This window comes from Erpetoichthys calabaricus, chromosome 15, assembly GCF_900747795.2.
Source record: "Erpetoichthys calabaricus chromosome 15, fErpCal1.3, whole genome shotgun sequence".
NCBI classification, from domain to species: Eukaryota; Metazoa; Chordata; class Cladistia; order Polypteriformes; family Polypteridae; genus Erpetoichthys; species Erpetoichthys calabaricus.
This window is the reverse complement of record NC_041408.2, coordinates 75,560,501-75,621,170: the sequence shown is the minus strand read 5'-3', so window position 1 is coordinate 75,621,170 and position 60,670 is coordinate 75,560,501. Positions and strand designations below refer to the sequence as shown.

The 60,670-nt window shown below is 36.5% G+C and overlaps 1 protein-coding gene across 2 annotated transcripts; it reads left to right on the top strand.

Moving 5' to 3' along the window:
- The first annotated feature begins 18,770 nt into the window (after window positions 1-18,770).
- Window positions 18,771-60,171, top strand: LOC114665593 (zinc finger CCCH domain-containing protein 6). Of its 2 annotated transcripts, none has more exons than XM_051919641.1 (12): window positions 18,771-19,262; window positions 23,772-23,949; window positions 26,848-26,964; window positions 29,642-29,876; window positions 30,531-30,664; window positions 37,536-37,664; window positions 37,753-37,869; window positions 39,497-39,604; window positions 40,965-41,197; window positions 48,008-48,216; window positions 52,731-52,955; window positions 57,786-60,171. In XM_051919641.1, the coding sequence occupies exons 1-12, from the start codon at window positions 19,177-19,179 to the stop codon at window positions 59,249-59,251; spliced, it is 3,237 nt and encodes a 1,078-aa protein (XP_051775601.1). In that variant the 5' UTR covers window positions 18,771-19,176; the 3' UTR covers window positions 59,252-60,171. The 2 variants fall into 2 exon arrangements, with proteins under 2 accessions (XP_051775601.1, XP_051775600.1); XM_051919640.1 differs by having other exon boundaries at window positions 18,771-19,298.
- Window positions 60,172-60,670: the final 499 nt, after the last annotated feature.

Here is a 60,670-nt window from a genome sequence, read left to right as displayed (position 1 = left end):
TTTGCTGGTATTGATTTCACTTTGTACGGCTCAGGCGTCTCTGTTGCTATATTGCTGTTTAACATGAATTGTTTAATTGTACTTGATTTGTTTATTGTTAATCACAGGATGTCTGGGCCATACATTATGCTTATTTATTTCATATGGTTACTATCTATATTAACAAAACATTTTAAAATTATTTTACAAGCCCATTTTGACTATAAAGGACCTATTAATGTAATATTGATGTGAATAAAAAAAATATCAATGCATAGCAGGGCTTCCTGTTGGCACTGTATAAAATAAACTAATCACACTTTTTTAAGACTTGCTACACACTGAAAAAAGTGTAACCTCCATTCAACTTAAAATAATTAAGGTAATGATTCCCGCTTAATATTTTCAATCTGAACCAATATAATTCTTTTTATCTTATTGAACCTACAATTTTTAAGTTGAGGCAAATCATTTAGAGTGATTGGGTGCAATTCACTTGTTTTATACTGATGTAAATCTATTTTTTAAGTTGAGGCAAATCATTTAGAGTGATTGGGTGTAATTCACTTGTTTTATACTGAAGTAACTCTATTTTTTAAGTTGTTACAATTTAAAATGGTTTATTGGTTGTAACATGTTTTTATGCTATTAGAAATATTATGAACATAACACATTCCAATGCTGTACTTTTTATATTTATTTAAAAATCTAGCGCAAATACACAAGCATTTTGCAGTGTAAATCTTAAATATACAACAAAAAATTATTAAATGTTTCTACAGCTTTCTGGAAAGTATGTTTTATTACGAGTTCTTATACTTAAAATTAACAGTTGAAAAACAGGGTTATTTACCAGAAATCCTCCATTATAAAAGTCTGCTGCTGAAAATGACCAGACCTGTATAGCCACGTCCACTCCACTCAGGAAGTGTTCTTTTTTAGCAGTTGGAAAGCCAGCATGCTGGAAAGTTCAACCGGAAGAATATACAAATGGCCCCTCCCACAAAGCACACGAACAACCTAAAATATTAGGTTAACTGAAATAGGATTTTTATGTTTATTCCCCCCACCATAACTTACTTTGGTACAAACATTTTTTTTTACTTTGATTGAGATCTGAAACCAGATATTTCAAGCTACAACACTAAATGACTAATCTTAAGTTGCTTGAAAGAGAAAATTTACGTTGAATGAACAACATCAATGCTATACTTTTTTAAGTGCACTAAACTAAAATGACTTTAAACATTAAAAAGTCACACTTAATTTAAATTATATTTTACATTGATTTCTGTTGAATACTTTGTTTAGTCACACTATTTTAAATCGGTATGGACACAAACTATATCAGGCATTCTTCAGGTTTTAGTCTGCCAGGCACCATATTGCTTGAGGTGGATAACCTGCTCAGCATGGGTAGTGGCTGCTGTTGCAGAGACACTTAGAATGGCAGAGGTTGAATTGCAGAAAATGATGTGACAAGAGTAGCAGCAGCTTTGAAAATTGTAGTTGAAAGTTACCTGACTGAGTCTGGGAGATTCTTCTTTGTAAATTCCCCCTTACAATATGTTTTATAAAATATAGCTCATCTGGTGTATCTAGGTCATAGGAAAGATGGTGACTGCTGGAGTTAATTTTAACTAATTTCTTAATAGTATTCCATGTTTTGATCATAAATGAATGCTTTGTTTGCTCTGTCACAGAAGAGTCAGTGACACTTTGTGTTGAAGAAATTAAATTGAAAACTTAGTAAAAAAAAGAAATGTGTACTCCTAGAACCTTTTTGAGTTAGAAACCAGGCAGGAGAAAGCTTGTTCATGTGTCATTAATTTATGTTCATGTAGAAGGAGCACTGCATCACAGCAGTCTGCTAAGGGATTTTTTCCTGAGCATGAGGTGTCACAAAATGGTCGCAGAGCGAAGACAGAGTCACACTTTTATAGAAAACTGAGTTTGCCTTGACAATACTGGATTAATGCTCGCGTAACACCTGACATTTACTCTGATTGGTTCATTAGCTTACATATTCATATGACATTTATTCTGATTGGTTAAAGACATGAGATGTTTTCAGCAGAGAGCACAACCAGCTAACATACCTAAAATACAAGTCTCCTTCCATTATTTTCCTGTCCTTCTTAAACATTTCTTAAGTTCTGCTTTTATCCTTCCCTTATGAAATGTTCTGTGTATGTGACGACTGTCAAGTCTTACTGTGCACATGATATTCAGCCACTTCTTAAACCACCAATGGCATTTTATCTGTTTACCCAACCATTTGCATCAGTCTCTTCATGCATTTTCTAAGAAAAATGGTATACAGTATATTTCTTTTTAATGTACACAGCACATCATAACACTTCATGCACACAAACTACAGTGCATCTGGAAAGTATTCACAGCGCATCACTTTTTCCACATTTTGTTATGTTACAGCCTTATTCCAAAATGGATTAAATTCATTTTTTTCTTCAGAATTCTACACACAACACCCCATAATGACAACGTGAAAAAAGTTTACTTGAGATTTTTGCAAATTTATTAAAAATAAAAAAATTGAGAAAGCACATGTACATAAGTATTCACAGCCTTTGCCATGAAGCTCAAAATTGAGCTCAGGTGCATCCTGTTTCCCCTGATCATCCTTGAGATGTTTCTGCAGCTTAATTGGAGTCCACCTGTGGTAAATTCAGTTGATTGGACATGATTTGGAAAGGCACACATCTGTCTATATAAGATCCCACTTTATGTTCATTTAGTAGACACCAAAGATTATTTAGTTAATAATGTTTTATATTATGCAAATATTTTTCTTACTAGGAACGTTTCTCTTAATTGCATCAACAACAAGCAGAAAAGATTGCAAATAACAAGGTGGTCTACCGAAAAAGTGCTCACTCAATGTTTCTTGAAAGGGTGAGTGGCCATGAGAGAGAAATTGCTATTAAATTATTTTGAGAGAAAAAATTAAAAATGGAAAGTATAGTGGTACTGTTGCTTTAAAGAGTACTACTCCCAAAAATTATATTTTTATATGTTACTTAAACCATGTAGTTTATGGTGGTGGCCAATAAAATTTTTGAAATGAAGAGAGGACTCTTGACCAATGAATGAGAGGGAGAGGTGAGTCTTCAATTCAAAAAGTCATTCTCACAAGGCTTTAATTTCCTCTTTATGATGAGCACTGATTATTCTGGAAGCATATACAGTACTTAACAATATTTTAGCAAAAAAGCATGTGTTTTACAAGTTTTTAGCATAGGACTGGATAACTGACATGTGGAATATGAGAATTGTTTCTTTCTTCCATCATTTGTTATTGTACAGCTTTGGTCACTATTGGCCTCTGTTATATCAAACTTTTTTTTCTCCATTCGGCATGAACAAATGAGATAAAATAATTTTCTCAGCCACCACCACAAATTACATGGGTTAAGTAACATACAAGAAAATATCACTTTTAGGTGAAGCATTCCTTTATTGAATCTAACATCTCTTTGTTGTCTGTGTGGCATTTGTATTAATGACATTGAATTGTCTTTGTTTTGGGTACTGTTTCAGATTGATTGTACGTTCAAAATCAGTCATGTGTGAGTGTGTGTGTGTGTATATATATATATATATAAGGTCTTTGACTAATAAAAGAGAAACCGAACACAAAAATAGAAAGCAACCAAATTGCTTAAATTAATGTCCATCCATCCCATCCATTTTCCAACCCGCCGAATCCGAACACAGGGGTCTGCTGGAGCCAATCCCAGCCAACACAGGGCACAAGGCAGGGAACCAATCCTGGGCAGGACACACACAAACACGCCCAGCACACACTAGGGCCAATTTAGAATTGCCAATCCACCTAACCTGCATGTCTTTGGACTGTGGGAGGAAACCGGAGTGCCCGGAGGAAACCCACGCAGACACAGGGAGAACATGCAAACTCCATGCAGGGAGGACCCGGGAAGCGAACCCGGGTCTCCTAACTGCGAGGCAGCAGCGCTACCACTGCACCACCGTGCCGCCCTTAAATTAATGTGGACTTCAAAATGTTTACATTTAATATTCAGAAATATAAAACAGACAATGCTTTTGGTAATCAGATTTAATACCTTATAACCCAAAGTCTGCTTTAAAGGCCAATGATTAATGCTTTTATTTTTTAACGCCTCTCAAACTATAGACCAAAACTTCTGCAAACTGTGCAAGAGAAGATCCACACCATTCACTGGCCAGTCCATTTAAAATAAAAAGTTTTTACTGTAAAGGAAACCTGCTCTTAGTTGCCCTGCTGTTCAATATGTTTGTGTGTACTACACAACTATACATATTTTCACCTCATCTGTTATTCCTGTAAAGGGATACTTGTAGTAATTCAGATACATAATTACCAGTAACCTCAAGGTTCCATTATTGTTAAGCTATGTGATAAAATGTTATGAACAATCATATTTTAGATTAGCAAGTGAAAACACAAATGACATAGTGAAGTACAGTATATCTGCAATATATAAGAAAGTTAATACATGAACTAGGCAAGAGTTGTGTGCACACCAAAAGTAAAAGGAAAGAAAATGGTAAAAATTAATAATCACACACTAGAATTAGTCTTCATTCATTTTTTTTTTCTTTTCTTTCATAAATAAACACCATTTCACTCTTTGTGAAAAATAACATTACTAGGATGCTTCGCACACTCATTGAAGAAGGTATTTATTGAACTGGAAAAACTTAAGATGATCTCATTTTTTCCACAAAAATAATGGTTGACATAACAGCACAGTTGAAAAAGTCTCTGTGGATTTGCCTGTGGAGCCCTTGCATGTCATAACTCATTAGTATTTATTAAGCTTTTACATTAGTACTATTACATCTAAAAAGAACTCTACCAGTGATCTCATTGCCCATTTACATTCAGCTGGGATTTCTGGTTTACCAAAGCATATACTGCTGTTTCTTCCATATGGTCCAGTGACCTGGACCTGACTAGTGTTTGGCAGTTTTACAGTTCAAATTGCTGGAGTGTGCTAAATCCTTCTAACATATTCCACCTGCATAACTGTATTTTTATGTAGGCTAAATACACATTTTGTTTTTCATGTAATAAATAAATAGATAAAATCCTGGTTTCTAACTGAGACATGTTTTGCACCCCTGACAGTCTGAGTCCTCAGCCACACTATGGCAAGTTGTCAGTTCTGAAGACTGTTACTTTCAACTGTAATCAGCACATTAAATTGAAATGGAGGCAATTTGCTCCGACTCCTTAAAGATTTTTTTTTCTTTTTCTGTGCAGTGAACATACTATCAGAGTCTTGTGCTTGCTGATATTTTAGTTTTCAAAACTCATAAAGTACAAGGAAATTGGATTTTCATGGGGCTTTGAATTTTTCACTACGCAGTCCCTTCAAGGATTTTCCATGACACGCATGCACAGTGTAGGCGAAGATATACGTCATATGTGTTTTTGGCCATTTCAGAATGGACAGGAATCCTTTTCTAAAAACTTACCTGAGGACAGAGAATGTTTTGTTAGTGTGGATGTAACCTAAAAGGATGCCTCATTCATTTACTAATCTAAAAATACAACTTTATGCTTTTCATACCTCTTTTCTTTCTAGCCTTTCTCAACCCTCTACCCCTACCCCTGAGCAGAAGGCTTACCCTGCTCAAATCAGGATTCCAAATTCAGCTCAGAGTACCTTTTAAGTCCCACCAGGACAGCCTGGCAGCTACTTCCTAGATTAGTAATGACTTCTGGAACTCCTTGGAAAGCCCTTCTTAAACTTCACCTAACATTCCTAAGTGTCGCTACACATACTTGAAAGGACCATGTACCGCAATCCTGAAGTAGACTGGCCATCATAGCACACAGCTTTTGGACACTTATAATGCCTTGGACTTCCCTGTTTACCATCTCTCTGAGTAGGAAACATCCTGCCTACAAGCAAATCCCCTAAATGATTCCTGTTTCTTGTGTCATTGAAACTACTGTTGAATCATTTTGGTGTCCTGCCTCTGTATATATTGCCTTAAATTGCTTGTAATCCTGATCCTGACTTTGTCCTTCTCCACAATAGATAGATATTTTTCTTAGTGCTACGATATTTTCATTTATCAGTTAATTATTTTTTATAGCAAGTAAGATACTTTTAGACACACATTGTTTAGATATAAATGTATTTGTCCAAAGGGGTATGTTTGGCTTTTTACAGTAGTTCAATAAAAAGGTAAGGGGGCACTGCAGGAGGCACTCAATTCCCCAAACCCAACACAGACAGATGCAGGATACAAGTTCAGCATCACACATTTTTTATCTTCCAGTGGGAAACTGTGTCCCTTTCATTTCCCACCTGCTCAGCACAGATCAAAAGCACAATAAACAGCATAAAAGCACACTTTTCTTCTTTCTTTTCTTCTTCTGTCTCTCCTCCCGCCCCCACTCCTCCTGGCATGCTTTGTCTCCTTTCCTCCCAACTCTGGCTCTCGGAATGAAGGAACGCAGCCCCTTTTAAGTGATCCCCCAGAAGTACTTCTGACGTCCTGAAGGCTTGGCCCAGGAGCACTTCCGTTTAAAGCTGGAGTCCCACTAGGTACCCAACAGTCACAGAACTCCAATTTCCATGAAGCCCTGTGGGAAACCGTGGCGCTGCCGCAACAAACTGCCATCTAGTGACCTGAGGGACATATATCTCCAAAGGTGGCGCAGTGGTAGTGCTGCTGCTTTGCAGTAAGGAGATTGTGCGTTCGCTTCCCGGGTCCTCCCTGTGTGGAGAGCAATTTGAGTAGTGAGAAAAGCGCTATATAAATGTAAAGAATTATTATATAAATCCCCTGGTCCTTCCAGTTCACGGTCATTCTGTCCAGGTAAGTGTCATGGCTGTCTGCCACAATACATAAATATTATAACAAACAAATACACACAAGAAATGATTAAAAAGAAAGAAAACTTCTGACTTAACTAAAGATAAAAAGAGCAGTCATTTTACAGTGAGGCATTATGCAAGAGTATTGCTGTTGGTATAGAGGAGCATTTCTAGGCACACTTTGGTTGGCTGACAAAGTCTCCAGTGTTAGTGTGTTACTGAGAGGATATGCAGCATTGTTCATCATGGTCACCAGTTTTGACTTCATTCTCTCCTCCGCTACTTCGTCCAGCGGGTCAACAGTGTCTGTCATAACTGAGCCTGCCTTTTTTTTTAGCTTGTTAATTTGGTGGACCACTTTTGAAGTAAAGTTACCAGCCCAGTACACTACACTACATTAATGTTGTTTTTAAAAAACAATAATAAAAACAAATGACCATAAAGGCCAAAATGTCATATTGTCAGTTTGTGGATTGAGGGCTAGAGAATCATTGTAGCAGCTGAATGACTTTTCATTCCAACCAAATTTTGAGCAGCAGGTTCTCTCATGCTTTCTGCTGCTCTGGAATCTTAAAGGTTCTGCTCAAAAATTCGCTTTGAGGAACATTTACTGAAAATAACTTGTATTTTACAAATACATTTAGTATCCCCATTCTGAAATATTGAAAGGAACAAAATAATAATACCTAGATTAGTAATGATGACTGCAGCTGCGTTTTTCCAAATTTACCAAAGTTCTGCAGCTATGAGTTGCTTCATAGGATGAAGCCCCAGTGTGACACGTCTTCACATAATTCCAAAGGCCAAAAATTGTGGTTTTAAAAGTTTTAGTAAAATTTCAAGGCAAAACTGTTCACACAAAAATAGAGAAAAAATTGGTATTAAAGAAAAGAAAAGTTCTGCTTAAGGCTTATAGATTTTGTTTGACTCTTTAAGTTTGGTCATACAGTCGTGTTTGAGGCACATTAAGTAACTTAAACACATTAGACATGTTAAATACAGTCAGAAAATATCTGTTCTATTTGCAATCATATCTAACCATCCATGCTAGTAGCAGAAATTCTATCTCATGTTAACCTGCAGGGGGTAAAAGGCTATAACATATTCTAGGTAGCTATAAGAAACTGATGTACTATAGAAGTTATGCAAAAACTTATATGAATTTAACATTAAACATTAACTTTCTAAGACTGGCTCTTACAATGGCTATAAAAGTGGCACTGGAGGTGTTAAAACTAACTGCTTCTATTCATAAATCTATAAGTACTCCTGAGACACTCACAGTTCTTTCTGTTTTTCCTAACCAGCTATTTTATGGTGAACGCACATGTAAAATTCACCCAATTAGATGAGCCACTGTTAGCTATCTTTGTCCTTCATTATCAAATAACTAAAAAAGAAACAATTAAAACATTATAATTTCAAAAGATAGGTGCAACACAGAGGTGCCTCGTGGTTGTTCCAGTCCAAAATAAAAGTGTCATAGAGGCAAAGATGTTACAAAAAGTCATAGACCTATCTAAACATCTACACATGAAATTATACTTAAAGTAAGAACACAACATTTAAAAATACAAACAATGGCATTTCAATCCTGTTGCCTGACTGGCCTTACTATACAAGTATTTGCTATGTCTATTATGTGGGATAGCCATAACATCACAATCCTTTCTTTCTAGTCTACTTGCCATGTAACCTTCATTATGATTCATCTTTTAAGCTCTTTGATGCACTTTTGTGAAGCAGTCTTTACACCCAATCAGGAAATTATAACAACGCCATCTTGCAGAATCACTTTAAGGGATTAGCAGGTCTGTGAAGACTTAAGGTTCCCAGATCATTGTGATAGCAACTGGGAAGAGCTCTTTGGTAGTTCCTAACCATTACACTCCAGAGCTCTGACTGGCTGTTATGTTTTTTTCTTCCCACTGGCTAGCAGGGTCTATCTGTTCAGGCAGATATCACTACTGTTTCATGCAGGCTCAGTGGAATTCTGTTAGCCTTATAACAGCCCTTCTGGTACCATGAGGGCATGTAGATTTGGAGAAACATGGTAAATACCATTACTTACCCGTTCCTACCCCTAACCTTGTCTAGGGTCACCCACATACCACCTATGCCTTTGGGGATATCTTTTCAGCCAAACAATCCCTAACAAAATTCAACTAAATAAAGCTAATATGGAATGCAGAGAAATAAATTCATTCTAGTGGTCCGAAACCTATAACTTCAATAAATACTACTTTTGAAATACCCATAGAAGTAAATCCTATAGTGCTCTTGACATCTAAAATTCTGTACAAGAAAGTAAAAAAGGGCAATTAAAAAAATCATATTTTATTAACAACAATGCCGGATTTTTTACTGAAGAAATTATTATAAACCTTTATATACCACAAGAAAGTACATTATCATACAAACAGAAGTAACTAATAATTTCATACCAGTTTAATCAAATCAGGAATTGGAACTTATTTCTGCAGCTTAGGGTGCAAGACTGTTACCAATCTTATATTGGTCTCCCTTTCAATATAAGAGGATAATCATTTAAATACTTTCATTCATTCATTTATTTATTCATTCATTCATTTTCCACTGCTTATCCGAGGCCTTGTAGTGGGGGCAATAGTGAGTGAGGCCCCAATGTTCTTTTCCCCAGCCACACTTGCCAACTCATACTGTGGGATTCCCCGGCGTTCCCAGGCCATCTGGGAGATATAATTCCCCCAGCGAGCCCTGTGTCTTCCCCGGGGTCTCCTCCCACCTTCATGTCAATTTACAGCCAGTAGTTAACCTAATACCCACATCTTTAGAGTGTGCCACCTAGATACCACTTGTAATATAGTACTATAGCTATTCAAATATACATTGCAGCAATGGCAGTCAAGAAAATAGTACAAAATATTTAATAAGTGTCGTCTCTCATCTAAACAATCGGATGCAAGTCACATTTAGAAATATGTAATAAATCACATAATGCAAAGCCTTTGTCCTGTCAAAGGAATCACACTGAACCCCAACATTCTACATACTGCTGTAAGGTGACTATACCTTTGAGAAAGACAAAGATAAACATTTAGTGCCTTTAATTAAGAGCAAGTGATATATTTTGCCCTAGCAATATCACTTCTGCACTGATCAAAGCAAATTATTAACTTAAATCATAAGTCCTTGAATTAATCATAGGGTGACTATTTTAGCATATAATTAGTTTGGAGACCAAATTAAATGCCTTTCACTGCAGAATCTTGTATTAAATTCAGTTTCTCTTTATATAGCACTTTTCACAGAGTACAGACTCAGAGCCTTGCAACAAGTTCACAGGTAAGACGTAATTAGAAGCTTTACAAATTACTAATTGCATAATGCACACACATCAAAATATAGATTTCTGTAGTCCCCTTAGACTTCAAAAACATTTTTTTCAACAAGAAAAATATTATGTGTAACAGAAACATTTAAATATTATACTGGAGGAAAGGTATATCTTGTATCTACTGCTGTACAGATGCAGATTCAGTGTACATTCCTTGTGTGACAGGTTTTGCAATATCATCAACGTACAGCCTGACGTCACACTCGGGACAATAGCAGTGTTTTTCTTTGCACACCTTTCTTGTAATATTTTTTTCTATTGTTTGAGCATGACAGAACAGATTGACAGTTCCTGATTCACATGATTGATATACCCCTTGTGTTATTGTAGGCTAACACAGCACTAAGCTTAGTGATTTCCACATTTCCCCTGGGACAAGCGACAGTTGCTGCATTGTGAGTAGTGCTTAGGGGACTAATATCTTTCTTGTTTTTCCACTAATTCACAATCATTTTGCTTTTTTGTACCATGGTGAACCTTAAGGCAACTGAATTGACTAGGCACATATGGCAATTCACTCGTACAGTACTGTATGCATCAGTTTCACTATCCATGTCAATGTCTGATGCCCAATTCAAATTGTCATCACTATCGCTTGATTTACCAAATGTTTTAGTTTCCATTTGTTCTAAAACTGGCTTTATAGCTTCTCATTTACAGGCCATTGTGTTTTGATTGAAGACAGCACCTTTGGGATTTTTAACTAATATATAGGTCAGGTTAGGTTGGGAACCATGGTACAACATGTTGCTGCACCCACCACACGACAAAACAGTTTGGGATCCCTGTTTGCAACCCCCCCAGGCAAACATGTGGTCCAGTCCCACCTTCCAGAAATGACCATCTATATGCCACAGCCAGGTGTTACGCGGGTGTCCCCTTGGCCTTCTCCAGCCTCTCAGGTCCTCATAAATGACGACCAGCAGTACCCAAGGATTCTCAGAAGTGACGAAGTACCGATGGAGTCCAGTCTTAATCTAAGGTCAATGTATTGTGTCCATGTCTCACAACCATATAGCAAAACAGGAAGCACCAGGAGACTAAAGACTTGGACCTTTGTCCTTTTGCAGAGATATCAGGAGTGCCACACACCTCTTTTCAGCAACCTCTCCCATTCCATCTGTTGACTTCATAGGAAGAGTCACAAGAGACATGAATGTCACTACTGAGGTAAGTAAACCTCTCGACGAGGTCAACATTCCCTCTGCATACAGACACACTGCTGACAGCTGTGCCCAAGATGTCATTAAAGGCCTGGAACTTGTTTTTATCCAGGACACTCACAAGCTCAGACACTCAGACTCCTCACTCAGTCGCTCGAGAGCCCCGATCAGAGCCTTCATTGACTCTGAGAAGATCGTAGCATCATCAGAAAAGTCAGTTTCAGTGAATATTTCATCAGCAATAGATGTGCCTCAGCCACTGGATCCCACAACCCTGCCCAACACCCAGTCCATGCAAGCACTGAAGAGAGTAGGAGCAAAAACACAACCCAACTGGGAAAAACGCAGCGGTTCTGCCTTCACTCTGCACAGCACTCACAGTACCAGTGTACAGGTCAGCCACAATATCCAGCAACTTCAGGGAGATCCTGTGAAGCCTCAGGATGTCCCACAGGGCAGCTTGATCAACTGAGTTGATTACTATGCAAAAATCAGCAAAGGCTGCAAAGAAACTCTGTACATGATATAAATAGTCACACATGTGTGCATGGGAAGCAGCTAAAAGGACCAATAGAAGATAATTCCACCCTAGGCCAGGCGGGGTGCACTAAACCTTACACTGATATCCTTACAGACCAAACATGGGAAATTCTGCCTGGTTCCAGCCTCAATGACGTCACTTCCTCCAACCAGCCATAAAAGCCAGACTATATCCTGCTTTTACACAGTTCTGTTCTGGATTCAACTCTGTACACATCTGTACTTAACACTTGCCTTTTTGCAGCCAGTACACAGGTGGTTGGCTCAAACCTTTTTCGTGTGTCAAGGCTATTCATTTCACTATATATATATATATATATATATATATATATATATATATATATATATATATATATATATATATATATATATATATATAGACCGCTCAAAAAAATTAAAGCAACACTTCTAGGATATTGATCTGGTAAGTTAAGTAGCAGAGAGGATTGTTAATCAGTTTCAACTGCTTTGGTGTTAATGAAATTAACAACAGGTGCACTAGAGGGGCAACAATGAGACGACCCCCAAAACAAGAATGGTTTAACAGGTGGAGGCCACTGACATTTTTCCTTCCTCATCTGTTTTTTCACTAGTTTTGCATTTGGCTACGGTCAGTGTCACTGTTGGTAGCATGAAGGCGATACCTGGGCCCTACAGAGGTTGCACAGGTAGTCCTACTTCTCCAGGATGGCACATCAATATGTGCAATTGCCAGAAGGTTTGCTTTGTCTCCCAGCATAGTTTCAAGGGCAATGGAGGAGATTTCAGAAGACAGGCAGTTACTTTAGAAGAGCTAGACAGGGCCGTAGCAGGTCCTTAACCCATCAGCAGGATCGGTATCTGCTGCTTTGGGCAAGGAGGAACAGGATGAGCACTTCCAGAGCACTACAAAATGACCTCCAGCAGGCCACTGGTGTGAGTGTCTCTGACCAAACAATCAGAAACAGACTTCATGAGGGTGGCCTGAGGGCCTACGTCCTCTAGTAAGCCCTGTGCTCACTGCCTGGCACCGTGAAGCTTGATTGGCATTTGCCATAGAATACCAGAATTGGCAGGTCCACCACTGGCACCCTGTGCTTTTCACAGATGAGAGCAGGTTCACCCTGAGCATATGTGACAGACATGAAGGGGTCTGGAGGAGCCGCGGAGAATGGTAGGCTGCCTGTAACATCGTTCAACATGACCGGTTTGGTGGTGGGTCAGTGATGGTCTGGGGAGGCATATCCATGGAGGGACGCAGGGTTCCTGGCCGTCTATCACAATATATATATATATATATATATATATATATATATATATATATATATATATATATATATATATACTGTATACACACACATGTATAAAGCTTTCAGAGAATGAATTATTAAACACAAGGAAAGGATTGAGTGTAACTCAAGGGTTAACTTAATGCACCTTAAAGATGACAGAGGTCTCCGCTCTGTCTTAAAGAAGATTTCTGCATATTCTTCCAAGGTTACAGTGAGGTAAATAAATAAGAAACCCCTCTCCAGATAGTGGGGATAAACTGGTGGGAAAGCCCAAACACCTCTCCTGTGAAGTGGTGCTAAGCTCAGTAGGACAATCCTCTAAACAACCCTCTTAACGAAGTGGTGTTCAGATCAATGTGGCTTCAGTTGATTGGATAAGGTAATAAAGTTCTCCATATTAATAGTCAGATTACATTATGTAATAGATGAGGTAATGGTAATAGAAAAGTACAAAAGAAGACGAATTGTTTAACTAATGGCTCACTCCACAGACTGAGACATTTGTGCATAACTCTGTGCAAGTAAAGAAATGTTTTACATTTTAATCTGGGCTCTGTGACTGCCTTCTTCGAAGACAGAGGAAGGATTTTTCACAACATGCCCCACTCACGAATACTGAAGAGTTATCTTGGAGTGGCAAAATGAAGAGAAATACTCATGATTTTTTAGCAGCATAATGATACTTTATCCTTTTGATGGCAGCAAAGTACTGTCCCAAAAGTTATTCAGACTCAAAACTTGTGAGACTGCCCGGACACCATCAGACAAGACACCGCATCTTTATAAAACTGTTGTTTATTTTCTTGCTTTTTCAACCAGCATAACACAGTCCCGCAAAACATACTGTGCTTCTTGCCCCAATCGCCTTTACTCCGGGCCTTTCTCTGTCTTGTCCGTGGGTCACCTGTCCTCTCTCCACAGGAGTTTCGTCCTGCTCCTGCTCCAGCTCCCTGATTGGAGGGAGGCGGCCCCTTTTATCCTTACCTGGATGAGCTCCAGGTGCTCTGCCTGACGACACTTCCTTGTGTGGCGGAAGTGTCAGGAGAGCACCCGGAAGCACTCTGGGTGTCCCTGGAAGGATCATCCTCCATAAGTGTGGCGGAAGTAAATGTGTCCCAGGGTCCATGAGGCTCGGGGCGCCCCCTGGCGGTGGGCACGGACCCCAACGGGCTTGAGCCTCCCTGCTCCCCTTCCGTGGCCCTCTTCTGATCCAGGGCGGTTGCCCCCTCGTGGCCCGGAGGACTAATGCGCCACATCTCGGTCCTTCCAGGCGTCCCAGCCGGGTCTGACGCCCAGCCTCCTGCAACAAACTGTAAAGTGAAAGTCTAACTCTGGCTTAAATGTAATTATAAAGAATTCTAAACCCAGGTCATGCTCAGGGTTAATGTCAAGGAGGTTAAACACACAGTAAAAAAGCAGTTCCAAACTGATTAACATAAATGTATCTTAACAATTTCTGTCTATTAACATTATCATTAAGCGATGGCCAGTTGACACACAAGGAGAGGAACACAAAAACTCCAGTCAGCAGCATCCCTGGAGAAAATAAACCTTTACAAAGTATCTAAACTCTGGAAAGATCTACCAGCCAAAATCAGAGAAGTTCCACTGACATCAGCATTAAAATCAAGGCTGAAGACTCATTATTTTAGTATAGCATTCTCTACCTAGATTTGCCGTTAAGGCAATTAATTGTAATAATTGAAAAGCTGTATAAGACAACATCTGCATAAAATAATAATTCTTTGTATTCGCCATTGCTAAATATTTTCCATTTTCTTTCTCTTCTTTGTATCTGAGATGGCATTTTTTCTGCACTGGAGTAGATTATTATTAACAAGACATCTTCTATCTGAATGAAATTGTAGTCATTTGTCTATAGAACAATACTTTTCAAAATGCAGCTAACTAGTGCAGTTTAAAATTGATTTTAAAAATAAATCTTTACATACAGTATGTAATCTGAAGGAAAAAAAAGAACAGAAAATTTTTGCAAAAGCAATATGGACTGTACAGTGAGGCGCTTCAAAGTGCCAAACACACAATAGCTAGTTAGATTTGATTTTACTCAGTGAGGCCCAGGTAGAATCCAGGCCTTGATCTGGTTACCTTTTAAAGACTTCACTTCAAAGCTAAAGTCACAACAAAGCAAAGGCCACACATAGTCAGTGCTTTGTGCACTCCATAATGAATTCAAACATCACCAACAGTATTTGAGAAGACCACTGGCATGCTCCACAATGTCTCAAATGCACGGAAGGTTTCAGTAGACCAACAGGATAGATAACTGCCCAACATCTGATTACTCTTGAGTGACCACACCACAGCAGGATGAATATATTAGCCTGGTTCATTAGTTTAGCAACCAGTAATTCTGTTGAAACTCCTGGTAGAAACAATGCCCACATCAGAAGGGTAGGCTCAGTGCTGCTGGCTTGAGAAGAAGGTGACATGTCACGTTCTACATAAGCCTGACACTTTAGCAGGACAATGCTATGCCACACACATCTCCTTGTCATAAATCTGTTTTGCGGCTTCCCTGAAGTCTTTATATTATATTTTTAGAATTTTACACATGTATTTCTTGTAATTTATTCATTTTACCATTATGGAAGTGACATCACCGTGACACTATTTTGTATGCTGCTTTTGCATAATCACAGTCATTTTGTGACTGTTTTACTTAACTGAGGCCCTATTCGTTTGCTATATCAGTTGGTGTTTAGGTGGGCTATAAAACATGGAAGCACACAGATTCAGATATCCTAGTGCTGGATCTTTCTCAAAACAAACCTTAATTTTTAGTGTTAGAGACCTTTTTACTGAGCAAGTGTAACCTGTTTTTGTACTGTTTATTTGAATTTTTGGTTTGGAGTTTCAGTTTAGGTGAGTTGTCTAAATGACTTGCTTTGGGTAATTTCATATAGGCAACTTCCTTGTCTGCAGTTCTGTCTGCTCCCTTTATATCTGTCCATCTCCTGGTATTTTCTAAAGCTCTTAAGATTTCACAAAACACTTACCTATTCAAAGGTGTTCTTTACATTCCTGTGGTCACAGCTGTCCTGAGGAATGATTGCTGGTGTGCAGGTGTTGCCTTGACCTGCCTTCTTTTTTGACCTTAGCCTCATAGAGCACCTTTTGGATGCCTTGGATTACATCATCTAGAGACATGACCATCTGCCTGCTAGCAGCTTCATCAGGCTTTTCTACAGGAATGGGATAACATCCCACAACTACGCATTCAGAGGTTCTTTGAGTTTATATGCCAGAGGTGTCAAGTAGTACAGGTGCAAGTGGCAGTCACACAAGAAACTGAAGAACTATAAGACTACTGTTGTTCATTTTCATGGTTGTTATTTCCTGTTGTGTTTTTTTTTTCTAGTTATTTGCATTCATTAATTGTTGTTTCAGCAAATATGTTTGCAATTTCAGTCATTGCATTGTTGCATTTTGTTTCCCCCTTTGGTTTTATATATATGTACACATCCCAGGTTTTTTTATATAATACAGAGATGTACACATACATACATACAATTTATTGTAACAAAAAGACACAAAAGATCATAAAGAGTTGGGGTATCAGATGGAGAAACCCGTGTAATTGTTGGCAAAATAACAAACATGAATTAACAGCAATCACAATAACATCTTTTCAGACGCAAATCCAAAACTGGACTAAAGCAAAATGGCAGTGGTGGTGGTTATAAAGCAAGGAGGCAGGAACAGGTGGGCTCAGGTGACTGGAAGTTGAATGTTGCTGTAGATGGAGGCATAAAATGACACTACCAGCCATTGATTGAGGATGGAATCACCCTTTGATGAGCCCTGGGGTTGTCTTCCATGTGTGTTTACCTTGTACAGGCTTCCTTCTCTCAGTGTCATAGTGTCTCTTACGCAATACAGACACTGATAATCCCATCGGTCACTCCCTTTACTCCTTCCATCCTCCTACTCTTCCTGGAGGGCATCCTGTTTGCTTTAAATCTCCCTGAGATGTCTCTAGAACAGTGTTTTTCAACCAGTGTGCAGCAGCACTGTGGCATGGCATGAGAGTTACCTAGCTGTGCCATGGAAATAATAGTGTAGTGTACTTGGATCTGAACCTGAGAGAGACAAGCTCCGCAGGTGATCGAGACCTGTCTGAGAAGGACATGACTACCTGGAGAAAGCTAGCACGACAATGGCCTGAAACATACAGCCAAGACAACACTGGAATGGACCTGGGACAAGTATCTGACTGTCCTTGAGTCCAGATTTAAAACTCGTAGAACGTCTGCGAGGAGACTTGAAGATGGCAGTTTACAGACACTTCCCTTCTAATCTAACAGACCTTTGAGACAATCTGCCAGGAAGAATGGGATAAACTGCCCAAATCCAGGTGCTCAACCATAATGGCTAACACGGTACAAGACCCTACTAATCCCAAGGGGAAATTTAGGAAATAAAATTCACCCTTGGGATTAATAAAGTTTATCTAATCTAATTTCATAGTATCATTCATAAGAATTTCAGTTTACCATTACTGGCATTTGTATTCTGTTGTGCATAACATTAAACTGATAATAATTTCACTTATTCTAAGAAAAACAAATTCTTTTATGCGTTATGATCAATTTTCCATACACCTCTTCCATCTATTTTCTGTGCAGTGTTTATCTTATTGAGGGACATTGGCAGTCAGGATATATCCCAGTGTAGAAACCATTCATTAAAATGGTGCATTAAGATTGGAGACAAAATTGCATCTGGTTAGATTATAAGTCGGTCACCTTTCTATCACAGATGACATTTTAAAGACGATTTGACAAATAAAATTGATTACAAAGTTTTTTATTCCATCGTGAATGGTACATTTTTAAAGAAATTTAACAGAAAATGAAATAGGACGTCCAAAAAACTACAACCAGTAAGTGTACGATAAACAAATCAGATTAATAGTGCATATAGGTCGCAAAAGCAGCAGCTTCGAAGTTAACATGTGCTGCCATCAAGTGACAGCGCCAAATAGTACAATTCCAGCTTGAATTTACAAAAGAAGTACGGTACAGTGTGTTCTTGTTTATTTAGTGAACATTTAAATGCTTGCCAGGTAGACTGATTATTCTCATATTTATACCAGACTTTAAAAATGTTTTCACATCGTGTGCCCAGTCGTTTACGGTTGAAACACGAATGCTTTTGATTGCAAGAAAATCATATAACCCACTCCTGAGTTAAACCAACTCAGTAAAATATATCTATGAAAGTCCAAACAGCACGCGTAATTAATTAAATTAAACTATTTAGCATAATTTTGACCGTGTTCGTTTCCTTCTCCTGTACCTTTAGCAAATCAATCCGCCACCAATGACGCATATACACGACACTAGAGGGACTGTATTGGGCGCTCCACGACGCATGATCGACGAACGTGCTCCGCCTTCCTAATTTGACTGACGGCGTACGGGACAATTTGACGTAAGGAACGTTGAACAACCCGCCTCATTCCGTCAAGATCTCTCCAATAGTGTTTTGATAAAGGCGGTGCTTGCCCAATGACGTTAGAAGGAGCCGGCGAGATTGGTGGAAGGATATGTTATGTGGTCGTGGGGTTCGCCAGCGCCATTTTATAAACGTTTTGCGGGCGCCATGTTTGTATGAAGGAATAGAATTCACCGAATATAATTAAGTTTCTTTTTGTTACTCTACCCTCCTTCTCCAAAATTCCTCCAAGAAAACTGTCAGCCGGCGGGACACAAACAAAGCGGGGGTGGTCAAACTGTTTTCCAGTTTTAAAACAACAACCTCAGTGATTGTTAGACTGGAAAGTGTTTACTATCTTTCACTAAAGTAACCGTGAGTTTTTTCAAAACTAATACTGTACTCCTTCATCATCTCTCACAGTCCAACGCCTCCTTTTATTTTATTTTTTCCTTTTTTTCTATTGAGTGACTGAATTCAACTCACTCTTGTTTTCGGGAACAGTGCAATTTCGTTTACCAACCATCATGGCTTTTGCAAGCCTTTTCTCCAGCCCCCCAACCCCCGTTCTTGACAAAACCATGACAGACTCTGAACTTGCAGGGGACGAAAGGTCGAGTAAATATTCTTCTCTATCTAAAACATTGCTGTAAGAAGTGTAATTTCGTGTTATACATTAAATGCTTGTTTTTGTTTTTTTTTTTAAGTCCGTTTCTATTAATGTAATTTTTTAGGCCTTACTGTTCTTGTAGATCAGATTTTGCATGCATTTCATTTATTTAAAAAAACAAAATAGTTTATTGTAGTGTAACTTGTCATGGTCTGTTTGTGTGTCATTTCACTTCTGATTACGCGAATACTGGATTTTGGAGGTGCCCCTTTCTTACTTCAGTTAAAACAGCTCCCCAAAATTAAATGGTAACCGTATTGTTTCTTGGATGTATTGGCCTTCTTGTTGCCAGAATTTGTGGTGTAGATGACGTACTGACGTCTGTTCGCCGCCCTCAATATTCATGCGCACAAACGTCTCCTTTCCTGTCCCAGAGTTGAATGTCAGACACCCTCCTGACTAATAGACAGGACGCGTGGTCACGTCTGGTCTAGCCTTGGATCAAGAGTCCAATTTCCAGCAGCCCTTGTTCTAAAAGTATTTTTTTCCGTTTTATTTTCTTATCAGTTAACCAGGGAGACAACAGTAGTAAAGATTTAACGACAACCTGGAAAGAATTAAGAAATGGGTATCTCAAAATTTTACCGGATTTGTAACTGTGTTATTTTTTATTTCCTATATGACAAAGTAATGGTAGTTTTTACCAGTGTTTACAAAATTTGTATATATAGTATGGACGTTTTTTCAAAACTAGTCAAGTTTTAAAACTTGAGTTTTGCTTATTTCTGATGATTTTAGTTCAACCCTTTTATATACCTGTCTTTTTTCATTCCCAAATAAAATATTTCAAGTAGACATTTTATTTTTCCAAACTTTTAGCTCCAGTTCAAAAGGTTTGTTTCATTTACAAAAAGACAATATTATTGAAGTGTTTGTACCCTTTCACACACTGCTTTCAATTTCAAAAATGTATTAAAAAACATGTAATTATCAATATGTTAAAAATCCAAACCCCCTGTCAAGATCTGAGGTTTCATCATTTTTTGTTTCAGGCAGTAATATTAATTATTGAAATGTGTAAAAACGTTAAAATTCTAAGAGGGTGAATAAAGCTTCCACATACAGACGCAAGTGTAATACGTTAGGTGTCTACGAGCCTAATGAAAGAGAAACTCCTTATTACTCTTTAAAATTCTTTTGACATCTTTGTCCTGGAATGCAATGTTAACACAAATAAAGTTTAAATAAAATTCTACAGTAACATTGGGAGTAAGATGCATATTGCAGCATTATACATTGAACAAATCATCTACATCAGTTAAATGCTGTAAGTAGTATATTTTGACAGAACAGGCAGCATACCTTAAAAGTCAAATTCGGTCAAGATTAAGGATACAAAACACAGCAGAAAACTTTAAACCAGTTCACTCTTTGTTTTTTCTGTGATGTATTAATTTGCTTCCTCGTTGACTACAAAATTGGGATTTTTCAGACTCGCATTTGTGAAGTTTTGGATATGTTAAAAGTGTTAGAAATCAGGTACTTCATCCAGTTGACATGTAACAATGTAAAATACAAATTCTTAAGTTGACACAATCACATTCACTTATATAAACAATCACACATATGTTGTCCTCCCTGAAACCTCTAATTATCTTCACTTATTATAAGACATACAGATATTTGTGTCTTTTTTTTTAAATGAAGATTCTTTTTATTTTAAGTGACTTGGCCATAGTCACACGGATAGTCTGTGACAAAGATTGATCAAACAAATGTGTCCTTTGTAGAGGATATATGAAGAAAACCTTTGAGAAGCTAAAAATGTAGCCGTGAGAAAGTTTATAAAAAGGACAGAAGTTATTCATTAAAGTTATTAATTACATCCTATGTTAATCATCAGTTTCTTTAAGAAAGTGTAATTTGACTGTGTTGCAACGCAAAAGTGCAGTGGAAGAGTTTTGACCTGTTCTAGTTAGCCATTACCCATTATTAGCAATGCAATAGATTGTTGTTCCCCTTGTGGTATTCAATTCAATTCAATTTTATTTGTCATTCAGCAGAACATCCAAGATGTGCTGCAGAACGAAAATACGATGCACAAGACATTAATAAAAACACAGTTAAAATCAGCCTACAATAAAATACTAGAATGCTTCATTGTTGCAGCATATGTGATATTATAGTTTAAGTGGTACACTGTAGCATTTAAATTTAGTTTGTGCAAGAGGACAAAGTTCCTGCATTAATTTTGTTTTATTGTAGAAAGATTTTTGATATGTTAAATAAGGTCTGTGACAGGTTATTTTCCTTCAGAAAAACATTTAACAGCATCATCGTAATACAGTATTCCAGGGTTCCTGCAAGTTGTATTTGCTTACTAGCTCAATTTATCACCGTTGCACTTTATGTTAATCACAGTTGTTTACATCAATTATAGTAGTAAAACTCTGGTTGAAGAAAAAAAAAAAGTGAGAAGACTATCAAGAACCTGAATTTCGTAAATTTGGCAAGAGTTAACCTTAATTCTTGACAAACACTTGAATCTGTGTTTAATCACTAGGTGATATATAAATAAATAAATATCAGTTTTATTTTGACATATTCTGTTTAAAAAAAGTTGTAATTGTATTTGGTGTTAGCAAATAGAACTTCACACACTTTTTTATAATGTCACATTTTTAAGGCTCATTTCTATGTGGAGAAATATACGGTATATACCTTTTTTCTTTTTAACAAAGTGGAAAACAAGTACGCACTGGGAGTCTATGGGAAAATCCATTTATATTGTAATTTTGAGACAAACGATTTGCTATAGCACGTATGTCCATAGTATGTCTGAGGAAACATTTGCATCTAGATTTTTTAAACACTTTACAATTCTTTTACAATTTACATTTTAAATTATTATTGTAGGACTGCTTTAACCGAAATGTTCTAATTTAGCGTTGCTGTATTATTTCTAATAATATAGTGCGAAAAAGACAAATAAAATAGCTGGTATTCTCAACTCTAAAATACTAAAAACAATAATTGACAATCTTAATGTCACCATTGGTTTAGTTTTACTTTTCTGGATGTAATTGAAAGCAGTATGTAATTGCTGTGCATTTATGCGCTTTGTTATTCCTTTCAAGATTTACTTTGCAGATTATTAGGTAATCCTTTTTACATTATTAGTATCCATGTTTTGAATGAAGGAACCAGGATTAGTTAGTTACCTTTCGAAAATTATAATTCTCTTCAATAACAACCAACAATTGTGTATTGTGTTCAGTGTCTAGCAACTTCTACTATTGTATGTTAAAAAGGGAAAAAATTGGGGTCTTTTAATGAAAAGCAGCGTTATCAGGTATATTGAACATAAGCGTTAAAAATGTCAGAATAATTACAAAAGAAATTTTTCCTAAATTGATTCCTCCTTCTGTCAGAAAAAAATATTCCTAAGCAATTATATATATTTTTTAATCCAGCAATGATTTGACTTGTGAGTAAATACCCTTTCACTCAGAATGTGTCCACAGTGTTTAAAGTTTTCATTTTAGGAGACAGCCATTATAATTAATTTGTGTTTTGCATATGTGTATCTTTGTTGAGAGATCACATTGTATGCCTTGAAATGGGCAGATGATTAGAGCATTTCATATGGATTTCGAGATTTTAAAACAATAGTTTTGTTGCCTTTTTCAAGGCAGACTGGAATGAGCAGACCTGATTTTTTGCAGTTGAGGCAGTAGAAGTACAGTATGCAGTAAGCTGGCAATAACAGAGCATGAGTTCAGCAGCCATTAATAAACATTTGAATTCCCTTCTATGACTTTAACGGCACTTGTTCAGTTGAACTTATAAGTTTGCATTGATAGAGGATTAGTAAGTAGTGAGAGCATGTTTTTCAAGCCTTAATTGGTGGCTAGTGAAAGAGTCATTGGTGGGAGGCTAATGTGCCCTCTTAAATTAATGGATATACTATACATTGGCATTTTGCTGCTAATGTTAAAAAGAAATTAATATAATGCTATGATAATTCAGTCATTGTAGTGTAGTGGTTAAGGTTTTGGACTTCAAACCCTGAGTATGTGCAAGTCAGTTCACCTGCCTGGGCTCCAATTGAAATAAACAAAAAGAAATGTAACCAATACTTGATAAAAATTTAATAACAAAAACGTACAGTGCCACATGGTGAAGCCACTATAGCTTGAGCTAATAACATTGTCTATCAATAATGTTAAAATTGTCTGAATAAAGCATTTTTGTGCACAACTAGCAATGTCACAAGTAATGTTCACTGCCTTCTTGATGTCTTATAACAAAGATTACATTTTACCACATCTAGTCTGAAATGTCAGTGTAAACGGTGACTAAATGAGCAAGACATTCTGGATATTACCGTTTTATCTTTGTGATTGTGTTGTGTCCTTTTGTTATATTTTTGACTTAGTTACCTGTTACTGCATAAGGTTTGCTTTTTGTAAGTGTTTTACACAGAAATTTAGAAAATTCTTTCCTTAACAGAGAGGATGGAGAACTTGAAGATGGAGAGATTGATGATGAAGGTATTGGCATTGAAGATGAAGGAAAAGAATCCAAAGAAGAAACTAAAGAAGAAAAAACTCGCAGGCATTCAAAAAAAAAGCATCGTAAGGAACGAGAGAAAAAAAAAGCTAAAAAAAGGAGGAAGGATAGACATAAAGTGAGTAATTATTTTATGATGATATTCAGTTACTTGCTATTCCAGCTGCCATGGCTGCGTGCTTTCTGTGTAGTTTTTTCTTCTGACGTTTTTGTGTTTAACTTTGCAACAACAACCATTTTATAAATGGTTTATTTATCATTGGTTCTTTTTTCTCCCAGTTAGGCTGTTCTCTGAGTTTCACATTTCACATATCAATAGAAGGTTAAGTGGAAGATAGTGTTTTTTAAAATTTAAACTTCAACATTGTTTTCTCATTTTTTTCCAAATATTGCATTTAAAGTTATTTTATGATGAGCAGATGCTGGTGCACGTTATCAGATTTAGCTGCTCCACTGTTGACTACCTTGGTATTAACAGCTCATTGTTATTTGTGAGATGGTTACATCAAAATGGAAGAAAATAATCTTAAAAAGTAAGTGAAATGAAATAAAGGGGAAAAAAATTTGGATTTGAGCTTCTGTAGGCTTTGCGCCCTAGGAACTAAGTTACCCGAACTATAACATTTTCTTAATTATTTACCGCTCTGATGCTCTTCTTTTTGATCATAAAATAGGTCATTATGATAGCAATTGACAAGAAAATTCATAATTAATTGCAGAATTACTTATTTGAGGGTTCTTCTAAAGTGCCTCTTTTTCTTGGCACGATTTTGCTGAAAAACTAATCAGCACATCGTAATTTCATAAGAGACTTTAGTTTCAAGTCTGATATTTTTCCATCCAGCCGTTTTAGCTCTAGGCCATCCTCAAGGAACGGTGACATACACGGACACACATACTCATTATCAAGGTATCAATGTTCTCGGTATCTGGAGACCCTAAAATGTTGAAAACTGGAGGTTGACATTTTGCTCCTCCCCCATGGACATTAGGTTATGGGGGGGGGGGGGGCACAATGCATAAATACAAGAATGTAAAAACTGATGGTATTCCTGGCACCATAACCAATGCCTGAACAAGCATCATTCTGAGTTTCATACAATGTTAAAACTTGCACTATCAGTAATTTCTGAAATTACTGTACAGACGTATAGCATCTTATTAAATGGCATGTTGTATTAGGAATTACTTCAAACTGAATTTTAATTCTACTGTATTAGAATCACTGGCAGGCATAATGAAGTAAATCAATCTTGATACTGATTGCCTATTTGTTGACCGTGTATTCTGTTTTCCAGTGACCACTGTACAAAACAGCTACCACTGAATCAAAGTCTTTTTTATTGTCTTCTGTTCATGTTGTCTTTGGCCTCTTTGAACACCCGGAGGATGTTTTGCAGTGTGAAGAATACTAAAGCTAATACTTGTTTGTTTTAGGAACCAGTGTCAACAGTGTACACTTCATATAATGTTGTATGATTTAATAATTGATTGATACTTGCCAAATAGTTGTAGGTACATAATTGATAATTTATTAAGAAATGCCTTTTTCTCTTCATGAAAGTTGCTATTTCACAATATTAATCTGTCATAGTAAATTAACATCAGAGACAACATTTATGTATATCATGGATGCATTGTTTTGTATCTTAGGTTTAGCCGAACTTGCTGGGCTGCAATGAATTGAAATTTTTGTACAGTACTATTCAGTGAAACATAGTGTTTTGGTATGTAGATGCTTTTTCATTGCTGAGGGGAAATTGCAGTGTTCTAGAATCCCACAAACAAATAATTCACTAAATAAACTTAATGAAACATCCATCCATTATCCAACCCATTATATCCTAACGACAGGGTCACGGGGAACTTAATGAAACAGTAAAATAAAAATAAGTAAAATAGTCAATTAATAAATGCACCATTTCTGATATTAAAGTGACACAAAAACATAGTTTAGAGTTTGTGTTTTTGCTAAATCCTTTCATAGATCTTGTATTTTTTTCCAACGTGTGACCCAACCTTATGGATATTTAGTCAAAATCTGGCTGTGATATGACATTTAACTTTCACATGCCCTGAGACAGAAAGACTAATCAATGATTAAATACATTCTAATTAAAAAAAGATAATTTTTGACTTTAGAAACACAAAAAAGCAGTTTAAAAATGTAATGCTTTCAAAGGGGAGAAAAGAAAATTAAACAAGAAGACCTGCTAATTTGCTTTATCAATGTAATGCATGATTTTTTTGTATTATGTAGATAAAATTATTTCCAAGGGGTTTACCAAGCAGCTGTTTATCTGATTGTTAAAAGTGACATGAATTAAAAGTGACACCACAGAATGTAATATCTTTGTTGATGATAGCTGACTACACCAACATAATGTAATTTTACACATATTTTATGCTAAATAAACCTGGAAATGTCATTTTCAGCATGACAGTATAGTGGTTAGTTCTTCAACTGTATGTATCTAGTATTTTGAGTTTAGATCCGTGCCCAGTTGTAGATCATGTAGGGTTTTAACCTTTCCTCCTTATGCACACAGATTATTCTCTGGGTACTCTGGTCTTCCTACTTCTTTAAAGTCATGTATTAGGTCAGTTGATAACTCTTAAGTTGGCCCTGTTTAAGAATGTGCAGGCACCCTCTCCGGAGATGTGGCTTTCCTTGCACCTAGTGATACTAGGATAGGCTCTGGAACCCACTACCGTGAATTGGGTTAAGCAAGTTCAAGAATGTTATGTTTCAAAGTTTCTTTCCAGAGTCACTTCAATGTTTTCTAATCAAGAGGTTTAGATATGGCTGTTACAAATTCTGTTAAGGGTTACCATACACTACGATAATGTGTTTATATTTGTTTTATTTTATGCTGCAAACCCTGTTCAATTTCTGGTACAACTGTACAAAATAAACCAATTGTCCCAAAAACTGCAAACATAGTGCTAAATCTTTATAAAATTATTTAATGTGCTATTAAAATAACATTTTTTCTTCTTCTTTTTTTTTTTTTAGCATCACTCTCCTTCAAGTGATGACAATTCTGACTACAGCTTTGAGTCTGACTTTGAAACTTCAGAACATACACATAAAAAACCATCATTTAGAGATTTTAACACTGCATTCCCTCAAGTAAATTATGTTTCCTTACACTTTCAATGCAATGTGTAGAATATATTTAAGGCATGTTGATGGCTTATAGTATTTAACAATTAAAAAAAATATATTATGTGTTGATTTGATGTTGATTACTTTTATATACAACTTTGTGCCTGATTAAACTTTTATTATGTTTACGAAGTGCTATCAAGTTTCAATGAATTGTTTAAATTGAAATTCATTGCAAATGTTATACTGACAAGTTAATGCTACCTGAATTTAAATAACTGATCCAAGTATGTTAGGCATCATAGGATAGTTTGCCTATTTATTTTGTACAAAATACTTTATTTGCAGATATTAACTCATTCATTAATTTTTGTTTTTAATTTGATTACTTTAAACTAATTTTATGCATGCTTTTGAGAGTTAAATGTATCTTTTAATTAAGTAATAGCTAGTGGTGCTTGATTGGCCACTGATCTAAATCAGCTCAGTTTTAATTTTTTTTCATCTTCTGCTTTTCTGAGCTTTTAAAGTTTTAGTGCTCCTTTATACAAAGTATTATGGAACCTAAGGAAACGCACATTGCTAAAATGCTGCTTGTAAACCAGGCAGACAACACCATGTACTGTTTACCAACCACCATTAAAAAGCCAAAGAAGTAAAATAGTTTAGAAGAGAGAAGACCAAAATATTGGATTTTGTTGAAGTATTAAATCGAGAATAAAAGAGTCTGAGTAGTGTCTTGTCCTTGAAGAGGAACAACAGACATTTATATTGTCAAGCTGGACTGGGAGTGGAAGAAAAGGGGCCTCATTGATAGAGAATGTCTTATGCAGTAATGAAAAGAGAATGTGCTATAATTAGTTCAGACATCTTAATGTTGTTCTTTACACCCCTTGTGTATTTGAGTATTGCAGCTCACATTTTGAATAATAAAAAATTATAATTTGGTTGATTTTTTATTTTGTGATCATTAGTTTGTTTGATTTCTTTATGGCACTATTTAGCTGACATTTTAAGATTACTGATTCTCTCCATTGCTCACTCACGTAAGGTGTACTAGTGGTCGTACCTCCTTGATTAGCAGCCCTCTAACGTTTTGGTTTTTTATGGCCTCTTCTATTTGACTCTGTTGATCTTTTCTCTTCCTAATGGCCACATATTCAGCCTAATAGATTTTAACAGTGGAGAGGCCATGATGCATCAAATGCTATCCTGTAAATGCTTCATCATCTCTGCCTCACTCATTTATGTACACACACTTACTTTGCACGGCTTCTCAGGTTACATCTCTCTCCCAGGTCTGTGTGGCCACACCAAAATTTTCACATCAAAAACACCACTGCTGGCCAGTTATTATAGCAAGCATTTAATTTTCTTTTATGCCAGTTGTACTGTGTGTAAATTTCATGTACGTATTCTATTAGTTTCAAAACATATGTATTTTAGTCTGTTTTTATTTTAGCTTTTTTATGGTTATTAAACAATAATCCTGTATAGCTTCTTTTTTTTAGTAAAAGTAAAGAGGTTTTATTTATGGTATGTAGTTTAATTTTAAACGCAAGGATTACACTTTAATATAGAGCATAAGGCTTCTTCTACATGGCTGGTTATGCTGAAGTTTAGTGTAAAAAATGTATTCATCTTTAAAAGAAAAAAAATCGTAATATGAAATTTATGATTGGAATCTGATTTAAAAACTCTTGGTGGCCTTCATGATAATAATGATGATGATTATTAGTTAATTATAAAGCTTGTACATTGAACATTCTTAGTGAACCTGCAACAAATTAATAATAATAATAGAGCCATACAAAATAATCTCTATATATGAAACTGATTTGAGTTAAATGTCTGAATGAACAGTAGCCATAAAAAGTTCTGTTATCTTTATTTTAACTGGATGGCAGGCAGTGGCTATGGCTATGCAAACAATTTTCTGTTAAATGTACATGTGCACATACCATATATGTAAATTAAATACAGTAGTGACATGTATTGATTTTCTAGTCAAAAAAGTATTTGTAAAAGTATTTGTTTGCCTAATTGTATTCAGGATCCTTTGGTTGTAAAGTCTATCATGTCACAAACCAGGGACTTATCCTAGGTGTATCTATAATATATGTGTCAACAATCTGCATTAGAAGCTTGCATCTGATCTGAGAGAATTCAGTTAATAATTTATGTAGGCTATACTATCCTGCTGTAATTTCCTAATCTATCAATTCTCTGTTTTGCTGCAATAAGAAATAGCAAAAGTGCACTTCAGGTGCATTAGTGAACATTCAAAATTAATATCGGACCTTTTTTAAATTGGCAGCATTTGATCAGGGTCCAGCATAGTATAAGTACATCTCCACCATCATTCCACATGATCTATCCATAGTAGCTAAATGGTCATGTAACAGTAAGAGTTGGTTCTGTAATAAATTTTAATTTCTGCATACCATTGCTGTATCTCTAAGCAAATATTTTACAGTGGTTTTGGTATAAGCATATATTTTATTTCTAAACAGTATTTCTTCCTTCTATCACACTTAAATGTAGTGTTGACACCTTTCATTTATTGAAAATAGCAAGTTTTTTTTTTATTTCTTGGAAAAAGAAACCTGTAAGCTCAAAAAGCCCTACTTAGTTTTCACAAATTAATGAAAACATGTTTTTCTCAAGAGGATTTGCACTGATAATCTTTTTTTCCCCTTAGCATTGTCAATCCAGTGGAGGATACCCTAAGATCAAGAAGCTCACTATAAGTAAAAATAACGACTTTGATAAATTCAGTGACTACAGTGAAGAAAAATATGATTATGAAGAGGAGAATGATTTTGCGGATGAACTCAACCAATATAGACAAGCGAAAGAAGCTTCAGCCCCAAACCCTCCAAAAGGACCACCAAAGGGGCAGATGAGGAAACAAAACATGAAAGGAGTACAGAAAGGTAGTTCTCTTTACATGTTATTTAGAAACATAAAGAGCATTTCATTTTACATTTAACTTGTTTTAAAATTATTTTTAATGAATACTAAAGTCATATTTATATGTAAAATGTACAAAAAAGTTGTAGCAGCTTTTTATAGCCTTAATGCATGCACATACATGATGTCTGGACTTGAACTAGTACATCGTTAATTAACCAATAGATGTTAAAATTATGAGTGTGGTTGATTTTCATGATACATATTAAGGAGTTAAAACTCTTGGAAAGACTGCAGTGTCTATTTTTAATTTAGTCAAGCTTTTAATTACATACTAGGCTTATTTTGTTTCATCTTCCACATTTATATGTGGCTTAAAGCCTAATACATACCTTGTGTTTTATATTAATTTTGATCAAGTAAAACTGCATTATGTCAATTGAGTGTGCTGTGGTAATTTTGGTATGCTCTCATGTTAAAATCTGCAGATGATAGCCCTAATTGGATAAGGAGTTCAGTTAAATCTCTTCCACAGTTTCCTAATTAATGGTGTACCAGAAATGGAAATCAGTATATACTGTAACATTCCTATCACCCGCAAGTATGTTACCCTTATTGTATTCATATTTAAATTGTAATTTAAATATTCTATATAATTTTCCATAATTGTTTTTTAGGAGCTGGACAGAAAAGTAAAGGACGGGGAGTAGGACGTGGGCGTGGAGTCCTGAAAAGTAAGAAGCAGAAAGGCAAAAACTGGGGCAGGGGGAGAGGAAGGGGCACTGACCAAGGTGGTGAATGCTCAGTTGAGGTGAGTAATATCCAGTATTTGAGCACAGTAAGATACAACAAAGTACATTCAAGCATGCACTCTGACAGCGTGTATTTTTATTTTTGGAGGCGTGAGATAAGATTGGTTGAGCCAGCAATCCAGTACTTGGAGCCAGTAATACATAGTCCAATGTATTATAAAAAGCAATGCATGGTAAGAGTCAGTTGTACATTTCTCTGTTGAAGTACAGGGGAAACAGAATTACATAATGCCTCCCCGTATAGGACAGATAAGACTACTCTCACCTCTGCAATATTTTCCTAGTCTTTTTGGGAAATTTCTATATATCCTTAAGCCATATGAGACATATAATGTGTTAGTCTATCTTGGGTGTCTCCTCCTGAGTTTTCCCAGAGAACCATGCATGATATGCTATACCTGGGAAGCACCCTATGATCATCCTCACCAAATACTAAACCCACTATCCATCAAATCAAGTGGTCTTCTCCAAAGTCCTTCCATATTGTTGACCTCTTTACCTTTTTACGGTGAGCAACCCCAGTTTTGGTCATTTTTACTTGGAGTTTCACTATCTAGAAAGCATGAGTTATAGGTGAGTCTGAGGGTGCTAACTGTCCGGGAGATTAAAAACTTAATCTGAGGACTAAGGCTTCCACTTCAGCAGCACAATCTCGTAGAACATCTACAAAACTTTGTCTCCTACAGCCTTCAGTTTGTCATTCTCATAGTAACTCACTTCCAAACAAAATATACTTCATATATTTTGCTTTTTTTTAAACATAAGCAAAAAAAATGTTTATGATCATAAGTATTAAATTAGAAGTGATGAGTATTAAATTAGAAGTGATGACTATCAGCATTCTTATACAGTCAATCTGTTCCTGTGACTTAGTGAACTACAGTTATAAATTATAAAATTACTACCCATGTCATCTGTCTGAGACAAATTATAGAATAATTTCAAAATGTTTGCTATCTCTTGCCTTACACACACTTTCAGCTCCTTTCCCATGTTTTTGTGTGTCTGAACCTCTTTTCACTGGCACACCCTCTTTAAAGTATGTTCCCGTAAAACCTGCTTCTCAGACTCTTATCATTATTTAAAGGTGCCTTTCTCTCCTCCTCTCTGGTTTTATACTTTACATCTTTGAAGACGGCTCTCTCAGCGTGCACCTTTACTCCTCCTTGTGTCTCACACTCGCACTTCATCTTTCATTGTGTCACCAAAGCCAAAATGACTAATCAGATTGCTCTGAGGAACTAGACACACATACCTTAGTGTTTTTTTATATAGTAAATGTTCCCAGTTAAATTCAAGATTGTGGCCTTAATTTAATTTAAAAAAATGTAGGAAACAGTTAAATTAATCATAACAAACAGCATATCATAAATGTATAATTATATACACTTACATTAATCTTAAAAGGCTGAACACTATATTTATAGATGTAATAGTTCATAGTCTGTGTAATTAGCAATTACTATATACTAGCCAACCGGTGGCGTAGCATACGCAGCATAATTATTTATTGATGGGTGAACACTTCCTGAAAGACAGTTGTCCAAATGGGGTGGGTATGAGGATACGACTGTGAGTGAATGAAAAGATGGAACTCTGGAGAGAGCAACATACAATTGTCCGTGACTGAAAACTGGTTTTGGCAGATACAGGCATATCTTTTTGAAAGTTTGTCCCTGTGCCTTATTAATTGTCATTGCATAGGCCAATCTAACAGGAAATTGTCAGCGTGTAAACGTAAAAGGTAAATTTGAATCTGATGGGGTCAGGGATATCCGGGGAATAAGGACAGTTTGTGAGGCAGCAGCTGCGATTGTTTTACACTCACATGTACTAACATTGCGGTGAATGCTGGTAACAGTCAGTCTAGTGCCTTTACAGAGACTTCTTGCTGGCATGAGGTTTCTGAGAAACATGACGACTGAACGAATTTTAAGTTTTGAGTTTATGCGGAGGCATGCCAGTGGGAGTAAGACTGCTAAGAAATTCTTCGGGGAATGAAAATTGATGTGCGGGATCGTCTGTGACGATGGAGTCAACGCTGGTGAAAGTCACTTCATCGGTAGGGATCAGTTTCAGTACCTGTTTATTAAGGTGTAGCGAGTCTTCGTTGGTGACACTTAATATAGCTCGCGTACTGAGTTGTTCTGGAGTCACAGTTGAGAAGTCGATGTTGCCACATAGTTGTTGAGCGGGATTAGAAATAAAAGGAAAACAATGTGAAGGTAATGTTGCAGGTGTTCCGTTTTTCCCGTCTTGCAAAATCTTGTTAGTGAGGAAGAGCTGTCATATTTGTCATCAGTGTAAGTACATGCATGTGACACCTCAAAGGTTGCTTGTTAATGCAACCGGCGACAGTAAGTGCTAGAGTTGGCAGGCGGGGCTCTGCTGTGCGTACCCCATGACGCGGGAGGAGGGTTAGAGTTGGCGGGCGGGACTCTGTCTTGCGTGCATGCGTATCCCATGGTCGGACGACTTGGTGGATTATATATAGAAAAGTAGCCGGAACCGAAAAGAACAATGAAAAGTCAACGTGGCTCAGAGGTGCATGTGGACTGTAGCCAGAGACGAAAGCGACTGAGGCGGTGTTTGATGAGGTGCTGCGTGCCTCGAGAGTGAGGGTGGACTTGGGAGGAGGGTTAGAATTGGTGGGCAGGGCTCTGTCGTGCGTATCCCATGGTCTTAGAGTTGGTGGGCGGGGCTCTGTGAGTTGGCAGGCGTGGCTCTGTCTTGCGTGCGTCTTGCTTGCCATGGACTTAGTGAATTAGATAGATAGATATGTCACTGTATTAGGATGTTTTTTTTCATTGAACAGTCTATTCCAAGATTTGTTTTTTCTATGGTTGATGAGGTGTTGGCCAGTTCATAGATGGTACCTGCTTCTAAGAATCAGTGTACATTGTCAGCAGTGATGTTCACGTATCCTTAGCTTAGAATAATTTCTTCCTCTTATTGGGTAATCCAGTGTAAGATATGCTTCATCATTAAACTCGTACTAAAAGCTAGAGTTTTGGATGGATGTGAAAAGTTGATTGTAGACCCAACTGTATGCATTAAAAAATATAAATATATAAATCACATCCTAATCGCTACACTAGATTTTCATGTCTACTTTTACCAGATTGGTTCATGTTGCATCATACCTGTTTTGGTAAATGCACACAATTGTATGCATCTTCATTTCCCAGTTTCATTCCATCGTTACTGTTCCATCATGTTCCAATTTTGGGTTGAGTGGGCTGCAGCTTATCTTGATACCATCAAGCTGCAAGCAAGAATCAACTCTGACGTACGTTTCATTCCATCCTAGTGCAATGTCACATGCAAAGGGTTAGTTTATGCTGTTTTAAACCATTTTCAACAACCAGGTAGTGGAATTTTAATCTAGGTGTCTCTTTTTTTAAAAAGCTTCTCTGCATGTTAAAATACTAGTTTTATGTCTTATGATGATATTCCTGCTACTTTTTAAGACCTTGTGAGTTTGTTCCCTTCAGAACTAGAAGCATCCAAGTTAGGATCTGCCCTGCTTATTTGACATAGATGAAAGTAAATGTTCATGTCAAAAGAACATAGCTGCTTTGTGAATCTTAATTTTACAATGCGTTTTCCTCTGCTAACAGTTTTTAATGTACATTTATTATTTATTTGGGAGAATTAGTCCAAGTTCGTTATAAAACAGTTCAATGGGCCGGAGTAGTCAAGATATTTTTAAGAACAGTATTTAAAAATAGTCATTTGCACAACTCTAATGTGGAATATACATGAACCTTGGAGGTACACTGGCACTTCCTTTACCATAGCTGTATTTCTTTTCTAACTTTTTCCATAACTTTATGTGCAAGTTCTATGCAAGTCAGGCTACCACACACTTAATGACCATTTTTTGCCTTTGTTTAAAATATATATCATCTAAGGTCTTGAATCTTGACTCAATTCAGCTTGACCATATGGAATTCTGGGTAATGTTTTTAAACAAATTCCAAATAACACAATTGTTTTTAAAAGTAATGGTGTAGAATGAAAGATGAAAACAAAAATAAAATCACATTTTCTCTATAGAATTTCCCATTGGGATTAATAAAGTATCTATCTATCTATCTATCTATCTAAAAAAAGTCTTATTTAAACCTCAGATGTTTTGTTTGGCTGTCTCTTTGTTGTTGAAATGTGTGTTATCACCATGCCTAGATCAAAAGAGCTCTGTGAAGCCTTCAGAAAGAAGGTTATACTGTAAATGATGATGTCCGGGAGACAAGTGGAGATGATTTCAAACTACTCACAACTTTTGTGCAGGCCACCCCAGCAAGTTCAGCCTGACAGCAAAACACAAGATGATGAAAGAGGTTTATAAGAAGCCCAGACTTTCATCACATTATCTACAGGCTGCTCTTTCCACTACTGATGTCAAAGTGCATGAGTCTACCGTTAGAAAGAGGCTTCACAAATTAGATCTATGTGAGATGTGTGCCAGAAATAAACCTTTGCACTCCAAACCTATGCTTTCCATAAACATTAGGGCAAGGCCAATGTTTGCCCCTGAACACCTAGGCAAAGATCGGGAATTCTGGAACATCGTGCTCTGGACAGAAGACATAATATCAAGTTTTTTTGCCATAGTACCAGTAGTTATGTTGGGCTAAACCCAAAGATAGTATTTGACCAGAAGAACCAGATACCAACTGTTAAAGGATAGTGGTCGTGGAAATGTTTTGGTTTGGAGACTGCTTTGCTGCATCAGGATCTGGATAGCTCACCATTGTAGAATCCACTATTAGTTCTTCATTGTGCCAGAGGGTGTTTGAGGATAATGTGAGACCATCTGTCAGAAGATTGAAGCTTAACTAAAAGTGACCCTTGCACAGCAGTAAACCCATTAAGGAATGGCTGAAAATAAAGAAATGGAGGGTCGTGGAATGGCCCGAGTCAAAGCCTGGATCTGAATTCCATCAAGATGCTGTTGTGTGCACAGCCCTTTATAAATCATTCAAGATTTCCCTAAAACATTGCGCACCCAATAGAGTTTTGCTCAGAGGAATGGGAAAAACTTTCACCCAGTCGATGTTAGAAACTGTTAGAGAGTTATAGGTAAAATCTTCTTGAGATTATTTCTGTCAGAGGGGACAATACCACTATTACAACTAAATGTACATTTGCTTTTTTCATGGAAATAACTTATTCATGGAAATATGAACTGATATGCTATTGTAAGGACAAATTATTGTTGTTTTTTCCTATCATACTTAGACCACATTTTTCCAAAGATATTGCCTGAATGATAGTCAAATTCATATGTTAAAAAATGGGGTGCACTTATTTTTTCTCATTACTGTATTCATAAACTACTTGGCATAGTTTGTTTTTTTTCTCTTAATTTAAGGTGCTCTATACTGTTTCATTTGTCACATTGTCTTAATTTTACATGTAAGATATATTTTCTATTTAAACTTTGTTTCTGGCTTTTGTCAAAACAACGGGTTTTTCGTTTGCATATATTGACACTTTTCAGAAAATATACGTTCTATCCTAAGACTGAAAACTTAAGACAATGTTGAAGGTTTTAATGGTGGAGCTTTCCTAAAATTTGATTTAGTTGGTTCTGCTGGTCCATGGTTTATGTTTTATCTTAATTAAAATGTGAAATATGTATATGTGTGTGTGTATATATATATATATATATATATATATATATATATATATATATATATTATATATATATATATATATATAATATATATATATATATATATAGTGCTGGGCAGCGATTGTCTGTGATTAATTACGATTAAAAATTTTAATCACATTGTTATTTGCAAAATTCAATAATGAACTCGAAAGTAGTGTATTGCGTGTATTTGGTTTGCAGACACTTTAAACGAATAAGGTGCTTTTTAACAGCAGTGCTCCCTTTACATAGTAGCAGTTAAAGTATTTCTTGTAAATCTCAACTTAAACATTAATGTAATCAAATCAAATATAAACCAAAGCTATTTGTCACTGCCAGGGCATTAACATTTTATCTAGTTTGTTATAGAAAAGCAAGTTACCCTCAGAGTCCAGAGCCACGATCACAACATTATAACAGGCACCTTCTGAGCAACAGCAAGTTAACATTTCTAAATCTGTTTTTCTTTTTTATCTGAACAGATACCAGCAGAAACATTTTCTTTTATCAGGGAGCAGCATAAACAGTCTATGTTCAGTAGCAACTCTTTGAGGGCTAGTATTTTTTCCAAAAAACCCAGTTTCCTGAAAAGTGCACAAAGCAATGGTTTCACACATAAATCAATATAAAGTCTGTTGCTGCCTGTTGTGCCTGCTGTCGATGCCTGTTTGCAGTTTGCGGCGGCTCAAAAGCCAGCAGGAATGCACGGTGGGGCAGGCTGTCTTTGTGAGACAGGTGCGTGGGGTTGCAATTGCAGTGAGACGCAATATGGTTTATTGAAATAACTAAATGGTACCAATCAGCTTTATCATTTATATGCATTTTCAGTTTTGTTTATACCAGATTACTTCAATTGTATAGTAATAGAATATGGTAAATAAAATAGTACATTTATTTATGTTGAACCAATGAATCCAAGGAGCATGTGTTACCAGCAGTTGAGGTGCCCTTAACTGAAAATATTTTGTTTTTTTTACTTATTTTACACACTTTCTTTAAAAACTGATTCATTCTTATTTTAAGTTATTTTTGTTCGCTCATCACAGCTTTCTTGATAAAATAAAGCAAAAATACTATATGTATATTTTGAAGCAGTAATTTTGTGCATTATGCTTAAATTGCTTTCCCTCAAATAATCATTTGGCTTTTTTCGTCATATTTGTACCTGGAAAATATGGCATTTTATTAAGTATATTCTATTTTCACAGGATGGTAAAGGATCTGTTAATCCCCCAAAAAAGAGGATAGTCATGACGCAAGAATTCATTAACCAGCACACAGTGGAGCATGAAGGTCGATATATCTGCAAGTACTTTCTGGTGGGATGTTGTATTAAGGTATCAAAGCTTATTATGTTCAGACTTTTCATTATTTTATCATCATAGTAGCACTTTATGACTGTCTTGTCTAATTTTATTTTAATAGGGTGATCAGTGTAAATTTGAACATGAACAAGTTACACTCAAGAAGAAAAATGAGATCTGCAAGTACTATGTTCAGGGTTTTTGCAGTAAAGGTGAAAATTGCATTTACATGCACAATATCCTTTTTACATCTTGTTGAAATGTTGCATTTTTATAAAAACGAAAAAGTTAAATGTTCGTCTTGTGTTTTTTACCTTTATGTGAACTTTATTATTTGCAAGCTTTTTGTTTTAATGAAGTGTCCATGTTTTCAGTAGTAGAAACTTAACTATGTACATCATGTTTAAGTTGTTGAGGTTCCTGGGGGTTGTCTTTAGATCTAAGGCTAATTTTAGCTCTGTATTGGTTTAGTCTATTTTTTTTAAGATGGTTAAGATTCGATGTATCTTTGCCTTCAGATCAGCCTTAGGTTTAGTTTTACATTGGTTTAATCCTAATTGCTTCAAAGACACAACCAAAGAAAGGTTTTTGACTATTACTCCAACAAGTTTCTTCTTCTTGTTTAGACATTTACTTGTAATTGTTGTATCTTTTAAAAACAATATTTCTTAAAGGAGTACTTCACCCAAAACTTTTTAATGTAACTTACCCCATGTAGTTTGTGGTGGTGGTGGCTAAGAAAAATTTTTAATCTCATATTTTCCATCCATCCATTTTCCAACCCGCTGAATCCGAACACAGGGTCACGGGGGTCTGCTGGAGCCAATCCCAGCCAACACAGGGCACAAGGCAGGAAACAATCCTGGGCAGGGTGCCAACCCACCGCAGGACACACACAAACACACCCACACACCAAGCACACACTAGGGCCAATTTAGAATCGCCAATCCACCTAACCTGCATATCTTTGGACTGTGGGAGGAAACCGGAGCGCCCGGAGGAAACCCACGCAGACACGGGGAGAACATGCAAACTCCACGCAGGGAGGACCCGGGAAGCGAACCCAGGTCCCCAGATCTCCCAACTGCGAGGCAGCAGCGCTACCCACTGCGCCACCGTGCTGCCCCATATCTCATATTTTCTTTGAGAAATTAAATATTGAATATTCAAACTCAATGTCATCAATAGGGGATCAACAATGGACAGTGCCAAACAAAGTGGGGAAAAAGAAAAAAATTCTCACTTAATTCATGTTACATAATCCACATGTCCGATATCCATTTGTATTTTCAAAACTTGCAAAATGTGTTAATTTTTCACTAAAACATTAACGGTTACTTCCTGAAAGCTCTGCATTAAATGTCTACAACGAAGATAACAAAACAAAACAAAAGTTAACAGAGGGGAGAGACGGATCTTCAATTTTAAACTGCAGCATTGTGAGAATAATGTGTTCCCTGTTAACATTTAAAGTGATGCACTCAGTAAGTTAATACTGTAGCAAAAAATGTACACAATTTGCACATTTTTTAACCATAGAAATGGATGTTGGGCATGTGTATTATGCAACATGAATTACATGAGAATTTTTTTTTCTGTGGACTTTTTTCACTTTTGTTTGGCACTAGACCAACCTTAATCCCTTATCAACTTCACTGAGTTTGAATATTGTTAATTTTTCCACAAAGCATGAAATTAAAACATTTTTCTCAACCACTAAATACTACAGTGGGGGGTGGGTAACAATTTGTAAAAATCATTTTAGGGTGGAGTATTCCTTTAATATTTTTTTTTTCATATTGACACTCTGCATATATCGTAATGCATATATCTTACTTGTATTTCCTTAACATTTATATCTACATGAGTATCCTTGTAAATTCTTTCATACGGGCACAAAATGCTATCAAGGAGACAATTGCAAATTTTCCCATGAGCCTCTGACTGATGTCACTAGAGAGCTGTTAGAGAAGGTTAGTAAGCTATTTATTCTGACATTTACTAAGGTCATTTATTAAAATTTTTTAAAACGATAAGTTAATGGCAATTACTGATCTTTACAGTTGTCACAAAACTCACAAAGAGACATAGCAAGGTTTGGGGCAGCCACCCAAATAATATGGTATCCTGGCTGCAAATCGTTTTTAAGTTGATAGCACTGCTGTGCACAAAACTGAGTCCAATACAGAACTGAGGGAATAGGGAAAAGGTGGAGGCTTTTAAAGGGGAAGACAGGAAGTGAAGTCAAAGGGGTTGGGCTCATGTAGGTCTTCTGTCATTGGTGCGAGCCCGGACATGACATCACGGGGTCCGGAGCCGGCAAGGTCTCCTTCCATTGGCTCGGTCCCGGAAGTGACGTCAAGAGGACCAGGTGGAATCTCCCGTGAATGGTCTGCAGGCAAGGGAGAAAAAGAGTCAGTGCACTCTACCATATTCCGGTATGTCTCGGAACTGTCCTTACTTAAGCCCTTTAGCTGCCTCCCATGTGCACGTGTGTGACAGAGTCTTGTAAATGTTTTTACATTGTACTAATTTTAGTGTGTAGAAACATGAGCAGGTAAAATGAAAATGCAGTTTAAGATTGCAAATGATTAGTAAAGCTCTTTATAGCATATGCAAAAGCATTTTTTATCTGAATTTTGAAAAGTGTGACAGCAGAACAGCTCGAAATTTTGGTCTAAGCTAAGAACTTGAAAAAGGTTACAGCTGACAGCAAAAGCATGCCTGAAATTTTTATAACACTTTTGGTTCTGCATTTTAACTTCAGGTAGAGCTAAAATCTACACATCCTAAATAACATTTTCTAAATGACTATCCTGTCTTTTGCAAATTCAGGTATATTCAGTCATTACACTGTCATGATGTACAGATGAGTCCCTCACTCCCAAACATACCTGTCACAAGAAAATTGCTTTTGCATTGACAGGATTGTTTTTTGTTTGTCGTTAAGCAATAACCAGTCTCCATATCTATTTTCCCTTGAGGCCTTTGTTTAAAACATTACAGGTGATCCAAACAGTATCAAGATATATATTTTTTTTATAATTTTAGTAATTTTATTGTAATCATTCATACAAATTGATCAATTTTTACAAAAAATAGGATTGAAAAACAAGTCGACCCCCACCCCTGAGAGAGAGAGAGCATGGCCAAAGGGGTAAAACTTAAGGCTTGTAAACACAGATTTATTGAAATTACAGAAAGTAAAGCCAGAAACTGACAGATAATAGTATTTTCAATTACAGTATCATTTTTCATCACTTCATTATTTTTCTAAATCTTAGAGAAATATTGAATCACAAGTTTGTTGCTTTTGCTTTATTTCTTGGCTAGGTTTTAAATACTGATGATGTAAACGAAGATGAAAAGGAGTTGGAAGATCTTCGGAAACAGGGCATTGCCCCTCTTCCAAAACCTCCACCAGGAGTTGGTCTTCTACCAACACCAGGTTCTTTAAGTAATCCACAAGAAGGCAGTCCCTGTCATGGTGGTCTTAAAAAAATCCCTTCACTTTTTGAAATTGTTGTGAAACCCACTGGAGATCTGGTTCATAAAATTGGATTGAGGTATTTATCCAGTACATTTTCAAATATCTATATTACATAATGTTAATAAAATAAAAATGAGGATATAGCCTGAACAGATATAAAATTTGAGGAGATTCATTTTTTAATTACTTTTATATGATATGATGAACTAGATAGTAAAACAAATTTCCTAACATCTGCTTTTAAGTCTTGATGAGAAGTCAAACCTGTATTTCACGGTTGGCACCCACTGTTCTTTAATAATATGAAGTGATTATTCTTGGGTACACCAGCATATACAGTAGGTTGGCATTGTGTGCAGGTTAACTAAATTCTTCTGTTTAAATGGTAAGAATAAGGAATGACCTGCATCTTTGCATCACTTCTGCTGTCATTTCTTATGCTTTTGAGTGAATCAGATGAGGGATTCCAGCTATTTGTACATGATTAGAATACTACATGATTAGAATACAGTGGAACCTTGGTTCACGAATGTCTCTGAACACGTGCAAATCGAGTTACGACCAAAAAGTTTGCCAAACTTTTGCATCTGTTCACGACCACACACTCGGTATACGAACAAACCAGTTTCCCTTTCGGTTTGTGCGTGCCAATGATTTCCGCACGTGTTCAGTCTCTCCCTGTGCATTCCCTGTGTAGCGAACGAGAGAGAGGGAGCGCGCACGTGCATGTGAGAGAGAGCGAGCGAGAGAGAGAAGGCAGTTAAAGAATGCACTGGGCTTGTTTTTAAAGAGACTGATTCAAGCATTGTTTTACCTCGTTGTATTTAATGTAGACTTTTTTCTATTGGATTTTAACCTCCACTTCACTTCTGTTTACAGCGATCGGTTCGTAGCGTGCATTGTTGCAATGTTACTTTTCTTGGTTGTTTATTAAATTATGGATTTTTCAAATGTTCATTTTTTTCCCCTGTGCTTAAAACTCATTAAAAAAAAAAAAAGTGTTTTTAGTGAGCGGGTCGTAGCGCTATAGCACAAACTCGTGCAGTGTTAGTTTTCTCTGTTGTTCAAGGATTTCTCAGTGTTATTCAATGTTTTTACATTTAGTTTACTATTACGCTGTGCATTCTATGGTATTATTAACTATATTTGTGCTTAAAAATCTTAAAAAAAAAACAATTTACATACAGTTCGTATGGTCTGGAACGGATTAATTGTATTTACATACAGTCCTATGGGGGAAATTACTTCGGGTTATGACCAGAGTTTTGGAACGAATTACGGTCGTGACCAGAGGTTCCACTGTATATGTAATTGGTTCCATTTACCAGGGTTAGGTCTTGATTATTTGTTCTGGGGTGTGCACCATTTTAAAGCACCTTTCAAACATTACATAAAAGTAAGTAATTCTTTTTTTCTTTTAGTTGTCACCCAGTCAGAAAAATTTTGTTCCAATTGAACATCTGTATAGCAAGTATTTCTAAACAGTTTATTATCACATCAGTGATGGCTTAGTCTTGCTAATTTAAAGCTTTTCAAATTTTACACTGTAATTGGTTGAGAAACATGCATTTTAGTGCATCTAGGTGCTATTTATGTACATTATTTTTACACTGTTAAAAAAATAAATAAATAAACACAATGCTTCAACTACGTTGTCTTCATAAGCTGTAACACATATATATGTTTACAGTGCATCCGGAAAGTATTCACAGCGCATCACTTTTTCCACATTTTGTTATGTTACAGCCTTATTCCAAAATGGATTAAATTCATTTTTTTCCTCAGAATTCTACACACAACACCCCATAATGACAATGTGAAAAAAGTTTACTTGAGATTTTTGCAAATTTATTAAAAATAAGAAAATTGAGAAAGCACATGTACATAAGTATTCACAGCCTTTGCCATGAAGCTCAAAATTGAGCTCAGGTGCATCCTGTTTCCCCTGATCATCCTTGAGATGTTTCTGCAGCTTAATTGAAGTACACCTGTGGTAAATTCAGTTGATTGGATATGATTTGGAAAGGCACACACTTGCCTATATAAGGTCCCACAGTTGACAGTTCATGTCAGAGCACAAACCAAGCATGAAGTCAAAGGAATTATCTGTAGACCTCTGAGACAAATCTGGGGAAGGTTACAGAAAAATGTCTGCTGCTTTGAAGGTCATGAAGGCACCTGAAGGACTCTCAGACCATGAGAAAGAAAATTCTCTGGTCTGATGAGACAAAGATTGAACTCTTTGGTGTGAATGCCAGGCGCCACGTTTGGAGGAAACCAGGCACGGCTTATCACAAGGCCAATACCATCCCTACAGTGAAGCATGGTGGTGGCAGCATCATGCTGTGGGGATGTTTTTAAGCGGCAGGAACTGGGAGACTAGTCAGGATAAAGGGAAAGATGACTGCAGCAATGTACAGAGACATCCTGGATGAAAACCTGCTCCAGAGCGCTCTTGACTTCAGACTGGGGTGTCGGTTCATCTTTCAGCGGGACAACGACCCTAAGCACACAGCCAAGATATCAAAGGAGTGGCTTCAGGACAACTCTGTGAATGTCCTTGAGTGGCCCAGCCAGAGCCCAGACTTGAATCAAATTGAACATCTCTGGAGAGATCTTAAAATGGCTGTGCACCGACGCTTCCCATCCAACCTGATGGAGCTTGAGAGGTGCTGCAAAGAGGAATGGGCGAAACTGGCCAAGGATAGGTGTGCCAAGCATGTGGCATCATATTCAACAAGACTTGAGGCTGTAATTGCTGCCAAAGGTGCATCGACAAAGTATTGAGCAAAGGCTGTGAATACTTATGTACATGTGATTTCTCAGTTTTTTTATTTTTAATAAATTTGCAAAAACCTCAAACTATTTTCACATTGTCATTATGGGGTGTTGTGTGTAGGATTCTGAGGAAAAAAATGAATTTAATCCATTTTGGAATAATTCTGTAACATAACAAAATGTGGAAATAGTGATGCGCTGTGAATACTTTCCAGATGCACTGTATGTACAGTATTTTACCTTTTATATTTTTCTTACATGAAAAGTATGTATAATAATAATAGCTGGACCAATGTAATAATTAACATTATCAATACTTAGTATGTTACTGGCATGTTTCTTCTTAATATATATACTTTTCTATTTATTTATTCATTCATATTTATGCTCTTCAGCTAGTTAATTTAAATGCAAATTTTACAAACGAAAGTATACTTCAGTTACATATCTGGATTAATAACAATACCCATTTCAGAAAACATAATTGAATAAAAATAAATTAAAAATATATTCAAACTAGCCAACCCGCCGCATAATTATGTATTGATGGGTGAACACTTCCTGAATGACACAGTTGTCCAAACAGAAGTGAAAACAAAATCGAGCCCAGTGCATTCTTTAACTGCCTTCTCTGCCTTGTAGCGCAGTGGTAGTGTTGCCGCTTTACAGTAAGGAGATTGTGGAAGATTTTGGGTTCGCTTCCCGGTTCTTCCCTGTGTGGATAGCGGTTTGAATACTAAAAACACCGGTATATCAATGTAATGAAGTATTAATATTCTTATGCGTCCAGCGCTCGCTCTCTCTCGTTCGTGCCTGTATGTGTGTGTGTGTCGCTCGCTCGCTGCACGTGTTCCTGCAGGCATACCAGTAAGTGAATGAAAAGATGGAACTCTGGAGAGAGCAACATACAACTGTCCGTGACTGAACACTGGTTTTGGCAGATACATGCATATCGTTTTGAAAGTCTGGCCCTGTGCCTTATTAATTGTCATCGCAAAGGCAAATCTAACAGGAAATTGTCTTCGTGTTAAAGTAAAAGGCAAGTTATCCGCGACAAACAAACTGTTTTACACTCTGCATACCAACCCGCGGCGTAGTATACGCCGCATAATCACGCCGCTTTTTTAATGTTTTTTAAGCAGAGGGAAAAAAATGAACATTTGCAAAATCTGTAACGCTGCGTTCAGTAAGTACATTGCACACGCGTTTAATTTGTCAGCCACTTTTTGCCAGCCGTCTTTTCAGGTTTGGGCTGCTTTTGCAGTGTTACCGCTTGTGCATATTAAATCTTGAAATCCTTCGAGTAACTAATTAACTAACACCCACCCACCCAGCTTGTGTGAAAAAAATGCGCCTGTTCTTTCATCATTTTGTTGCCACCTATCAAAGACTTGCTGCCCCCAACTCCTCACCTGAGTTGCTGTCGTCTGTGCACCTCTGAGCCCCGTTGTCTTTTCATTGTTCTTTGCGGTTCCGGCTGCTTTTCTACACTATATATAATCCACCAAGTCACCCGACCATGGTAGTAGGAGGGGGGTGGGGTGTGTACACAGGGCAGGGACGTATTCAGAGGGAGCGTATGACTCGCACTCAGTGGGTATTCCTCGTTCGTGGGGAACAATTGCAAGCCCTGGTGCCCATTACGAATGGCGTTCCAACGGCTTACCCACACATGTCGGCGCCGGGTAGACACATGTTGATCCATTCAGTGTAGCGTGCATGCAGTACCGGACATCACATACCTGTTAATGCTCAATCTCACGTGGCTGAAAGCCACTTGTCCCTCTAAGAAGTTGGACGCCTACCGCTTGGCGATCGCGTAACTATTAACCAGGAGGGAGTCTCATTCGTTTTCGGAATTAACCAGACTAATCGCTCCACATACTAAGTACGGCCATGCAACACCCCGTACAGAATCGAGAAAGAGCTATCAGTCTGTCAATCCTCTCCGTGTCCGGGCAGGGTGAGGTTTCCCGTGTTGAGTCAAATTAAGCAAGATTTGTGTGTGGCGAGTTGTTGTGTTCGAGCACATGAGCAGGCACTGTGAATGCCTTGAAAGCGTGGGTGGACGCGTGCCGGGGAATAATGAGTATCTATATATCTTGTTAGATATAGACAGCATCTGATAGTTGTGATGGTTTTACACTCCAGTACATTGCGGTGAACGCTGATAACAGTCAGGCGGGCAGGCATATTAGAGTTGGTGCTCTTAGAGTTGGTGGGCGTGTCTCTAACAGTTCGAGTTCTTGGGCGGTGCTCTGTCGTTTGTATCCCACGGTCGGACGACTTGGTGGATTATATATGGCAATGCAGCTGAAACTGAAAAGAATAATGAAAAGTCAACGTGGCTCAGTGGTGCATGTGTACTGTAGCAGAGACGAAAGTGAGTTGTGCCTGGTGAGTTGTTCCGTCCGGGCACATGAGCAGGCACCGTGAATGCCTTGAGAGCGTGGGTAGACGCGTGCTCGAGTTGGTGGGCTGGGCTTTGTGAGTTGACTGTTTTCAAAGCGCTGCGTGCTTTCATGGGTGTCTTGCTTGCTCTGGCAGCAGCTTAGTGAATTATATATATCGATACACAGCCTCTTCTTAGATGGTCCTGCCGCGTCCACCCTCATTCTCGAAGCATACATACCGCCTGGTCATGGGTGGGGAAATGTCTTCCGTGTTCCTGCAGGACCATCTAAGAAGACGCATGTTTGTTGCAGATGCGAATTGCTGTATGTAGCGTGTAAAACAGTTTGCGATGGTGCACGCGGTCATGCGTCGTAACCGAAAAGTCAACGTGGCTCAGAGGTCCATGTGTACTGTAGCACAGACGAACATAAATGATGGCGTTTTTTTGAGGCGTCGCATCCGAGTTGGTGGGTGTGGCTCTGCAAGTTGTCATCGTATCCAATGGTCTTAGAGTTGGTGGGCGTGGCTTCTTCCTGCATGCGCCATGGGTGTCTTACTTGTCAGCGGCTTAGTGAATCCAGTCCCCTTCCTGCGTGCTTTCATGGGTGTCTTGCTTTGCTCTGCGTGCTTTCATGGGTGTCTTGCTTGCTCTGGCAGCGGCTTAGTGAATTATTTATATAGATATAGCAGACGAAAGGTGATATTAACACATGCTTACTCTTGAGGCATACCAGTTGAGATTATTTGTAAAACACCTGCCCGTAAATATCACAGCAATACCCACAGAATACTACTTCCAGCCTTTTGGACTAAAGAGCATTCCCACCACTCCTCTAGCATAATTTCTTGCTTGAAACTGTATGTCCCTTATGGTCACATGAGGTTAAGGGCGAAACACTGTTTTAATAAGACAAATGAAACAGTAACATATGATAAAGACCTTTTTGTTTCAGCATTGAAATATGTTTGAAACTTTTTAATGTGCAGCCTATTATAATTAACTTCACTCTAGCCTCGTCTTTAACTTACTCAGCAGTATATTGCTTGCTGTTGTTCTAGCTGGTCTTCATTCAAGTGCACTCTATCAGGGATTATGTTACCTCCGTTTTCAAAGAAAATATTTTTCTCAACCATCACCACAAGCCACTGAAAAAAATGTTTGGGTGGAGTATTCCTTTAATTGCTGACTTGTTAACTATAAATTACAGCTAAAGTGATTGGGACTGCTGTAAATGTTTTGATAAGTGTGTGTGTTAGTGGGCAGTGTTGGAAAAACTAGAAATTATCTTAATTGATGACAGATACTCACTACTTGCAGAACTTGATTTCAGTTAATCAGGGAGGATAGTCAATTTGAAAATTCACACAAATCATCCAGAAATTCCTTTCTCCCAGTGCTGTATGTCTTTTTAATAAGGAATACCAGGTAATTCCAGAAGTACAGTATAGGTTTTCTCATGTATCTTTTATCACGTACATTGTATTTCATTTCTGTCTGTTACTAGATGCAACTGAGACAATGAATTTCTTGTTTTCTTGTGTAAGCATGACTAAGTTAAAACCTTGAACATTTGAGTAAGGTTTTGCCATGTTAAAAATAATATGTCAGATGTGAATATGGTGTTCATAAATCCATATACTGTATGTATGTACTGTGCTCTTTAGTCATCTATAAAAACTTAACTTTGTTACCCTAGCTTTTGGTTTGTTATAGGCCAAACTTCTATAATAGTTCATCACCACCAGATCCAGAGTTTGAAGGGAATGTCCCATCTTCTCAAGAGATGTTTGGCAGTAGTTCAGATGACTTATCCAGACCCAATGGGCCATCTGCTCCACCTGGATCCCCAGGTTCAATCAATCATTCCCAACAAGGAGAGTCCTGCGGAGGACATGGCCTACTGGTTCAACAGAATCAACCTGGTAAGTTTATGCTACTTCCAGTTTCTGAGTCATATTAATCTCCTCTACCCCTTCTGCATTTTTCAGCAGCTAATGGTAAAATTTCTGATCATATAAGAAAATTCTTTCTTGCAGATTATAGGATATGTTTTTACCTCATTATTTTATTTGACTGTATTTGGTCTACACAAACATTTTTCTCTTGTGGTATTAGTGATTATATTAAATAGCAAAACTTGTGAATACTGAATATTTAACCACCCTTTTAACAGGGGCAGATCCCAGCTGCAGACACCAGTTAGAAAATGACATCAATTCTAAATTGGTTGTGACTCCATCAGAAGGTAGAGGGATACACATACTACACCAAGTCAGGTTTAGAGTTGCCTCTTTATTTAACAGAAAGTTTATGACTGTAAAAGAAAACCAGAGTTTAGATCAGGTATGCAATACGTAAAAGAAATCAAGTATAAATTTCTTGCAATAAAAGTTAATAAAAAATCTAGGCTTAATGCTAAATATAATGTATGAAAATTTGCCTTAAATCTGAAACAAACCATTTCGTATTCAAGAAGATTGCCATATAAGATTGAATTGATGAGGGATTGAGGGTGGTTTTATTATGACCTCTAACAAGCGAGACTTGTGGCGTCTACCTGAAGTAAAAATGTTTTCATGGTTGTTATCAGAGCGGTTTCTAATATGTCATAATTTACATTTCAAAAAACTGTTGTATTAACTAATTTGTAAAATTATTCCAGACTTAGCTCATTTTCTTTCAGATATGTGAGCACTTTTTTTCTAGTTCAAGTTTATTGTCATGTGTACCACATCACAGTATGATTCCAGTTACAGTAATATACCAATAGCAAACAATGAATACCTCACCAGATGCTAAATATATCAGATGGTATTTAAAAAAAACACATCCGGTTCATCTGTCACTAAGTGTGTGAGGTTCTTGCAGTCTTGTGAGGTTTTGTAATCGGTATGGTATATAAGCCTTTATCCATTAAAATGTGCCAAATTTAAAAGCATTACAGACAGGGTCCTACCGATATGGATTTTTTAGATCAATAACAGTATTAATATGTGGGCAGCAAAGTTGACCGATTACCAGCACGTATTGTGCCAATATTGCTGATGTGTTTAAATGTTAGGTTTTCCTGAAAGAAAACTCTAAATGAAAAGTAAAAGTATAAATGTGTGATGTTTTCACATGAACATGTTTTAATTTAACATTTAAATAGGTTAAGTGACTGATTTTTAGTGATCACAAAGTACAGAGACTTCTAGTTTTTGTCATTCTCTCAAGTGTAAATTACAGGTGCTGTGAGCACAAATATGTAAGTGTTGATGCTTATAAAGAGAATAGTCTAGTCCATGTTGATTTAAATATGAAGAATAAAATTCACTGACAACAAAGTTGTTATATTATGCACTCTCATCTGATGATTATATGAAGTAATATATACTTTAGGGGATTAATGAGTGAATAAATAAATCAGTGCTCAAGTATATCCTGAGAGATCCATGCATTAATGAAATTAATTAAATTGAAATCTATTTACCTGCATATAATATGTACCATTTATGTAGGTAATTATTGTTACACAACCTGGAGCATGCTTACTGTAGGGTTATACAACTTTATTTTTACTGTTTTTTTTTTTTACGCTTTACTAGTTTCATTTAGAAAATGAAGTAGTATATTCTGATGGCTGAAAGAAAGAATACCTATTTGATAGGCTACTGGAACATTTAAATTTGCATATCTTCTAGACTCCCATACACAAAAAAACTAGACTTGAAAACCATTACAAAAGAAAGAGCATTTGAATGCATTATTAACATTTAAAATGGTAATTGAAATTAATAAAAAACTATTTGAGAACCAACAAATCTCACTTTTGCTCATGATCTGAGCAAAATGATTTGATACACTGAAAAACATTAGCTTGCCCTCCAAAAGCATACGCATTTTTTCTTAATTTTGCCGTTTTGACTTGTGTATATCAATATCAGTTCCTATTTAATGGCTTTTCTCACACACTGTTAAAGGCAGGTAATGACCATGTAATATATAAATGGTGTCAATGAAAACAAAACAAAAAGATATTTTTATCATTACAGTTTTTTTGTAAATCAGTCTGCTTTGTAAGTTCGTATAACATGAAGAATTCTTTGATGCACATGATGAAAGGACTGTTCATTTGATGATTCCAAGTAGACATTTTGGTGAGCTTATTTGTATATGAAGTGTGATTCATTGAAGAGCCAGGGTAACATATATAACTGTTTGTGGTTACATTTTGGGAGAAGGAGCTGCCAGTTTGAAAATGTGCTATTAAGTTGAGAAAAAACACAGCAGGATGGTTTGCATTTATTGACAAATAAATTGTTTCTCAACAAGCAATCGCTGCAATACAGAAGCATGTGTCTGTGCTTTAGAAAGCCAAACCTCTGCTTTTTCGAAAGCTGACAGATGGGGCATTTTAAAAATAAGACTGAATAACAATCTGCACTGCACATCACTTTGAGTAGAAAACAAACGCTGAAATAGTGGCAAATGCTCATCTGTGAAACTCTCAAAGTCAAAGTACTGTGTAAAGTAATCACTGTGGCATAAAGAGACAAATGCATAATCGTTTGAAAGCAAAACACCTGTTTTTTTTTTTGCTGGATAAATGCTCTATTTCAGTTACAGAGTGAAACCTTGTGCAAACTAGGAGTAGGCTCTGCAGTGGATTTTTTGACAGTGAGAAAAATGTAAATAAACATGGAAAAATTGTAATCTTTAGGTATAACGTAGGCAAATGTATGTTTATGTATTCTGTAAAACTTTGCTGTATTGTCAGTCACAGGATGAAGAATGTAGGTGAATGGTACCACATGGAATTGTTTAGTTTATATGTTGTTAAGGACTCAGTTCGTTTAGCTTCATTGTGCATATCACTCATATGGAGTGGCTTTTCAAACAGACATCTTTTACACTAGAAAAATAACATAATAAACATGCTTTGCAGAGTTTTGGCATTATAATATCAGTGCCAGTTCAAGCAATACCGATGGCATATGTTGAAACCAAATATCAGCCAGATATATTTGCGACCAATATTATTGGCCACCAGCACTAGGTTAAGGGTTGAAAATTAATCAGTAAATACATTATTAACCTGTACTTGCTATTGAAGCGATGGCGTTTTTTGCCAATTTTAAAATAAGATTCAATTTTAAAAGTTATGAGTACATCTTTTTTATATTATTTATATGAAATAACTAATAATACAACCAAACTGAAAATTGTCATAATTCATATACACAATATTTTTCATAGCATACAGAAATACTTGTTTTCTGTGTATAGGATAAAAGTATTTCTTGTGCTTAATTGCATTACAGTGATCCCTCGCTATATCGCGCTTTGCCTTTCGCGGCTTCACTCCATCGCGGATTTTATATGTAAGCATATTTAAATATATATCACGGATTTTTTGCTGGTTCGCGGATTTCTGTGGACAATGGGTCTTTTAATTTCTGGTACATGCTTCCTCAGTTGGTTTGCCCAGTTGATTTCATACAAGGGACGCTATTGGCAGATTACTGAGAAGCTACCCAACTTACTTTTCTCTGTCTCTCTTGCACTGACTTTTTCTGATCCTGACGTAGGGGGATTGAGCAGGGGGGCTGTTCGCACACCTAGATGATACGGACGCTCGTCTAAAAATGCTGAAAGATTATCTTCACGTTGCTATCTTTTGTGCAGCTGCTTCCTGAAGCGACATGCTGCACGGTGCTTCGCATACTTAAAAGCTCGAAGGGCACGTATTGATTTTTGACTGAAAAACAAACTCTGTCTCTCTCTATCTCTCTCTCTCTCTCTCTCTCTCTCTTTCTCCCTGCTCCTGACGGAGGGGGTGTGAGCTGCCGCCTTCAACAGCTTTGTGCCGCAGTGCTTCACATACTTAAAAGCCAAACAGCCCTATTGATTTGTTTGCTAGAGATTGTTTTCTCTATCTATGTGACATTCTGTGCTCCTGACACGCACTCCTTTGAAGAGGAAGATATGTTTGCATTCTTTTAATTGTGAGATGGAACTGTCATCTCTGTCTTGTCATGGAGCACAGTTTAAACTTTTGAAAAAGAGACAAATGTTTGTTTGCAGTGTTTGAATAACGTTCCTGTCTCTCTGCAACCTCCTGTGTTTCTGCGCAAATCTGTGACCCAAGCATGACAATATAAAAATAACCATATAAACATATGGTTTCTACTTCGCGGATTTTCTTATTTCGCGGGTGGCTCTGGAACGCAACCCCCGCGATGGAGGAGGGATTACTGTAATTGATTTTTTTTTTTTTTTTTTTTTTTTTATATGTTTGAGCATATGTAATATTTTGTTTTTATTTTCCTGAATTACCTTTTTTCTGGTTACTTTATTAGTATTCAATAATAAGATTCTAAAACTGTAAGAAGACTGCAATTTAAGATATTTTAGATTTAATGATAATTTAATCTTAATGGACTTTTGTTTACAGATGAGGCCCTTAAAATGGACCTTTTGGCATTCAGCACCTTGAATGACTCCCATTTGAGTGTCAGTGAACCTGACAGTAGTAATACCCAGAAGCCTGCCGTTCAAGTCCCGGATTTTCTTCCAGCCATGCAAAAAGCACTGTTCATCAGACTAAGTCAAAATCAACATGCTGATGAGCATCGTAAAGAAGAAAACCGAATGCATAAGAGAGTCAACAAAGAAAAAGGTACAACTGCCTAAAATTGTATGTATTGTAAATTGTTATGCTAGGCTGTTATTTAAAAATGAAATTTTAAGTTTAGAAATCTGAAGTAGACAGTTTAAAGGACAGAAACCTACTGTAGTACATGCAGTTGCTCAGAATTATTTTACATTAATTTAGCGCTGAATAGTGTATTGTCAATTGTAATTAAATGTCTGTTCGCAATACTTATAAGAATTATTATTATATGCATATGATGATCAAAATTTTAAAAGTACCAGCAAATAGCTGTCATACGTAATGTTCTGAATAAGCTCATAGGCTTGTATTTAATGACTGGAAGCATACTTTTGTTGCCTCAAGCTAAGTTCTTAGCAGTTGTTCATCCCTACCTGTTATAGCATAAGTCTAACTGTTCTTTTGGATTGGGAAAGAGACGAAATGTTGGTGTAAAAATGAGCTTTTGTTTTTACTAATTGAAACATTTGAATACCTGAGTAAAACTAGGTATATTTACATTTAAAATTTTCCTTTAGTTGCATGTGGGCACATCTAAAAACAGTTTTCACTGGATACCAAAAATCAATGCTATATAGCTCATTGTTACTTAGTTCTGGTCTTGGAGGTTCGCAGTGGCTATAGGTTTTCATTCACACCAATTTCATAATTAGAAACTAGACTTAGCTAATGATCAAACTTTGTATTTAAGGATATGGCTTGTTAATGTTTTGATTCTTCCAAGATAAATCTTTATCACATTGTAGATTTTTCGTATTTTGAGAACATTGTCCATATGTTTTGTGGTCTGAAGCGAATTTGTATTTCTTGGTCCTTCCATTCTCTCTCATTTGTTTTAAAACATTGTATTAACACAGATGCTTCATGATATATATACACAGGTTTAAATTGAAGCATATTAGCTGGGGAGCTCGTGGTTCCTTTGTCACTTGCACCTCATTATTAACAGATGGCTGATAAGAAAATAGGCAACAATTAGAAGATGAGAACAGGCTATTCAGTCCAGCAAAGCTTACCAGTCCTATCACTTAATTCTATAAAAACATCAAGTCTAGTTTTGAAAGTCCCTAAAGTTTTACTGTCTACCCTACTACTTGGTAGCTTATTCTGTCTATGGTTCTCAGTGTTTGTGCGAAATTTACTCCCTTCATTTAATTCCCTTCATAATTTTAAACACTTAAATCATATCATTGCTTAATCTTCTTTTTTTCTTAAACTGAAAAAAGCTCAGCTCTTTTAATCTTTCTTCATAATTCATCCACTATAGCCCTGGAATCAGCCTAGCTGCTCTTCTTTGGACTTTTTGAAGCGCTGCTATGTCCTTTTAGTAGCCTGGAGACCAAAACCGAACATGGTACTCCAGATGAGGCCTCACCATGGCATTTTAAAGCTGGAGCATAACCTCCTTGGATTTGTACTCTACTCATCGTGCTATATAACCTAACCTTCTCTTAGCTTTCCTAATGGCTTTTGAACACTTTCTGGAAGTTGATAGTGCTAATAAGTCCACTACGACTCCTAAATCTTTCTAATAAGGTGTAACTTGTTTTTCAGACCTCCCATTGTGTATTGAAGCCTAACTTTTTTACTTCTTATGTGTAATACTTTACTTTTACTGACATTAAATTTCATCTGCTACAAATTTGCCCAAGCCTGTAATGCTGTCCAAGTCCCTCTTTAATGATTTAACGGATTCCAGGTTATTTTCCAATCCACCATAGTATCTTGATATCATCTGCAAACTTAACCAACTAGTTACTTATATCTCTACCCAAAGTGTGTGTGTATGTGTGTATATATATATATATATATATATATATATATATATATATATATATATATATATATATATATATATATATATTAAGAATAGCAGCAGCCCTGTTGAACATCACTCTTAACATCAGCCAATTTTGGTAAGGTTCGTCACACCATCACCCTCTGCTTCTTGTGTCTGAGCCAATTCAGCACCCATCTACAAATATCACCCTGAACTCCTGCTTCTTTTTGTTTGATGCTCAACCTCTCATGCGGCCCCTTATCAAATGTTTTCTGAAAGTCAAGATAAATAGTATCATATGCTCAAACTTTGATAATACCTTTTTGTTGCTTCCTCATAGAATTCCAGCATGTTAGTAAAACATGACCTTCCTCTTCTGAACCCATGCTGACTGTTCAGAAAAACACCTGTACTTGCAATGTGCTGCTCTTATATGCTTATCCATAATAATTTCTTCCATTAATTTTTCTGTGATGCACGTTAAGCTTACTGGACTATAGTTGCTTGGATCTGCCCAGTCACCCTTTTTATATAATGGGATATTTGGCATTTTCCAGCCCTTCAGAACTTCCACAGTGCACAGTTTTGTCCTAAAAATGTACGTCAAGAGTTTATATATGTACTTGCTAACCTCTTTAAGAAATCGAGGGTAAATATTATCTGCTCCTGGAGATTTGTTTGATTTCAGCCTATTTAATCTGAGCAGTACTTCTCCCACTACAATTTCTGTATCACTCAGTACCTCCTTAGTAGTCCCATTTTCCACTTGGAGGTTATCCAGTTCCTGTCTTGTGAAGGCCTCAGTACAATGTGTGTTCAGAGCACCTGCTGTCTCACTGTCTGTATTTTTTATTTCTCCTTTACCATTCCTGATGCACTTCACCTCATTGACTGTTCTTTTACTACTACAATACTTTAAGAATCTCTTTGGGTTATCTTTTGCCGTATCTGCTATATTTCTCTCTAATTGTCTATTAGCCTTCCTAATATCCTTCTTAATGATTGCTCTCATGTTCTCATACGCCTTATGATTCATTTTGGAGTTATTAGTCTTATACACCTTACACATCTGTTTTTCCTTTGCAGTTTCTTTTTTTAATACTTCATTCACCCACTGCAGAGTTTTTTTTTTTTAAGTTTCCTATTAATTCCAAATTTAGGTATGTACCTGTCCTGCATTACATGTAAAACATTTTTAAACATGTTCCACTGCTCCTCTACTGTCTCCACACTGAAAAGCTTATCCCAGTATTAAAACCTTAATGCATCTGTTTAAAACTAAATTAGACAATTAAAGGGTCTGAATCGTAACCAAAAAGTTGCCTGAAACTAAGCCCCAAAAACATTCTGCTACAGTAGTAAATAAAAGGATTCTAATTAGAAATTTGGCTAAAGCAAAAACCTGCAGAGGTCAACTTCCCTAACATTGACCAGTTTGGAGAGGTAATACTTTTGTATTCCAGGCCCTATACTAGGTACCTTTGTATTCTAGGTCAACCTTGTTGAGAGGTTTACTTACCTCGGCACCAATGTTCATGTCTCTGTTGACTTTTCCCCTGAAGTCAGTAGAAGAATTAGAGAGTATGGGGGGTCATGAGGTTGCTGCAAAGGGGTATGTGGCGCTCCTGATATCTTTGCAGAAGGTACTGTGTCTCTTCTGAGAATCCTTGGTTACTGCTTGTTTGACTTTGTGTCAAACGAATGGTTACTCACGTAGTCCCGAATGGGGGACATCACCTGCATTGTGAGGGAGTGTCAGTTACGACACTATGGCCGTGTGGTGTGATTCCCCGAAGTTGATCTGGCTTACAGGATCCTCATTGTTGAGGACCTGAGCTGCTGTACACAGGCCAAGGGGATGCCCACATAACATCTGGCTGACGTATCTCCCTGGGGGGGTTGCCAACCAGGATGCCAAGCTGATTTGCTGTGTGGTAGGTGCAGCAACAAAATGTACCATTGCATGCTCCCCAACCTGACCTGAAGTTTTCTGAAGGTGTTCCACAGTGAAATGACCGACAGATGTCTAACAGAGACTTGCGCTCCATTTTTTACTATAACATCTCTCCAGTTGAGCAGTGTCATGGTGGTACCTCTCCTTGTGTTCATCAAAGATCATTCCTATGTTCTTGGGGGGGAAAAAATCCAACCAAGTGTACACCAATCTATTGTTAGAATTATTAAGCAAAAAAGATGCATTTTTATAATTTTATTTATTAATTTTATTGTAATCAGTCAATACAAATAGATCAATTTATACAAAAAAGAATTGAAGACAAATCAAACCCCACCCTTGAGAAGGAGAGCATGGCCAAAGGAGAATTACTTAGGGCTTTTTAATAGGGCAAAAATAAACAAAAGAAAGGAAAAAAATATATATATAGGTAAATAAAAAATGGAGAAGGGAAAAAAATGCGAAAATAATTATTTCTTCTTATTCTAAAATATTATTGATTAGATCCTGCCAGGTTTTGGAAAAATTCTGTAAGGATCCTCTAACTGAGAATTTGATTTTTTCCAATTTCAAATAATATAAAACATTTTTAGCAGAAAATTATTACATATAGTGTAGTTCATTGAAAATTACCAAATGTCATCCTGAATGTTTAATGAAAGGAATACCTGAAAATAATCAATATTAACACACATCTGTGTGACCAGAATTTGTCTACAAATAAATTTGTTTTTTTAGGCATTAAGCACTTAGAATTATTATTCTTATTCTGATTTCAGTTTAAGAAAAGCTTTTCTTTTTTTTAACATAATAAGATAGACTTTGTTAAGGTTTATTTTGTTACTAGCTAATTTTTAATAACTATCTAAACTCTGGAAATAGTTGCAATTATCATAGGTAGGGTCACCTCATGACGTGCTATACACTTTATATTATTGCATAATGAAACAAAGTGGAGAAGACATGACTGTAGCTGTCAATAGGACTGGACATTTTGAACAGTGTTTTTATAATTTTTCAAGAATTTTTTGAAGTGTCCCAACAGTTTCTTTATTTATTTGTTTAAAATAGTTTTCATAAATTATGTGTTTAACTTGTTTAGATGAAGCTGTGAATTGGTATTCAAGTGATGATGAAGAAGATGGCAGCAGCATGACAGCTATCCTTAAAACACTAAAAAAGCAAAGTGAGATTCTACAAAATCAGCATCATTCAGCTACAGCGCATCTGATAGTATCCCAATGTCATACAGACCCCCGGCTTCAAAAAGAAAAGAGTACACCTTGTGATCCTCGAATAAAATATGATCCGAGGCATGGTTCATCTACTGAGTTAGCAAGAAAGCAAATGGATGCCACCACTATTGACCCAAGACTTACCCGTGACCCCAGAAAAATGAAGCCTCAAGTGGGGAGTAGTAGTCCAAGGTTGGATATGCATCATATTAATGCTGCATATAATTCAAAACCACAAACAGGTGATGAAGATGAAGAAGGCGAAAGGGAACTTAGAGAAAAGACTGCTATTATTCCTCAGGAACCAATGCCTGGCTTTGCATTGAGGGACCCTAGATGTCAGATAAAGCAGTTCAGTCACATTAAAGTAGATATTATTCTATCAAGACCAGCTTTTGCAAAAAATGTTGTATGGGCCCCTGAGGATCTTATTCCCCTTCCCCTCCCTAAACAGGAGCCATCAATCAATTTGCCTCTCCCTCCACTTATTGCTGATCCAAGACTAAATAAAAATCACAATGTTTTAAATGATACTAATCAAAACTCAGTGCTTCAGGATCCTCGTCTGGCAGGAGGAAGAACAAAAGAAAACTTTGGTAAAGTTGGATTATTAAATAAACTTTCAGATGCTAAGAGTTCTACAGAAAAACCTTTAGATCCTAGACTTCATAAAACAGTAGATCCCAGGCTTCATAGACACTCCAATACAGATTCTCAACAGCTGTTGCCTAAGGATTTACATTATGGTACTGATCCTCGACTTCCCAGAGTATGCTTGAACTCGGCAGGAACTGTTACGATAAAATCAGAACCAGAAGACTTGCCTCCATATGCACCAAAACTGTCATCATCTGGTGGTGGTCTTGGGAGTCCAACTACATTGCTAAGTGGAATTAGCTTGTATGATCCCAGAATTCAACCTTTGTCATCAGTAAAGGATGAGGATGAACATCTTAAAAAACTGGTTATGACAAAACAGCAAATTAAGCAGGAAAATATCTTACCAGCCACCTTAGAGGTTTCAAAGATTGAGCTGTCATCAGAAAGTAGTAATGCAGATGATTCTTCGGAAATCACAGCAAATAAAAGTCAAAACACTCCTCAAATAACTTCAAAATCTGTTCAACCTTCTGCAGTCCATAATTTGCCCATTCAGGCTTTGGCTGGTTTAATTCGGCCTCCATATTCAGACCCTAGACAAATTAGACCAACTTCTCAAGCCATTCAGGCCACTCAGCATCAGGAAAGTGACTCAAGTGATGAAGTGGATGATGGTAAACTACTAAAAGATGTATTTAAAACTTTTGACCCAACAGCATCTCCCTTCTGTTAAATAAATAAATTTCTAAAACCTCAAAGATAACCAGACTTACAGTACTATATAAAACCATTTATCTTTCAAATATCACATAATTTATTTAGCTTGGTAATTATTTATTTTTATTGTGAATTAATGTTCATAAATATTCTGTGGTATGAATTAATCTATTTGATACAGTATGTATTGGCTGAAGAACAGTGCAGGTAAATTTATAATGTGTTCTCAACTTTTAAATGTAAAAATTTATATCTGTATAGTATATGTGATTAATTCAGTAAAGTTTATTTTGTCAGTTACAGTGTATCAGAGATGTATACTGAAGTATTACACTTTTATTTGTTGAAATAACATATTCTGACACTTTTCTATATTTGTACACATTAGTGCAAACATAATGACAAGGTCAGACAACACCCACATTTAATATTCTGAATAATGTTAAACATTAACATTAAAGTGAGATATAACTTTTTCCCCATATGTATCATTTCTGGAAAAAATACCACCTTATAGCTTTGTTAAAGTATTTATTGTTGACCAATCATGAAGAAAATTAAACACTAGATTAATTAAAAATACAATATTCATACCTCCTGTTATCAGTAATTTAGCCTGTTGATAAAATAGCTTTGACTGTATAAATTAAAAACAATGGAAAACTTTTTATGTACAATTGATGCTGTATTTGCCATGTTGTCTCAAGTGTGTTTGAACACGATTTTCTTGACTGTGTGATGCAAAAAGATACTTGTTACTGTATTTATATTTTTAACTGTGGTGCACCATGTTTTATTTAATTTTCATATAGGAAAAGTGAGGGAAAGCAACAATTCTTGTGTTTTTTTTCTTTTTTTTAATAAAACAAGACCTTGTAGTTTGGTGACATGTTTTAAACAATATGGATCATTAAAAATAATTTGGGAAGTTGATAAGGTTGCATGTTTAAATGTTATGCTTATTTAACATTATTCTAATTTTAAGCACACTGTAAAAGGGTAAGGCTACAGTCAAACTTTCTAAAAATTTCCATTTCTTGATTATATTAGTTAAGTTGCACATTGCTTATGCATGTTATTAGTGACATTTTTTAATTCATATGTTGTTTTCACAACAAAATGTTGGCAACATTAGGAAACTCAACAATTTTAATTGTGTATATGAGATTTAAATGTAATTTGCAGTTGCTTATACATTTTAATTCCATTCATATGTACAAAAAAACACATATATTCAGTCCTCTCCACAATTATTGGAACCTGGGTAAAGATCAGTTAATAAAGTTTATAAACAAAGATCACCTTTTGGTGTGTAACCTTAATCCCAAACTAAAAAATGAGAGAAATATAACATTTAAAAGAAGTAAATTCATTCTGAGAAAAAAAAAATTCTCATCAAGAACTAATTATTTTTAACAGAACCACACATGCCATG

Bases quoted from the DNA above. Each gene is read 5' to 3' on its own strand.
- LOC114665593 (XM_051919640.1), top strand. From the start codon at position 19,177: ATGGCTTTTGCAAGCCTTTTCTCCAGCCCCCCAACCCCCGTTCTTGAC. The intron at 19,299-23,771 runs GTAAGAAGTGTA...TTTCCTTAACAG, and splicing joins TCTCTATCTAAAACATTGCT to AGAGGATGGAGAACTTGAAG. The intron at 37,665-37,752 runs GTATCAAAGCTT...TTATTTTAATAG, and splicing joins TGGTGGGATGTTGTATTAAG to GGTGATCAGTGTAAATTTGA.